The sequence below is a fragment of the Lissotriton vulgaris genome, chromosome 8, assembly GCF_964263255.1.
Source record: "Lissotriton vulgaris chromosome 8, aLisVul1.2, whole genome shotgun sequence".
Lineage (NCBI taxonomy): Eukaryota > Metazoa > Chordata > Amphibia > Caudata > Salamandridae > Lissotriton > Lissotriton vulgaris.
In genome coordinates this window covers 1532543562-1532604509 of record NC_141696.1, presented here as the reverse complement: position 1 = coordinate 1532604509, position 60948 = coordinate 1532543562, and the positions used below count along the sequence as shown (strand labels likewise).

Below are 60948 nucleotides of genomic sequence, written 5' to 3'. Positions count from 1 at the left end.
TTTTTCTCTATTCATCAAATTTTTTCTAACTGATCTACAACACAATCAATTTAACATAGACTTTGCTTTATGTCCTCCTTCTAAACTTGCTTCCACCTCTCTTACCTTCAGGTTTGACAATGAATATTTCCCATTTCATGCTTTTTTGTAAAGTAAACTCTTGTCTGCATTACCTTCCACCTCCCCTTGAATACAGATGTCAGTAGTCAGATGACATTGCTTACCTACTCATGCCAAATATATCTGGGTAATATAGTGCTAGTCCATTCAGAGTTAAAAAAACAACTACCTAACCTGGATCCCAAAACTGCTATTTGCCCATTGCACCAGTTAATTGCGGAATGATACAGGACTCCTTAAAACATATCTCTACCATATGAGGTTAAAAATCCAGGTCCTGCATCTATTTTGTTAAATGGTTTAAATTAAAGTATGAAGACCACAGCTATAAGCAGGCTGCAATAGCTCAGTTGGGAGAGCGTTAGACTGAAGATCTAAAGGTCCCTGGTTCAATCCCGGGTTTCGGCACAGTTGAGAGGTTCCTTGCTTCTAACAAAATAGGTCTTGGAATCAGCTGTAGTACTTTTTTCTCTATCAACATTTTTGTCAACTGATCTACAAAATGATCAATTCAACATAGACGTTGCTTTCTGTCCTCCTTTTAAATTTTCTTCCACCTATCTTGCCTTCAGGTTTGACTATGAATGTTTCCCATTTCGTCCTTTTTTGTAAAGTAAACTCTTGTCTGCATCACATTCCACTCCCCCTTGAACACAGATGTCAGTAGTCAGATGACATTGCTTACCTACTCATGCCAAATATATCTGGGTGATATAGTGCTAGTCCATTCAGAGTTAAAAAAACAACTACCTAACCTGGATCCCAAAAATGCTATTTACCCATTGCACCAGTTAACTGCGGAATGATACAGGACTCCTTAAAACATATCTCTACCATATGAGGTTAAAAATCCAGGTCCTGCATCTATTTTGTTTAATGGTTCAAATTAAAGTATGAAGACCCCAGCTATCAGAAGGCTGAAATAGCTCAGTTGGGAGAGCGTTAGTCTGAAGATCTAAAGGTCCCTGGTTCAATCCCGGGTTTCAGCACAGTTGAGAGGTTCCTTGCTTCTAACAAAATAGGTCTTGGAATCAGCTGTAGTACTTTTTCTCTATTCATCAAATTTTTTCCAACTGATCTACAACACATTCAATTTAACATAGACTTTGCTTTATGTCCTCCTTCTAAACTTGCTTCCACCTCTCTTACCTTCAGGTTTGAGAATTAATATTTCCCATTTCATGCTTTTTTGTAAAGTAAACTCTTGTCTGCATTACCTTCCACTTCCCCTTGAACACAGATGTCAGTAGTCAGATGACATTGCTTACCTACTCATGCCAAATATATCTGGGTAATATAGTGCTAGTCCATTCAGAGTTAAAAAAACAACTACCTAACCTGGATCCCAAAAATGCTATTTACCCATTGCACCAGTTAACTTGGGAATGATACAGGACTCCTTAAAACATATCTCTACCATATGAGGTTTAAAATCCAGGTCCTGCATCTATTTTGTTAAATGGTTCAAATTAGAGTATGAAGACCCCAGTTATCAGAAGACCGAAATAGCTCAGTTGGGAGAGCGTTAGACTGAAGATCTAAAGGTCCCTGGTTCAATCATGGGTTTCGGCAAAGTTGAGAGGTTCCTTGCTTCTAACAAAATAGGTCTTGGAATCAGCTGTAGTACTTTTTCTCTATTCATCAAATTTTTTCCAACTGATCTACAACACAATCAATTTAACATAGACTTTGCTTTATGTCCTCCTTCTAATCTTGCTTCCACCTCTCTTACCTTCAGGTTTGACAATGAATATTTCCCATTTCATGCTTTTTTGTGCAGTAATCTCTTTCCTGCATTACCTTCCACTTCCCCTTGAACACATATGTCAGTAGTCAGATGACATTGCTCACCTACTCATGCCACATATTTCTGGGTAATATAGTGCTAGTCCATTCAGAGTTAAAAAAAACAACTACCTAACCTGGATCCCAAAAATGCTATTTACCCATTGCACCAGTTAGATGCGGAATGATACAGGACTCCTTAAAACATATCTCTACCATATGAGGTTAAAAATCCAGGTCCTGCATCTATTTTGTTAAATGGTTTAAATTAAAGTATGAAGACCACAGATATAAGCAGGCCGAAATAGCTCAGTTGGGAGAGCGTTAGACTGAAGATCTAAAGGTCCCTGGTTCAATCCTGGGTTTCGGCATAGTTGAGAGGTTCCTTGCTTCTAACAAAATAGATCTTGGAATCAGCTGTAGTACTTTTTTCTCTATCAACATTTTTATCAACTGATCTACAAAATGATCAATTCAACATAGACGTTGCTTTCTGTCCTCCTTTTAAACTTTCTTCCACCTATCTTGCCTTCAGGTTTGACTATGAATGTTTCCCATTTCGTCCTTTTTTGTAAAGTAAACTCTTGTCTGCATCACATTCCACTTCCCCTTGAACACAGATGTCAGTGGTCAGATGACATTGCTTACCTACTCATGCCAAATAAATCTGGGTAATATAGTGCTAGTCCATTCAGAGTTAAAAGAAACAACTACGTAACCTGGATCCCAAAAATGCTATTTACCCATTGCACCAGTTAACTGCGGAATGATACAGGACTCCTTAAACATATCTCTACCATATGAGGTTAAAAATCCAGGTCCTGCATCTATTTTGTTAAATGGTTCAAATTAAAGTATGAAGACCCCAGCTATCAGAAGGCTGAAATAGCTCAGTTGGGAGAGCGTTAGACTGAAGATCTAAAGGTCCCTGGTTCAATCCCGGGTTTCGGCACAGTTGAGAGGTTCCTTGCTTCTAACAAAATAGGTCTTGGAATCAGCTGTAGTACTTTTTCTCTATTCATCAAAGTTTTCCAACTGATCTACAACACAATCGATTTAACATAGACTTTGCTTTATGTCCTCCTTCTAAACTTGCTTCCACCTCTCTTACCTTCAGGTTTGACAATGAATATTTCCCATTTCATGCTTTTTTGTAAAGTAAACTCTTGTCTGCATTACCTTCCACTTCCCCTTGAACACAGATGTCAGTAGTCAGATGACATTGCTTACCTACTCATGCCAAATACGTCTGGGTAATATAGTGCTAGTCCATTCGGAGTAAAAAAGAAAAATGACCTAACCTGGATCCCAAAAATATTATTTACCCAATGCACCAGTTAATTGCGGAATGATACAGGACTCCTTAAAACATATCTCTACCATATGAGGTTAAAAATCCAGGTCCTGCATCTATTTCGTTAAATGGTTTAAATTAAAGTATGAAGACCACAGCTATAAGCAGGCCGAAATAGCTCAGTTGGGAGTGCGTTAGAGTAAAAATCTAAAGGTCCCTGGTTCAATCACGGGTTTTGGCACAGTTGAGAGGTTCCTTGCTTCTAACAAAATAGGTCTTGGAATCAGCTGTAGTACTTTTTTCTCTATCAACATTTTTATCAACTGATCTACAAAATGATCAATTCAACATAGACTTTGCTTTCTGTCCTCCTTTTAAACTTTCTTCCACCAATCTTGCCTTCAGGTTTGACTATGAATGTTTCCCATTTCGTCCTTTTTTGTAAAGTAAACTCTTGTCTGCATCACATTCCACTTCCCCTTGAACACAGATGTCAGTAGTCAGATGACATTGCTTACCTACTCATGCCAAATATATCTGGGTAATATAGTGCTAGTCCATTCAGAGTTAAAAAAACAACTACCTAACCTGGATCCCAAAAATGCTATTTACCCATTGCACCAGTTAACTGGGGAATGATACAGGACTCCTTAAAACATATCTCTACCATATGAGGTTTAAAATCCAGGTCCTGCATCTATTTTGTTAAATGGTTCAAAATAGAGTATGAAGACCCCAGTTATCAGAAGGCCGAAATAGCTCAGTTGGGAGAGCGATAGACTGAAGATTTAAAGGTCCCTGGTTCAATCCTGGGTTCCGGCACAGTTGATAGGTTCTTTGCTTCTGACAAAATAGGTCTTGGAATCAGCTGTAGTACTTTTTCTCTTTTCATCAAATTTTTTCCAACTGATCTACAACACAATCAATTTAACATAGACTTTGCTTTATGTCCTCCTTCTAATCTTGCTTCCACCTCTCTTACCTTCAGGTTTGACAATGAATATTTCCCATTTCATGCTTTTTTGTGCAGTAACCTCTTTACTGCATTACCTTCCATTTCCCCTTGAACACAGATGTCAGTAGTCAGATGACATTGCTTACCTACTCATGCCACATATTTCTGGGTAATATAGTGCTAGTCCGTTCAGAGTTAAAAAAAACAACTACCTAACCTGGATCCCAAAAATGCTATTTACCCATTGCACCAGTTAATTGCGGAATGATACAGGACTCCTTAAAACATATCTCTACCATATGAGGTTAAAAATCCAGGTCCTGCATCTATTTTGTTAAATGGTTTAAAGTAAAGTATGAAGACCACAGATATAAGCAGGCCGAAATAGTTCAGTTGGGTGAGCGTTAGACTGAAGATCTAAAGGTCCCTGGTTCAATCCCGGGTTTCGGCACAGTTGAGAGGTTCCTTGCTTCTAACAAAATAGGTATTGGAATCAGCTGTAGTACTTTTTTCTCTATCAACATTTTTATCAACTGATCTACAAAATGATCAATTCAACATAGACGTTGCTTTCTGTCCTCCTTTTAAACTTTCTTCCACCTATCTTGCCTTCAGGTTTGACTATGAATGTTTCCCATTTCGTCCTTTTTTGTAAAGTAAACTCTTGTCTGCATCACATTCCACTTCCCCTTGAACACAGATGTCAGTGGTCAGATGACATTGCTTACCTACTCATGCCAAATATATCTGGGTAATATAGTGCTAGTCCATTCAGAGTTAAAAGAAACAACTACGTAACCTGGATCCCAATAATGCTATTTACCCATTGCACCAGTTAACTGCGGAATGATACAGGACTCCTTAAACATATCTCTACCATATGAGGTTAAAAATCAAGGTCCTGCATCTATTTTGTTAAATGGTTCAAATTAAAGTATGAAGACCCCAGCTATCAGAAGGCTGAAATAGCTCAGTTGGGAGAGCGTTAGACTGAAGATCTAAAGGTCCCTGGTTCAATCCCGGGTTTCGGCACAGCTGAGAGGTTCCTTGCTTCTAACAAAATAGGTCTTGGAATCAGCTGTAGTACTTTTTCTCTATTCATCAAAGTTTTCCAACTGATCTACAATACAATCGATTTAACATAGACTTTGCTTTATGTCCTCCTTCTAAACTTGCTTCCACCTCTCTTACCTTCAGGTTTGACAATGAATATTTGCCATTTCGTGCTTTTTTGTAAAGTAAACTCTTGTCTGCATTACCTTCCACTTCCCCTTGAACACAGATGTCAGTAGTCAGATGACATTGCTTACCTACTCATGCCAAATACGTCTGGGTAATATAGTGCTAGTCCATTCGGAGTTAAAAAAAAAATGACCTAACCTGGATCCCAAAAATATTATTTACCCATTGCACCAGTTAATTGCGGAATGATACAGGACTCCTTAAAACATATCTCTACCATATGAGGTTAAAAATCCAGGTCCTGCATCTATTTCGTTAAATGGTTTAAATTAAAGTATGAAGAACACAGCTATAAGCAGGCTGAAATAGCTCAGTTGGGAGAGCGTTAGAGTAAAAATCTAAAGGTCCCTGGTTCAATCACGGGTTTTGGCACAGTTGAGAGGTTCCTTGCTTCTAACAAAATAGGTCTTGGAATCAGCTGTAGTACTTTTTTCTCTATCAACATTTTTATCAACTGATCTACAAAATGATCAATTCAACATAGACTTTGCTTTCTGTCCTCCTTTTAAACTTTCTTCCACCTATCTTGCCTTCAGGTTTGACTATGAATGTTTCCCATTTCGTCCTTTTTTGTAAAGTAAACTCTTGTCTGCATCACATTCCACTTCCCCTTGAACACAGATGTCAGTAGTCAGATGACATTGCTTACCTACTCATGCCAAATATATCTGGGTAATATAGTGCTAGTCCATTCAGAGTTAAAAAAACAACTACCTAACCTGGATCCCAAAAATGCTATTTACCCATTGCACCAGTTAACTGGGGAATGATACAGGACTCCTTAAAACATATCTCTACCATATGAGGTTTAAAATCCAGGTCCTGCATCTATTTTGTTAAATGGTTTAAATTAAAGTATGAAGACTACAGCTAGCAGGAGGCAGAAATAGCTCAGTTGGGAGAGCGTTAGACTGAAGATCTAAAGGTCCCTGGTTTAATCCCGGGTTTCGGCACTGTTGAGAGGTTCCTTGCTTCTCACAAAGGAAGTCTTGGAATCAGCTGTAGTACTTTTTTCTCTATCAACATTTTTATCAACTGATCCACAAAATGATCAATTCAACATAGACTTTGCTTTCTGTCCTCCTTTTAAACTTTCTTCCACCTATCTTTCCTTCAGGTTTGACTATGAATGTTTCCCATTTCGTCCTTTTTTGTAAAGTAAACTCTTGTCTGCATCACATTCCACTTCCCCTTGAACACAGATGTCAGTAGTCAGATGACATTGCTTACCTACTCATGCCAAATATATCTGGGTAATATAATGATAGTCCATTCAGAGTTAAAAAAACAACTACCTAACCTGGATCCCCAAAATGCTATTTACCCATTGCACCAGTTAACTGGGGAATGATACAGGACTCCTTAAAACATATCTCTACCATATGAGGTTAAAAATCCAGGTCCTGCATCTATTTTGTTAAATGGTTCAAATTAAAGTATGAAGACCTCAGCTATCAGAAGGCCAAAATAGTTCAGTTGGGAGAGCGTTAGACTGAAGATCTAAAGGTCCCTGGTTCAATCCCGGGTTTCGGCACAGTTGAGAGGTTCCTTGCTTCTAACAAAATAGGTCTTGGAATCAGCTGTAGTACTTTTTCTCTATTCATTAAATTTTTTCTAACTGATCTACAACACAATCAATTTAACATAGACTTTGCTTTATGTCCTCCTTCTAAACTTGCTTCCACCTCTCTTACCTTCAGGTTTGACAATGAATATTTCCCATTTCATGCTTTTTTGTAAAGTAAACTCTTGTCTGCATTACCTTCCACCTCCCCTTGAATACAGATGTCAGTAGTCAGATGACATTGCTTACCTACTCATGCCAAATATATCTGGGTAATATAGTGCTAGTCCATTCAGAGTTAAAAAAACAACTACCTAACCTGGATCCCAAAACTGCTATTTGCCCATTGCACCAGTTAATTGCGGAATGATACAGGACTCCTTAAAACATATCTCTACCATATGAGGTTAAAAATCCAGGTCCTGCATCTATTTTGTTAAATGGTTTAAATTAAAGTATGAAGACCACAGCTATAAGCAGGCTGCAATAGCTCAGTTGGGAGAGCGTTAGACTGAAGATCTAAAGGTCCCTTGTTCAATCCCGGGTTTCGGCACAGTTGAGAGGTTCCTTGCTTCTAGCAAAATAGGTCTTGGAATCAGCTGTAGTACTTTTTCTCTATTCATCAAATTTTTTCCAACTGATCTACAACACAATCAATTTAACATAGACTTTGCTTTATATCCTCCTTCTAAACTTGCTTCCACCTCTCTTACCTTCAGGTTTGACAATGAATATTTCCCATTTCATGCTTTTATGTAAAGTAAACTCTTGTCTGCATTACCTTCCACTTCCCCTTGAACACAGATGTCAGTAGTCAGCTGACATTGCTTACCTACTCATGCCAAATATATCTGGGTAATATAGTGCTAGTCCATTCAGAGTTAAAAAAACAACTACCTAACCTGGATCCCAAAAATGCTATTTACCCATTGCACCAGTTAATTGCGGAATGATACAGGACTCCTTAAAACATATCTCACCATATGAGGTTAAAAATCCAGGTCCTGCATCTATTTTGTTAAATGGTTTAAATTAAAGTATGAAGACCACAGCTATAAGCAGGCCGAAATAGCTAAGTTGGGAGAGCGTTAGACTAAAGATCTAAAGGTCCCTGGTTCAATCCCGGGTTTCGGCACAGTTGAGAGGTTCCTTGCTTCTAACAAAATAGGTCTTGGAATCAGCTGTAGTACTTTTTTCTCTATCAACATTTTTATCAACTGATCCACAAAATGATCAATTCAACATAGACTTTGCTTTCTGTCCTCCTTTTAAACTTTCTTCCACCTATCTTGCCTTCAGGTTTGACAATGAATGTTTCCCATTTCGTCCTTTTTTGTAAAGTAAACTCTTGTCTGCATCACATTCCACTTCCCCTTGAACACAGATGTCAGTAGTCAGATGACATTGCTTACCTACTCATGCCAAATATATCTGGGTAATATAGTGCTAGTCCATTCAGAGTTAAAAAAACAACTACCTAACCTGGATCCCAAAAATGCTATTTACCCATTGCACCAGTTAACTGGGGAATGATACAGGACTCCTTAAAACATATCTCTACCATATGAGGTTAAAAATCCAGGTCCTGCATCTATTTTGTTAAATGGTTCAAATTAAAGTATGAAGACCACAGCTATCAGAAGGCCGAAATAGCTCAGTTGGGAGAGCGTTAGACTGAAGATCTAAAGGTCCCTTGTTCAATCCCGGGTTTCGGCCCAGTTGAGAGGTTCCTTGCTTCTAGCAAAATAGGTCTTGGAATCAGCTGTAGTACTTTTTCTCTATTCATCAAATTTTTTCCAACTGATCTACAACACAATCAATTGAACATAGACTTTGCTTTATATCCTCCTTCTAAACTTGCTTCCACCTCTCTTACCTTCAGGTTTGACAATGAATATTTCCCATTTCATGCTTTTTTATAAAGTAAACTCTTGTCTGCATTACCTTTCACTTCCCCTTGAACACAGATGTCAGTAGTCAGATGACATTGCTTACCTACTCATGCCAAATATATCTGGGTAATATAGTGCTAGTCCATTCAGAGTTAAAAAAACAACTACCTAACCTGGATCCCAAAAATGCTATTTACCCATTGCACCAGTTAATTGCGGAATGATACAGGACTCCTTAAAACATATCTCACCATATGAGGTTAAACATCCAGGTCCTGCATCTATTTTGTTAAATGGTTTAAATTAAAGTATGAAGACCACAGCTATAAGCAGGCCGAAATAGCTAAGTTGGGAGAGCGTTACACTAAAGATCTAAAGGTCCCTGGTTCAATCCCGGGTTTCGGCACAGTTGAGAGGTTCCTTGCTTCTAACAAAATAGGTCTTGGAATCAGCTGTAGTTCTTATTTCTCTATCAACATTTTTATCAACTGATCCACAAAATGATCAATTCAACATAGACTTTGCTTTCTGTCCTCCTTTTAAACTTTCTTCCACCTATCTTGCCTTCAGGTTTGACTATGAATGTTTCCCATTTCGTCCTTTTTTGTAAAGTAAACTCTTGTCTGCATCACATTCCACTTCCCCTTGAACACAGATGTCAGTAGTCAGATGACATTGCTTACCTACTCATGCCAAATATATCTGGGTGATATAGTGCTAGTCCATTCAGAGTTAAAAAAACAACTACCTAACCTGGATCCCAAAAATGCTATTTACCCATTGCACCAGTTAACTGCGGAATGATGCAGGACTCCTTAAAACATATCTCTACCATATGAGGTTAAAAATCCAGGTCCTGCATCTATTTTGTTAAATGGTTCAAATTAAAGTATGAAGACCCCAGATATCAGAAGGCTGAAATAGCTCAGTTGTTAGAGCGTTAGACTGAAGATCTAAAGGTCCCTGGTTCAATCCCGGGTTTCGGCACAGTTGAGAGGTTCCTTGCTTCTAACAAAATAGGTCTTTGAATCAGCTGTAGTACTGTGTCTCTATTCATCAAATTTTTTCCAACTGATCTACAACACAATCAATTTAACATAGATTTTGCTTTATGTCCTCCTTCTAAACTTGCTTCCACCTCTCTTACCTTCAGGTTTGACAATGAATATTTCCCATTTCATGCTTTTTTGTAAAGTAAACTCTTGTCTGCATTACCTTCCACTTCCCCTTGAACACAGATGTCAGTAGTCAGATGACATTGCTTACCTACTCATGCCAAATACGTCTGGGTAATATAGTGCTAGTCCATTCGGAGTTAAAAAAAAATGACCTAACCTGGATCCCAAAAATATTATTTACCCATTGCACCAGTTAACTGCTGAATGATACAGGACTCCTTAAAACATATCTCTAACATATAAGGTCAAATATCCAGGTCATGCATCCATTTAGTTAAATGGTTCAAATCAAAGTATGAAGACTACAGCTAGCAGCAGGCCGAAATAGCTCAGTTGGGAGAGCGTTAGACTGAAGATCTAAAGGTCCCTGATTAAATCCCGGGTTTCGGCACTGTTGAGAGGTTCCTTGTTTCTCACAAAGTAAGTCTTGGAATCAGCTGTAGTACTTTTTTCTCTATCAACATTTTTATCAACTGATCTACAAAACGATCAATTCAACATAGACGTTGCTTTCTGTCCTCCTTTTAAAATTTCTTCCACCTATCTTGCCTTCAGGTTTGACTATGAATGTTTCCCATTTCGTCCTTTTTTGTAAAGTAAACTCTTGTCTGCATCACATTCCACTTCCCCTTGAACACAGATGTCAGTAGTCAGATGACATTGCTTACCTACTCATGGCAAATATATCTGGGTAATATAGTGCTAGTCCATTCAGAGTTAAAAAAACAACTACCTAACCTGGATCCCAAAAATGCTATTTACCCATTGCACCAGTTAACTGCGGAATGATACAGGACTCCTTAAAACATATCTCTACCATATGAGGTTAAAAATCCAGGTCCTGCATCTATTTTGTTAAATGGTTCAAATTAAAGTATGAAGACCCCAGCTATCAGAAGGCCGAAATAGCTCAGTTGGGAGAGCATTAGACTGAAGATCTAAAGGTCCCTGGTTCAATCCCGGGTTTTGGCACAGTTGAGAGGTTCCTTGCTTCTAATAAAATAGGTCTTGGAATCAGCTGTAGTACTTTTTCTCTATTCATCAAATTTTTTCCAACTGATCTACAACACAATCAATTTAACATAGACTTTGCTTTATGTCCTCCTTCTAAACTTGCTTCCACCTCTCTTACCTTCAGGTTTGACAATGAATATTTCCCATTTCATGCTTTTTTGTAAAGTAAACTCTTGTCTGCATTACCTTCCACTTCCCCTTGAACACAGATGTCAGTAGTCAGATGACATTGCTTACCTACTCATGCCAAATACGTCTGGGTAATATAGTGCTAGTCCATTCGGAGTTAAAAAAAAAAAATGACCTAACTTGGATCCCAAAAATATTATTTACCCATTGCACCAGTTAACTGCTGAATGATACAGGACTCCTTAAAACATATCTCTACCATATGAGGTTAAAAATCCAGGTCCTGCATCTATTTTGTTAAATGGTTCAAATTAAAGTATGAAGACCCCAGCTATCAGAAGGCAGAAATAGCTCATTTGGGAGAGCATTAGACTGAAGATCTAAAGGTCCCTGGTTCTATCCCGGGTTTCGGCACAGTTGAGAGGTTCCTTGCTTCTAACAAAATAGGTCTTGGAATCAGCTGTAGTACTTTTTTCTCTATCAACATTTTTATGTACTGATCTACAAAATGATCAATTCAACATAGACTTTGCTTTCTATCCTCCTTTTAAACTTTCTTCCACCTATCTTGCCTTCAGGTTTGACTATGAATGTTTCCCATTTCGTCCTTTTTTGTAAAGTAAACTCTTGTCTGCATCACATTCTACTTCCCCTTGAACATAGATGTCAGTAGGCAGATGACATTGTTTACCTACTCATGCTAAATATATCTGGGTAATATAGTGCTAGTCCATTCAGAGTTAAAAAAACAACTACCTAACCTGGATCCCAAAAATACTATTTACCCATTGCACCAGTTAACTGGGGAATGATACAGGACTCCTTAAAACATATCTCTACCATATGAGGTTAAAAATCCAGGTCCTGCATCTATTTTGTTAAATGGTTCAAATTAAAGTATGAAGAACCGAACTATCAGAAGGCCGAAATAGCTCAGTTGGGAGAGCGTTAGACTGAAGATCTAAAGGTCCCTGGTTCAATCCCGGGTTTCGGCACAGTCGAGACGTTCCTTGCTTCTAACAAAATAGGTCTTGGAATCAGCTGTAGTACTTTTTTCTCTATCAACATTTGTATCAACTGATCTACAAAATGATCAATTCAACATAGACTTTGCTTTCTGTCCTCCTTTTAAACTTTCTTCCACCTATCTTGCCTTCAGGTTTGACTATGAATGTTTCCCATTTCGTCCTTTTTTGTAAAGTAAACTCTTGTCTGCATCACATTCAACTTCCCCTTGAACACAGATGTCAGTAGTCAGATGACATTGCTTACCTACTCATGCCAAATATATCTGGGTAATATAGTGCTAGTCCATTCAGAGTTAAAAAAAACAACTACCTAACCTGGATCCCAAAAATGCTATTTACCCATTGCACCAGTTAACTGGGGAATGATACAGGACTCCTTAAAACATATCTCTACCATATGAGGTTAAAAACCCAGGTCCTGCATCTATTTTGTTAAATGGTTCAAATTAAAGTATGAAGACCACAGATACCAGCAGGCCGAAATAGCTCAGTTGGGAGAGTGTTAGACTGAAGATCTAAAGGTCCCTGGTTCAATCCTGGGTTTCGGCACTGTTGAGAGGTTCTTTGCTTCTAACAAAATAGGTCTTGGAATCAGCTGTAGTCCTTTTTCTGTATTCATCAAATGTTTTCCAACTGATCTACAATACAATCAATTTAACATAGACTTTGCTTTCTGTCCTCCTTCTAGACTTGTTTCCACCTCTCTTGCCTTCAGGTTTGACTATGAATGTTTCCCATGTCATGCTTTTTTGTAAAGTAAACTCTGGTCTGCATTACCTTCCACTTCCCCTTGAACACAGATGTCAGTGTTCAGATGACATTGCTTACATACTCAGGCAAAATACGTCTGGGTAATATAGTGCTAGTCCATTCGGAGTTAAAAAAAAAATGACCTAACCTGGATCCCAAAAATAGTATTTACCCATTGCACCAGTTAACTGCTGAATGATACAGGACTCCTTAAAACATATCTCTAACCTATAAGGTCAAATATCCAGATCATGCATCTATTTTGTTAAATGGCTCAAATCAAAGTATGAAGACTACAGCTAGCAGGAGGCCGAAATAGCTCAGTTGGAAGAGCGTTAGACTGAAGATCTAAAGGTCCCGGGTTTCGGCACAGTTGAGAGGTTCCTTGCTTCTAACAAAATAGGTCTTGGAATCAGCTGTAGTACTTTTTTCTCTATCAACATTTTTATCAACTGATCTACAAAATGATCAATTCAACATAGACTTTGCTTTATGTCCTCCTTTTAAACTTTCTTCCACCTATCTTGCCTTCAGGTTTGACTATGAATGTTTCCCATTTCATCCTTTTTTGTAAAGTAAACTCTTGTCTGCATCACATTCCACTTCCCCTTGAACACAGATGTCAGTAGTCAGATGACATTGCTTACCTACTCATGCCAAATATATCTGGGTGATATAGTGCTAGTCCATTCAGAGTTAAAAAAACAACTACCTAACCTGGATCCCAAAAATGCTATTTACCCATTGCACCAGTTAACTGCGGAATGATACAGGACTCCTTAAAACATATCTCTACCATATGAGGTTAAAAATTCAGGTCCTGCATCTATTTTGTTAAATGGTTCAAATTAAAGTATGAAGACCCCAGCTATCAGAAGGCTGAAATAGCTCAGGTGGGAGAGCGTTAGACTGAAGATCTAAAGGTCCCTGGTTCAATCCCGGGTTTCGCCACAGTTGAGAGGTTCCTTGCTTCTAACAAAATAGGTCTTGGAATCAGCTGTAATACTGTTTCTCTATTCATCAAATTTTTTCCAACTGATCTACAACACAATCAATTTAACATAGACTTTGCTTTATGTCCTCCTTCTAAACTTGCTTCCACCTCTCTTACCTTCAGGTTTGACAATGAATATTTCCCATTTCATGCTTTTTTGTAAAGTAAACTCTTGTCTACATTACCTTCCTCTTCCCCTTGAACACAGATGTCAGTAGTCAGATGACATTGCTTACCTACTCATGCCAAATATATCTGGGTAATATAGTGCTAGTCCATTCAGAGTTAAAAAAACAACTACCTAACCTGGATCCCAAAAATGCTATTTACCCATTGCACCAGTTAACTGCGTAATGATACAGGACTCCTTAAAACATATCTCTACCATATGAGGTTAAAAATCCAGGTCCTGCATCTATTTTGTTAAATGGTTTAAATTAAAGTATGAAGACCACAGCTATAAGCAGGCCGAAATAGCTCAGTTGGGAGAGCGTTAGACTGAAGATCTAAAGGTCTCTGGTTCAACCCCGGGTTTCGGCACAGTTGAGAGGTTCCTTGCTTCTAACAAAATAGGTCTTGGAATCAGCTGTAGTACTTTTTCTCTATTCATCAAATTCTTTCCAACTGATCTACAACACAATCAATTTAACATAGACTTTGCTTTATGTCCTCCTTCTAAACTTGCTTCCACCTCTCTTACCTTCAGGTTTGACAATGAATATTTCCCAATTCATGCTTTTTTGTAAAGTAAACTCTTGTCTGCATTACCTTCCTCTTCCCCTTGAACACAGATGTCAGTAGTCAGATGACATTGCTTACCTACTCATGCCAAATATATCTGGGTAATATAGTGCTAGTCCATTCAAAGTTAAAAAAACAACTACCTAACCTGGATCCCAAAAATGCTATTTACCCATTGCACCAGTTAATTGCGTAATGATACAGGACTCCTTAAAACATATCTCTACCATATGAGGTTAAAAATCCAGGTCCTGCATCTATTTTGTTAAATGGTTTAAATTAAAGTATGAAGACCACAGCTATAAGCAGGCCGAAATAGCTCAGTTGGGAGAGCGTTAGACTGAAGATCTAAAGGTCTCTGGTTCAATCCTGGGTTTCGGCACAGTTGAGAGGTTCCTTGCTTCTAACAAAATAGGTCTTGGAATCAGCTGTAGTACTTTTTCTCTATTCATCAAATTTTTTCCAACTGATCTACAACACAATCAATTTAACATAGACTTTGCTTTATGTCCTCATTCTAAACTTGCTTCGACCTCTCTTACCTTCAGGTTTGACAATGAATATTTCCCATTTCATGCTTTTTTGTAAAGTAAACTTTTGTCTGCATTACCTTCCACTTCCCCTTGAACACAGATGTCAGTAGTCAGATGACATTGCTTACCTACTCATGCCAAATACGTCTGGGTAATATAGTGCTAGTCCATTCGGAGTTAAAAAAAAAAAATGACCTAACTTGGATCCCAAAAATATTATTTACCCATTGCACCAGTTAACTGCTGAATGATACAGGACTCCTTAAAACATATCTCTAACATATAAGGTCAAATATCCAGGTCATGCATCCATTTAGTTAAATGGTTCAAATCAAAGTATGAAGACTACAGCTAGCAGCAGGCCGAAATAGCTCAGTTGGGAGAGCGTTAGACTGAAGATCTAAAGGTCCCTGATTAAATCCCGGGTTTCGGCACTGTTGAGAGGTTCCTTGTTTCTCACAAAGTAAGTCTTGGAATCAGCTGTAGTACTTTTTTCTCTATCAACATTTTTATCAACTGATCTACAAAACGATCAATTCAACATAGACGTTGCTTTCTGTCCTCCTTTTAAAATTTCTTCCACCTATCTTGCCTTCAGGTTTGACTATGAATGTTTCCCATTTCGTCCTTTTTTGTAAAGTAAACTCTTGTCTGCATCACATTCCACTTCCCCTTGAACACAGATGTCAGTAGTCAGATGACATTGCTTACCTACTCATGGCAAATATATCTGGGTAATATAGTGCTAGTCCATTCAGAGTTAAAAAAACAACTACCTAACCTGGATCCCAAAAATGCTATTTACCCATTGCACCAGTTAACTGCGGAATGATACAGGACTCCTTAAAACATATCTCTACCATATGAGGTTAAAAATCCAGGTCCTGCATCTATTTTGTTAAATGGTTCAAATTAAAGTATGAAGACCCCAGCTATCAGAAGGCCGAAATAGCTCAGTTGGGAGAGCATTAGACTGAAGATCTAAAGGTCCCTGGTTCAATCCCGGGTTTTGGCACAGTTGAGAGGTTCCTTGCTTCTAATAAAATAGGTCTTGGAATCAGCTGTAGTACTTTTTCTCTATTCATCAAATTTTTTCCAACTGATCTACAACACAATCAATTTAACATAGACTTTGCTTTATGTCCTCCTTCTAAACTTGCTTCCACCTCTCTTACCTTCAGGTTTGACAATGAATATTTCCCATTTCATGCTTTTTTGTAAAGTAAACTCTTGTCTGCATTACCTTCCACTTCCCCTTGAACACAGATGTCAGTAGTCAGATGACATTGCTTACCTACTCATGCCAAATACGTCTGGGTAATATAGTGCTAGTCCATTCGGAGTTAAAAAAAAAAAATGACCTAACTTGGATCCCAAAAATATTATTTACCCATTGCACCAGTTAACTGCTGAATGATACAGGACTCCTTAAAACATATCTCTAACATATAAGGTCAAATATCCAGGTCATGCATCTATTTAGTTAAATGGTTCAAATCAAAGTATGAAGACTACAGCTAGCAGCAGGCCGAAATAGCTCAGTTGGGAGAGCGTTAGACTGAAGATCTAAACGTCCCTGGTTCAATCCCGGTTTTCGGCACAGTTGAGAGGTTCCTTGCTTCTAACAAAATAAGTCTTGGAATCAGCTGTAGTACTTTTTCTCTATTCATCAAATTTTTTCCAACTGATCTACAACACAATCAATTTAACATAGACTTTGCTTTATGTCCTCCTTCTAAACTTGCTTCCACCTATCTTACCTTCAGGTTTGACAATGACTATTTCCCATTTTATGCTTTTTTGTAAAGTAAACTCTTGTCTGCATTACCTTCCACTTCCCCTTGAACACAGATGTCAGTAGTCAGATGACATTGCTTACCTACTCATGCCAAATATATCTGGGTAATATAGTGCTAGTCCATTCAGAGTTAAAAAAACAACTACCTAACCTGGATCCCAAAAATGCTATTTACCCATTGCACCAGTTAATTGCAGAATGATACAGGACTCCTTAAAACATATCTCTACCATATGAGGTTAAAAATCCAGGTCCTGCATCTATTTTGTTAAATGGTTCAAATTAAAGTATGAAGACCCCAGCTATCAGAAGGCAGAAATAGCTCATTTGGGAGAGCATTAGACTGAAGATCTAAAGGTCCCTGGTTCTATCCCGGGTTTCGGCACAGTTGAGAGGTTCCTTGCTTCTAACAAAATAGGTCTTGGAATCAGCTGTAGTACTTTTTTCTCTATCAACATTTTTATGTACTGATCTACAAAATGATCAATTCAACATAGACTTTGCTTTCTATCCTCCTTTTAAACTTTCTTCCACCTATCTTGCCTTCAGGTTTGACTATGAATGTTTCCCATTTCGTCCTTTTTTGTAAAGTAAACTCTTGTCTGCATCACATTCTACTTCCCCTTGAACATAGATGTCAGTAGGCAGATGACATTGTTTACCTACTCATGCTAAATATATCTGGGTAATATAGTGCTAGTCCATTCAGAGTTAAAAAAACAACTACCTAACCTGGATCCCAAAAATACTATTTACCCATTGCACCAGTTAACTGGGGAATGATACAGGACTCCTTAAAACATATCTCTACCATATGAGGTTAAAAATCCAGGTCCTGCATCTATTTTGTTAAATGGTTCAAATTAAAGTATGAAGAACCGAACTATCAGAAGGCCGAAATAGCTCAGTTGGGAGAGCGTTAGACTGAAGATCTAAAGGTCCCTGGTTCAATCCCGGGTTTCGGCACAGTCGAGACGTTCCTTGCTTCTAACAAAATAGGTCTTGGAATCAGCTGTAGTACTTTTTTCTCTATCAACATTTGTATCAACTGATCTACAAAATGATCAATTCAACATAGACTTTGCTTTCTGTCCTCCTTTTAAACTTTCTTCCACCTATCTTGCCTTCAGGTTTGACTATGAATGTTTCCCATTTCGTCCTTTTTTGTAAAGTAAACTCTTGTCTGCATCACATTCAACTTCCCCTTGAACACAGATGTCAGTAGTCAGATGACATTGCTTACCTACTCATGCCAAATATATCTGGGTAATATAGTGCTAGTCCATTCAGAGTTAAAAAAAACAACTACCTAACCTGGATCCCAAAAATGCTATTTACCCATTGCACCAGTTAACTGGGGAATGATACAGGACTCATTAAAACATATCTCTACCATATGAGGTTAAAAACCCAGGTCCTGCATCTATTTTGTTAAATGGTTCAAATTAAAGTATGAAGACCACAGATACCAGCAGGCCGAAATAGCTCAGTTGGGAGAGTGTTAGACTGAAGATCTAAAGGTCCCTGGTTCAATCCTGGGTTTCGGCACTGTTGAGAGGTTCTTTGCTTCTAACAAAATAGGTCTTGGAATCAGCTGTAGTCCTTTTTCTGTATTCATCAAATGTTTTCCAACTGATCTACAATACAATCAATTTAACATAGACTTTGCTTTCTGTCCTCCTTCTAGACTTGCTTCCACCTCTCTTGCCTTCAGGTTTGACTATGAATGTTTCCCATGTCATGCTTTTTTGTAAAGTAAACTCTGGTCTGCATTACCTTCCACTTCCCCTTGAACACAGATGTCAGTGTTCAGATGACATTGCTTACATACTCAGGCAAAATACGTCTGGGTAATATAGTGCTAGTCCATTCGGAGTTAAAAAAAAAATGACCTAACCTGGATCCCAAAAATAGTATTTACCCATTGCACCAGTTAACTGCTGAATGATACAGGACTCCTTAAAACATATCTCTAACCTATAAGGTCAAATATCCAGATCATGCATCTATTTTGTTAAATGGCTCAAATCAAAGTATGAAGACTACAGCTAGCAGGAGGCCGAAATAGCTCAGTTGGAAGAGCGTTAGACTGAAGATCTAAAGGTCCCGGGTTTCGGCACAGTTGAGAGGTTCCTTGCTTCTAACAAAATAGGTCTTGGAATCAGCTGTAGTACTTTTTTCTCTATCAACATTTTTATCAACTGATCTACAAAATGATCAATTCAACATAGACTTTGCTTTATGTCCTCCTTTTAAACTTTCTTCCACCTATCTTGCCTTCAGGTTTGACTATGAATGTTTCCCATTTCATCCTTTTTTGTAAAGTAAACTCTTGTCTGCATCACATTCCACTTCCCCTTGAACACAGATGTCAGTAGTCAGATGACATTGCTTACCTACTCATGCCAAATATATCTGGGTGATATAGTGCTAGTCCATTCAGAGTTAAAAAAACAACTACCTAACCTGGATCCCAAAAATGCTATTTACCCATTGCACCAGTTAACTGCGGAATGATACAGGACTCCTTAAAACATATCTCTACCATATGAGGTTAAAAATCCAGGTCCTGCATCTATTTTGTTAAATGGTTCAAATTAAAGTATGAAGACCCCAGCTATCAGAAGGCTGAAATAGCTCAGGTGGGAGAGCGTTAGACTGAAGATCTAAAGGTCCCTGGTTCAATCCCGGGTTTCGGCACAGTTGAGAGGTTCCTTGCTTCTAACAAAATAGGTCTTGGAATCAGCTGTAATACTGTTTCTCTATTCATCAAATTTTTTCCAACTGATCTACAACACAATCAATTTAACATAGACTTTGCTTTATGTCCTCCTTCTAAACTTGCTTCCACCTCTCTTACCTTCAGGTTTGACAATGAATATTTCCCATTTCATGCTTTTTTGTAAAGTAAACTCTTGTCTACATTACCTTCCTCTTCCCCTTGAACACAGATGTCAGTAGTCAGATGACATTGCTTACCTACTCATGCCAAATATATCTGGGTAATATAGTGCTAGTCCATTCAGAGTTAAAAAAACAACTACCTAACCTGGATCCCAAAAATGCTATTTACCCATTGCACCAGTTAACTGCGTAATGATACAGGACTCCTTAAAACATATCTCTACCATATGAGGTTAAAAATCCAGGTCCTGCATCTATTTTGTTAAATGGTTTAAATTAAAGTATGAAGACCACAGCTATAAGCAGGCCGAAATAGCTCAGTTGGGAGAGCGTTAGACTGAAGATCTAAAGGTCTCTGGTTCAACCCCGGGATTTCGGCACAGTTGAGAGGTTCCTTGCTTCTAACAAAATAGGTCTTGGAATCAGCTGTAGTACTTTTTCTCTATTCATCAAATTCTTTCCAACTGATCTACAACACAATCAATTTAACATAGACTTTGCTTTATGTCCTCCTTCTAAACTTGCTTCCACCTCTCTTACCTTCAGGTTTGACAATGAATATTTCCCAATTCATGCTTTTTTGTAAAGTAAACTTTTGTCTGCATTACCTTCCACTTCCCCTTGAACACAGATGTCAGTGTTCAGATGACATTGCTTACATACTCAGGCAAAATACGTCTGGGTAATATAGTGCTAGTCCATTCGGAGTTAAAAAAAAAATGACCTAACCTGGATCCCAAAAATAGTATTTACCCATTGCACCAGTTAACTGCTGAATGATACAGGACTCCTTAAAACATATCTCTAACCTATAAGGTCAAATATCCAGATCATGCATCTATTTTGTTAAATGGCTCAAATCAAAGTATGAAGACTACAGCTAGCAGGAGGCCGAAATAGCTCAGTTGGAAGAGCGTTAGACTGAAGATCTAAAGGTCCCGGGTTTCGGCACAGTTGAGAGGTTCCTTGCTTCTAACAAAATAGGTCTTGGAATCAGCTGTAGTACTTTTTTCTCTATCAACATTTTTATCAACTGATCTACAAAATGATCAATTCAACATAGACTTTGCTTTATGTCCTCCTTTTAAACTTTCTTCCACCTATCTTGCCTTCAGGTTTGACTATGAATGTTTCCCATTTCATCCTTTTTTGTAAAGTAAACTCTTGTCTGCATCACATTCCACTTCCCCTTGAACACAGATGTCAGTAGTCAGATGACATTGCTTACCTACTCATGCCAAATATATCTGGGTGATATAGTGCTAGTCCATTCAGAGTTAAAAAAACAACTACCTAACCTGGATCCCAAAAATGCTATTTACCCATTGCACCAGTTAACTGCGGAATGATACAGGACTCCTTAAAACATATCTCTACCATATGAGGTTAAAAATCCAGGTCCTGCATCTATTTTGTTAAATGGTTCAAATTAAAGTATGAAGACCCCAGCTATCAGAAGGCTGAAATAGCTCAGGTGGGAGAGCGTTAGACTGAAGATCTAAAGGTCCCTGGTTCAATCCCGGGTTTCGGCACAGTTGAGAGGTTCCTTGCTTCTAACAAAATAGGTCTTGGAATCAGCTGTAATACTGTTTCTCTATTCATCAAATTTTTTCCAACTGATCTACAACACAATCAATTTAACATAGACTTTGCTTTATGTCCTCCTTCTAAACTTGCTTCCACCTCTCTTACCTTCAGGTTTGACAATGAATATTTCCCATTTCATGCTTTTTTGTAAAGTAAACTCTTGTCTACATTACCTTCCTCTTCCCCTTGAACACAGATGTCAGTAGTCAGATGACATTGCTTACCTACTCATGCCAAATATATCTGGGTAATATAGTGCTAGTCCATTCAGAGTTAAAAAAACAACTACCTAACCTGGATCCCAAAAATGCTATTTACCCATTGCACCAGTTAACTGCGTAATGATACAGGACTCCTTAAAACATATCTCTACCATATGAGGTTAAAAATCCAGGTCCTGCATCTATTTTGTTAAATGGTTTAAATTAAAGTATGAAGACCACAGCTATAAGCAGGCCGAAATAGCTCAGTTGGGAGAGCGTTAGACTGAAGATCTAAAGGTCTCTGGTTCAACCCCGGGATTTCGGCACAGTTGAGAGGTTCCTTGCTTCTAACAAAATAGGTCTTGGAATCAGCTGTAGTACTTTTTCTCTATTCATCAAATTCTTTCCAACTGATCTACAACACAATCAATTTAACATAGACTTTGCTTTATGTCCTCCTTCTAAACTTGCTTCCACCTCTCTTACCTTCAGGTTTGACAATGAATATTTCCCAATTCATGCTTTTTTGTAAAGTAAACTCTTGTCTGCATTACCTTCCTCTTCCCCTTGAACACAGATGTCAGTAGTCAGATGACATTGCTTACCTACTCATGCCAAATATATCTGGGTAATATAGTGCTAGTCCATTCAAAGTTAAAAAAACAACTACCTAACCTGGATCCCAAAAATGCTATTTACCCATTGCACCAGTTAATTGCGTAATGATACAGGACTCCTTAAAACATATCTCTACCATATGAGGTTAAAAATCCAGGTCCTGCATCTATTTTGTTAAATGGTTTAAATTAAAGTATGAAGACCACAGCTATAAGCAGGCCGAAATAGCTCAGTGGGGAGAGCGTTAGACTGAAGATCTAAAGGTCTCTGGTTCAATCCTGGGTTTCGGCACAGTTGAGAGGTTCCTTGCTTCTAACAAAATAGGTCTTGTAATCAGCTGTAGTACTTTTTCTCTATTCATCAAATTTTTTCCAACTGATCTACAACACAATCAATTTAACATAGACTTTGCTTTATGTCCTCATTCTAAACTTGCTTCGACCTCTCTTACCTTCAGGTTTGACAATGAATATTTCCCATTTCATGCTTTTTTGTAAAGTAAACTTTTGTCTGCATTACCTTCCACTTCCCCTTGAACACAGATGTCAGTAGTCAGATGACATTGCTTACCTACTCATGCCAAATACGTCTGGGTAAAATAGTGCTAGTCCATTCGGAGTTAAAAAAAAAAATGACCTAACCTGGATCCCAAAAATATTATTTACCCATTGCACCAGTTAACTGCTGAATGATACAGGACTCCTTAAAACATATCTCTAACATATAAGGTCAAATATCCAGGTCATGCATCCATTTAGTTAAATGGTTCAAATCAAAGTATGAAGACTTCAGCTAGCAGCAGGCCGAAATAGCTCAGTTGGGAGAGCGTTAGACTGAAGATCTAAAGGTCCCTGGTTAAATCCCGGGTTTCGGCACTGTTGAGAGGTTCCTTGTTTCTCACAAAGTAAGTCTTGGAATCAGCTGTAGTACTTTTTTCTCTATCAACATTTTTATCAACTGATCTACAAAACGATCAATTCAACATAGACGTTGCTTTCTGTCCTCCTTTTAAAATTTCTTCCACCTATCTTGCCTTCAGGTTTGACTATGAATGTTTCCCATTTCGTCCTTTTTTGTAAAGTAAACTCTTGTCTGCATCACATTCAACTTCCCCTTGAACACAGATGTCAGTAGTCAGATGACATTGCTTACCTACTCATGCCAAATACGTCTGGGTAATATAGTGCTAGTCCATTCGGAGTTAAAAAAAAAAATGACCTAACCTGGATCCCAAAAATATTATTTACCCATTGCACCAGTTAACTGCTGAATGATACAGGACTCCTTAAAACATATCTCTAACATATGAGGTCAAATACCCAGGTCATGCATCTATTTAGTTAAATGGTTCAAATCAAAGTATGAAGACTATAGCTAGCAGCAGGCCGAAATAGCTCAGTTGGGAGAGCGTTAGACTGAAGATCTAAAGGTCCCTGGTTCAATCCCGGGTTTCGGCACAGTTGAGAGGTTCCTTGCTTCTAACAAAATAGGTCTTGGAATCAGCTGTAGTACTTTTTCTCTATTCATCAAATTCTTTCCAACTGATCTACAACACAATCAATTTAACATAGACTTTGCTTTATGTCCTCCTTCTAAACTTGCTTCCACCTCTCTTACCTTCAGGTTTGACAATGAATATTTCCCATTTCATGCTTTTTTGTAAAGTAAACTCTTGTCTGCATTACCTTCCTCTTCCCCTTGAACACAGATGTCAGTAGTCAGATGACATTGCTTACCTACTCATGCCAAATATATCTGGGTAATATAGTGCTAGTCCATTCAAAGTTAAAAAAACAACTACCTAACCTGGATCCCAAAAATGCTATTTACCCATTGCACCAGTTAATTGCGTAATGATACAGGACTCCTTAAAACATATCTCTACCATATGAGGTTAAAAATCCAGGTCCTGCATCTATTTTGTTAAATGGTTTAAATTAAAGTATGAAGACCACAGCTATAAGCAGGCCGAAATAGCTCAGTTGGGAGAGCGTTAGACTGAAGATCTAAAGGTCTCTGGTTCAATCCTGGGTTTCGGCACAGTTGAGAGGTTCCTTGCTTCTAACAAAATAGGTCTTGTAATCAGCTGTAGTACTTTTTCTCTATTCATCAAATTTTTTCCAACTGATCTACAACACAATCAATTTAACATAGACTTTGCTTTATGTCCTCATTCTAAACTTGCTTCGACCTCTCTTACCTTCAGGTTTGACAATGAATATTTCCCATTTCATGCTTTTTTGTAAAGTAAACTTTTGTCTGCATTACCTTCCACTTCCCCTTGAACACAGATGTCAGTAGTCAGATGACATTGCTTACCTACTCATGCCAAATACGTCTGGGTAAAATAGTGCTAGTCCATTCGGAGTTAAAAAAAAAAATGACCTAACCTGGATCCCAAAAATATTATTTACCCATTGCACCAGTTAACTGCTGAATGATACAGGACTCCTTAAAACATATCTCTAACATATAAGGTCAAATATCCAGGTCATGCATCCATTTAGTTAAATGGTTCAAATCAAAGTATGAAGACTTCAGCTAGCAGCAGGCCGAAATAGCTCAGTTGGGAGAGCGTTAGACTGAAGATCTAAAGGTCCCTGGTTAAATCCCGGGTTTCGGCACTGTTGAGAGGTTCCTTGTTTCTCACAAAGTAAGTCTTGGAATCAGCTGTAGTACTTTTTTCTCTATCAACATTTTTATCAACTGATCTACAAAACGATCAATTCAACATAGACGTTGCTTTCTGTCCTCCTTTTAAAATTTCTTCCACCTATCTTGCCTTCAGGTTTGACTATGAATGTTTCCCATTTCGTCCTTTTTTGTAAAGTAAACTCTTGTCTGCATCACATTCAACTTCCCCTTGAACACAGATGTCAGTAGTCAGATGACATTGCTTACCTACTCATGCCAAATACGTCTGGGTAATATAGTGCTAGTCCATTCGGAGTTAAAAAAAAAAATGACCTAACCTGGATCCCAAAAATATTATTTACCCATTGCACCAGTTAACTGCTGAATGATACAGGACTCCTTAAAACATATCTCTAACATATGAGGTCAAATACCCAGGTCATGCATCTATTTAGTTAAATGGTTCAAATCAAAGTATGAAGACTATAGCTAGCAGCAGGCCGAAATAGCTCAGTTGGGAGAGCGTTAGACTGAAGATCTGAAGGTCCCTGGTTCAATCCCGGGTTTCGGCACAGTTGAGAGGTTCCTTGCTTCTAACAAAATAGGTCTTGGAATCAGCTGTAGTACTTTTTCTCTATTCATCAAATTCTTTCCAACTGATCTACAACACAATCAATTTAACATAGACTTTGCTTTATGTCCTCCTTCTAAACTTGCTTCCACCTCTCTTACCTTCAGGTTTGACAATGAATATTTCCCATTTCATGCTTTTTTGTAAAGTAAACTCTTGTCTGCATTACCTTCCTCTTCCCCTTGAACACAGATGTCAGTAGTCAGATGACATTGCTTACCTACTCATGCCAAATATATCTGGGTAATATAGTGCTAGTCCATTCAAAGTTAAAAAAACAACTACCTAACCTGGATCCCAAAAATGCTATTTACCCATTGCACCAGTTAATTGCGTAATGATACAGGACTCCTTAAAACATATCTCTACCATATGAGGTTAAAAATCCAGGTCCTGCATCTATTTTGTTAAATGGTTTAAATTAAAGTATGAAGACCACAGCTATAAGCAGGCCGAAATAGCTCAGTTGGGAGAGCGTTAGACTGAAGATCTAAAGGTCTCTGGTTCAATCCTGGGTTTCGGCACAGTTGAGAGGTTCCTTGCTTCTAACAAAATAGGTCTTGGAATCAGCTGTAGTACTTTTTCTCTATTCATCAAATTTTTTCCAACTGATCTACAACACAATCAATTTAACATAGACTTTGCTTTATGTCCTCATTCTAAACTTGCTTCGACCTCTCTTACCTTCAGGTTTGACAATGAATATTTCCCATTTCATGCTTTTTTGTAAAGTAAACTTTTGTCTGCATTACCTTCCACTTCCCCTTGAACACAGATGTCAGTAGTCAGATGACATTGCTTACCTACTCATGCCAAATACGTCTGGGTAAAATAGTGCTAGTCCATTCGGAGTTAAAAAAAAAAATGACCTAACCTGGATCCCAAAAATATTATTTACCCATTGCACCAGTTAACTGCTGAATGATACAGGACTCCTTAAAACATATCTCTAACATATAAGGTCAAATATCCAGGTCATGCATCCATTTAGTTAAATGGTTCAAATCAAAGTATGAAGACTACAGCTAGCAGCAGGCCGAAATAGCTCAGTTGGGAGAGCGTTAGACTGAAGATCTAAAGGTCCCTGGTTAAATCCCGGGTTTCGGCACTGTTGAGAGGTTCCTTGTTTCTCACAAAGTAAGTCTTGGAATCAGCTGTAGTACTTTTTTCTCTATCAACATTTTTATCAACTGATCTACAAAACGATCAATTCAACATAGACGTTGCTTTCTGTCCTCCTTTTAAAATTTCTTCCACCTATCTTGCCTTCAGGTTTGACTATGAATGTTTCCCATTTCGTCCTTTTTTGTAAAGTAAACTCTTGTCTGCATCACATTCCACTTCCCCTTGAACACAGATGTCAGTAGTCAGATGACATTGCTTACCTACTCATGCCAAATACGTCTGGGTAATATAGTGCTAGTCCATTCGGAGTTAAAAAAAAAAAATGACCTAACCTGGATCCCAAAAATATTATTTACCCATTGCACCAGTTAACTGCTGAATGATACAGGACTCCTTAAAACATATCTCTAACATATGAGGTCAAATATCCAGGTCATGCATCTATTTAGTTAAATGGTTCAAATCAAAGTATGAAGACTACAGCTAGCAGCAGGCCAAAATAGCTCAGTTGGGAGAGCGTTAGACTGAAGATCTAAAGGTCCCTGGTTCAATCCCGGGTTTCGGCACAGTTGAGAGGTTCCTTGCTTCTAACAAAATAGCTCTTGGAATCAGCTGTAGTACTTTTTCTCTATTCATCAAATTTTTTCCAACTGATCTACAACACAATCAATTTAACATAGACTTTGCTTTATGTCCTCCTTCTAAACTTGCTTCCACCTATCTTACCTTCAGGTTTGACAATGAATATTTCCCATTTCATGCTTTTTTGTAAAGTAAACTCTTGTCTGCATGCATTACCTTCCACTTCCCCTTGAACACAGATGTCAGTAGTCAGATGACATTGCTTACCTACTCATGCCAAATATATCTGGGTAATATAGTGCTAGTCCATTCATAGTTAAAAAAACAACTACCTAACCTGGATCCCAAAAATGCTATTTACCCATTGCACCAGTTAATTGCGGAATGATACAGGACTCCTTAAAACATATCTCTACCATATGAGGTTAAAACTCCAGGTCCTGCATCTATTTTGTTAAATGGTTTAAATTAAAGTATGAAGACCACAGATATTAACAGGCCGAAATAGCTCAGTTGGGAGAGCGTTAAACTGAAGATCTAAAGGTCCCTGGTTCAATCCCGGGTTTCGGCACAGTTGAGAGGTTCCTTGCTTCTAACAAAATAGGTCTTGGAATCAGCTGTAGTACTTTTTTCTCTATCAACATTTTTATCAACTGATCTACAAAATGATCAATTCATCATAGACTTTGCTTTCTGTCCTCCTTTTAAACCTTCTTCCACCTATCTTGCCTTCAGGTTTGACTATGAATGTTTCCCATTTCGTCCTTTTTTGTAAAGTAAACTCTTGTCTGCATCACATTCCACTTCCCCTTGAACACAGATGTCAGTAGTCAGATGACATTGCTTACCTACTCATGCCAAATATATCTGGGTAATATAGTGCTAGTCCATTCAGAGTTAAAAAAACAACTACCTAACCTGGATCCCAAAAATGCTATTTACCCATTGCACCAGTTAACTGCGGAATGATACAGGACTCCTTAAAACATATCTCTACCATATGAGGTTAAAAATCCAGGTCCTGCATCTATTTTGTTAAATGGTTCAAATTAAAGTATGAAGACCCCAGCTATCAGAAGGCCGAAATAGCTCAGTTGGGAGAGCGTTAGACTGAAGATCTAAAGGTCCCTGGTTCTATCCCGGGTTTTGGCACAGTTGAGAGGTTCCTTGCTTCTAATAAACTAGGTCTTGGAATCAGCTGTAGTACTTTTTCTCTATCCATCAAATTTTTTCCAACTGATCTACAACACATTCAATTTAACATAGACTTTGCTTTATATCCTCCTTCTAAACTTGCTTCCACCTCTCTTACCTTCAGGTTTGACAATGAATATTTCCCATTTCATGCTTTTTTGTAAAGTAAACTCTTGTCTGCATTACCTTCCACTTCCCCTTGAACACAGATGTCAGTAGTCAGATGACATTGCTTACCTACTCATGCCAAATATATCTGAGTAATATAGTGCTAGTCCATTCAGAGTTAAAAAAACAACTACCTAACCTGGATCCCAAAAATGCTATTTACCCATTGCACCAGTTAATTGCGGAATGATACAGGACTCCTTAAAACATATCTCTACCATATGAGGTTAAAAATCCAGGTCCTGCATCTATTTTGTTAAATGGTTTAAATTAAAGTATGAAGACCACAGCTATAAGCAGGCCGAAATAGCTCAGTTGGGAGAGCGTTAGACTGAAGATCTGAAGGTCTCTGGTTCAATCCTGGTTTTCGGCACAGTTGAGAGGTTCCTTGCTTCTAACAAAATAGGTCTTGGAATCAGCTGTAGTACTTTTTCTCTATTCATCAAATTTTTTCCAACTGATCTACAACACAATCAATTTAACATAGACTTTGCTTTTTGTCCTTATTCTAAACTTGCTTCGACCTCTCTTACCTTCAGGTTTGACAATGAATATTTCCCATTTCATGCTTTTTTGTAAAGTACACTTTTGTCTGCATTACCTTCCACTTCCCCTTGAACACAGATGTCAGTAGTCAGATGACATTGCTTACCTACTCATGCCAAATACGTCTGGGTAATATAGTGCTAGTCCATTCGGAGTTAAAAAAAAAAATGACCTAACCTGGATCCCAAAAATATTATTTACCCATTGCACCAGTTAACTGCTGAATGATACAGGACTCCTTAAAACATATCTCTAACATATAAGGTCAAATATCCAGGTCATGCATCCATTTAGTTAAATGGTTCAAATCAAAGTATGAAGACTACAGCTAGCAGCAGGCCGAAATAGCTCAGTTGGGAGAGCGTTAGACTGAAGATCTAAGGGTCCCCGGTTAAATCCCGGGTTTCGGCACTGTTGAGAGGTTCCTTGTTTCTCACAAAGTAAGTCTTGGAATCAGCTGTAGTACTTTTTTCTCTATCAACATTTTTATCAACTGATCTACAAAACGATCAATTCAACATAGACGTTGCTTTCTGTCCTCCTTTTAAAATTTCTTCCACCTATCTTGCCTTCAGGTTTGACTATGAATGTTTCCCATTTCGTCCTTTTTTGTAAAGTAAACTCTTGTCTGCATCACATTCCACTTCCCCTTGAACACAGATGTCAGTAGTCAGATGACATTGCTTACCTACTCATGGCAAATATATCTGGGTAATATAGTGCTAGTCCATTCAGAGTTAAAAAAACAACTACCTAACCTGGATCCCAAAAATGCTATTTACCCATTGCACCAGTTAACTGCGGAATGATACAGGACTCCTTAAAACATATCTCTACCATATGAGGTTAAAAATCCAGGTCCTGCATCTATTTTGTTAAATGGTTCAAATTAAAGTATGAAGACCCCAGCTATCAGAAGGCCGAAATAGCTCAGTTGGGAGAGCGTTAGACTGAAGATCTAAAGGTCCCTGGTTCTATCCCGGGTTTCGGCACAGTTGAGAGGTTCCATGCTTCTAATAAACTAGGTCTTGGAATCAGCTGTAGTACTTTTTCTCTATCCATCAAATTTTTTCCAACTGATCTACAACACATTCAATTTAACATAGACTTTGCTTTATATCCTCCTTCTAAACTTGCTTCCACCTCTCTTACCTTCAGGTTTGACAATGAATATTTCCCATTTCATGCTTTTTTGTAAAGTAAACTCTTGTCTGCATTACCTTCCACTTCCCCTTGAACACAGATGTCAGTAGTCAGATGACATTGCTTACCTACTCATGCCAAATATATCTGAGTAATATAGTGCTAGTCCATTCAGAGTTAAAAAAACAACTACCTAACCTGGATCCCAAAAATGCTATTTACCCATTGCACCAGTTAATTGCGGAATGATACAGGACTCCTTAAAACATATCTCTACCATATGAGGTTAAAAATCCAGGTCCTGCATCTATTTTGTTAAATGGTTTAAATTAAAGTATGAAGACCACAGCTATAAGCAGGCCGAAATAGCTCAGTTGGGAGAGCGTTAGACTGAAGATCTGAAGGTCTCTGGTTCAATCCTGGTTTTCGGCACAGTTGAGAGGTTCCTTGCTTCTAACAAAATAGGTCTTGGAATCAGCTGTAGTACTTTTTCTCTATTCATCAATTTTTTTCCAACTGATCTACAACACAATCAATTTAACATAGACTTTGCTTTTTGTCCTCATTCTAAACTTGCTTCGACCTCTCTTACCTTCAGGTTTGACAATGAATATTTCCCATTTCATGCTTTTTTGTAAAGTACACTTTTGTCTGCATTACCTTCCACTTCCCCTTGAACACAGATGTCAGTAGTCAGATGACATTGCTTACCTACTCATGCCAAATACGTCTGGGTAATATAGTGCTAGTCCATTCGGAGTTAAAAAAAAAAATGACCTAACCTGGATCCCAAAAATATTATTTACCCATTGCACCAGTTAACTGCTGAATGATACAGGACTCCTTAAAACATATCTCTAACATATAAGGTCAAATATCCAGGTCATGCATCCATTTAGTTAAATGGTTCAAATCAAAGTATGAAGACTACAGCTAGCAGCAGGCCGAAATAGCTCAGTTGGGAGAGCGTTAGACTGAAGATCTAAAGGTCCCTGGTTAAATCCCGGGTTTCGGCACTGTTGAGAGGTTCCTTGTTTCTCACAAAGTAAGTCTTGGAATCAGCTGTAGTACTTTTTTCTCTATCAACATTTTTATCAACTGATCTACAAAATGATCAATTCAACATAGACGTTGCTTTCTGTCCTCCTTTTAAAATTTCTTCCACCTATCTTGCCTTCAGGTTTGACTATGAATGTTTCCCATTTCGTCCTTTTTTGTAAAGTAAACTCTTGTCTGCATCACATTCCACTTCCCCTTGAACACAGATGTCAGTAGTCAGATGACATTGCTTACCTACTCATGGCAAATATATCTGGGTAATATAGTGCTAGTCCATTCAGAGTTAAAAAAACAACTACCTAACCTGGATCCCAAAAATGCTATTTACCCATTGCACCAGTTAACTGCGGAATGATACAGGACTCCTTAAAAAATATCTCTAAAATATGAGGTTAAAAATCCAGGTCCTGCATCTATTTTGTTAAATGGTTCAAATTAAAGTATGAAGACCCCAGCTATCAGAATGCCGAAATAGCTCAGTTGGGAGAGCGTTAGACTGAAGATCTAAAGGTCCCTGGTTCAATCCTGGGTTTTGGCACAGTTGAGAGGTTCCTTGCTTCTAATAAAATAGGTCTTGGAATCAGCTGTAGTACTTTTTCTCTATTCATCAAATTCTTTCCAACTGATCTACAACACAATCAATTTAACATAGACTTTGCTTTATGTCCTCCTTCTAAACTTGCTTCCACCTCTCTTACCTTCAGGTTTGACAATGAATATTTCCCATTTCATGCTTTTTTGTAAAGTAAACTCTTGTCTGCATTACCTTCCACTTCCCCTTGAACACAGATGTCAGTAGTCAGATGACATTGCTTACCTACGCATGCCAAATACGTCTGGGTAATATAGTGCTAGTCCATTTGGAGTTAAAAAAAAAATGACCTAACCTGGATCCCAAAAATATTATTTACCCATTGCACCAGTTAACTGCTGAATGATACAGGACTCCTTAAAACATATCTCTAACATATGAGGTCAAATATCCAGGTCATGCATCTATTTAGTTAAATGGTTCAAATCAAAGTATGAAGACTACAGCTAGCAGCAGGCCGAAATAGCTCAGTTGGGAGAGCGTTAGACTGAAGATCTAAAGGACCCTGGTTCAATCCCGGGTTTCGGCACAGTTGAGAGGTTCCTTGCTTCTAACAAAATAGGTCTTGGAATCAACTGTAGTACTTTTTCTCTATTCATCAAATTTTTTCCAACTGATCTGCAACACAATCAATTTAACATAGACTTTGCTTTATGTCCTCCTTCTAAACTTGCTTCCACCTATCTTACCTTCAGGTTTGACAATGAATATTTCCCATTTCATGCTTTTTTGTAAAGTAAACTCTTGTCTGCATTACCTTCCACTTCCCCTTGAACACAGATGTCAGTAGTCAGATGACATTGCTTACCTACTCATGCCAAATACGTCTGGGTAATATAGTGCTAGTCCATTCGGAGTAAAAAAAAAAAAATGACCTAACCTGGATCCCAAAAATATTATTTACCCATTGCACCAGTTAACTGCTGAATGATACAGGACTCCTTAAAACATATCTCTAACATATAAGGTCAAATATCCAGGTCATGCATCTATTTAGTTAAATGGTTCAAATCAAAGTATGAAGACTACAGCTAGCAGCAGGCCGAAATAGCTCAGTTGGGAGAGTGTTAGACTGAAGATCTAAAGGTCCCTGGTTCAATCCCAGGTTTCGGCACAGTTGAGAGGTTCCTTGCTTCTAACAAAATAGGTCTTGGAACCAGCTGTAGTACTTTTTTCTCTATCAACATTTTTATCAACTGATCTACAAACTGATCAATTCAACATAGACTTTGCTTTCTGTCCTCCTTTTAAACTTTCTTCCACCTATCTTGCCTTCAGGTTTGACTATGAATGTTTCCCATTTCGTCCTTTTTTGTAAAGTAAACTCTTGTCTGCATTACCTTCCACTTCCCCTTGAACACAGATGTCAGTAGTGAGATGACATTGCTACCTACTCATGCCAAATATGTCTGGGTAATATAGTGCTAGTCCATTCGGAGTAAAAAAAAAAAAATGACCTAACCTGGATCCCAAAAATATTATTTACCCATTGCACCAGTTAACTGCTGAATGATACAGGACTCCTTAAAACATATCTCTAACATATAAGGTCAAATATCCAGGTCATGCATCTATTTAGTTAAATGGTTCAAATCAAAGTATGAAGACTACAGCTAGCAGCAGGCCGAAATAGCTCAGTTGGGAGAGTGTTAGACTGAAGATCTAAAGGTCCCTGGTTCAATCCCGGGTTTCGGCACAGTTGAGAGGTTCCTTGCTTCTAACAACATAGGTCTTGGAATCAGCTGTAGTACTTTTTCTCTATTCATCAAATTTTTTCCAACTGATCTACAACACAATCAATTTAACATAGACTTTACTTTATGTCCTCCTTCTAAACTTGCTTCCACCTATCTTACCTTCAGGTTTGACAATGAATATTTCCCATTTCATGCTTTTTTGTAAAGTAAACTCTTGTCTGCATTACCTTCCACTTCCCCTTGAACACAGATGTCAGTAGTCAGATGACATTGCTTACCTACTCATGCCAAATATATCTGGGTAATATAGTGCTAGTCCATTCAGAGTTAAAAAAACAACTACCTAACCTGGATCCCAAAAATGCTATTTACCCATTGCACCAGTTAATTGCGGAATGATACAGGACTCCTTAAAACATATCTCTACCATATGAGGTTAAAACTCCAGGTCCTGCATCTATTTTGTTAAATGGTTTAAATTAAAGTATGAAGACCACAGATATTAACAGGCCAAAATAGCTCAGTTGGGAGAGCGTTAGACTGAAGATCTAAAGGTCCCTGGTTCAATCCCGGGTTTCGGCACAGTTGAGAGGTTCCTTGCTTCTAACAAAATAGGTCTTGGAACCAGCTGTAGTACTTTTTTCTCTATCAACATTTTTATCAACTGATCTACAAAATGATCAATTCAACATAGACGTTGCTTTCTGTCCTCCTTTTAAAATTTCTTCCACCTATCTTGCCTTCAGGTTTGACTATGAATGTTTCCCATTTCGTCCTTTTTTGTAAAGTAAACTCTTGTCTGCATCACATTCCACTTCCCCTTGAACACAGATGTCAGTAGTCAGATGACATTGCTTACCTACTCATGGCAAATATATCTGGGTAATATAGTGCTAGTCCATTCAGAGTTAAAAAAACAACTACCTAACCTGGATCCCAAAAATGCTATTTACCCATTGCACCAGTTAACTGCGGAATGATACAGGACTCCTTAAAAAATATCTCTAAAATATGAGGTTAAAAATCCAGGTCCTGCATCTATTTTGTTAAATGGTTCAAATTAAAGTATGAAGACCCCAGCTATCAGAATGCCGAAATAGCTCAGTTGGGAGAGCGTTAGACTGAAGATCTAAAGGTCCCTGGTTCAATCCTGGGTTTTGGCACAGTTGAGAGGTTCCTTGCTTCTAATAAAATAGGTCTTGGAATCAGCTGTAGTACTTTTTCTCTATTCATCAAATTCTTTCCAACTGATCTACAACACAATCAATTTAACATAGACTTTGCTTTATGTCCTCCTTCTAAACTTGCTTCCACCTCTCTTACCTTCAGGTTTGACAATGAATATTTCCCATTTCATGCTTTTTTGTAAAGTAAACTCTTGTCTGCATTACCTTCCACTTCCCCTTGAACACAGATGTCAGTAGTCAGATGACATTGCTTACCTACGCATGCCAAATACGTCTGGGTAATATAGTGCTAGTCCATTTGGAGTTAAAAAAAAAATGACCTAACCTGGATCCCAAAAATATTATTTACCCATTGCACCAGTTAACTGCTGAATGATACAGGACTCCTTAAAACATATCTCTAACATATGAGGTCAAATATCCAGGTCATGCATCTATTTAGTTAAATGGTTCAAATCAAAGTATGAAGACTACAGCTAGCAGCAGGCCGAAATAGCTCAGTTGGGAGAGCGTTAGACTGAAGATCTAAAGGACCCTGGTTCAATCCCGGGTTTCGGCACAGTTGAGAGGTTCCTTGCTTCTAACAAAATAGGTCTTGGAATCAACTGTAGTACTTTTTCTCTATTCATCAAATTTTTTCCAACTGATCTGCAACACAATCAATTTAACATAGACTTTGCTTTATGTCCTCCTTCTAAACTTGCTTCCACCTATCTTACCTTCAGGTTTGACAATGAATATTTCCCATTTCATGCTTTTTTGTAAAGTAAACTCTTGTCTGCATTACCTTCCACTTCCCCTTGAACACAGATGTCAGTAGTCAGATGACATTGCTTACCTACTCATGCCAAATACGTCTGGGTAATATAGTGCTAGTCCATTCGGAGTAAAAAAAAAAAATGACCTAACCTGGATCCCAAAAATATTATTTACCCATTGCACCAGTTAACTGCTGAATGATACAGGACTCCTTAAAACATATCTCTAACATATAAGGTCAAATATCCAGGTCATGCATCTATTTAGTTAAATGGTTCAAATCAAAGTATGAAGACTACAGCTAGCAGCAGGCCGAAATAGCTCAGTTGGGAGAGAGTTGACTTGCTTCTAACAACATAGGTCTTGGAATCAGCTGTAGTACTTTTTCTCTATTCATCAAATTTTTTCCAACTGATCTACAACACAATCAATTTAACATAGACTTTACTTTATGTCCTCCTTCTAAACTTGCTTCCACCTATCTTACCTTCAGGTTTGACAATGAATATTTCCCATTTCATGCTTTTTTGTAAAGTAAACTCTTGTCTGCATTACCTTCCACTTCCCCTTGAACACAGATGTCAGTAGTCAGATGACATTGCTTACCTACTCATGCCAAATATATCTGGGTAATATAGTGCTAGTCCATTCAGAGTTAAAAAAACAACTACCTAACCTGGATCCCAAAAATGCTATTTACCCATTGCACCAGTTAATTGCGGAATGATACAGGACTCCTTAAAACATATCTCTACCATATGAGGTTAAAACTCCAGGTCCTGCATCTATTTTGTTAAATGGTTTAAATTAAAGTATGAAGACCACAGATATTAACAGGCCAAAATAGCTCAGTTGGGAGAGCGTTAGACTGAAGATCTAAAGGTCCCTGGTTCAATCCCGGGTTTCGGCACAGTTGAGAGGTTCCTTGCTTCTAACAAAATAGGTCTTGGAACCAGCTGTAGTACTTTTTTCTCTATCAACATTTTTATCAACTGATCTACGAAATGATCAATTCAACATAGACTTTGCTTTCTGTCCTCCTTTTAAACTTTCTTCCACCTATCTTGCCTTCAGGTTTGACTATGAATGTTTCCCATTTCGTCCTTTTTTGTAAAGTAAACTCTTGTCTGCATCACATTCCACTTCCCCTTGAACACAGATGTCAGTAGTCAGATGACATTGCTTACCTACTCATGCCAAATATATCTGGGTAATATAGTGCTAGTCCATTCAGAGTTCAAAAAACAACTACCTAACCTGGATCCCAAAAATGCTATTTACCCATTGCACCAGTTAACTGCGGAATGGTACAGGACTCCTTAAAACATATCTCTACCATATGAGGTTAAAAATCCAGGTCCTGCATCTATTTTGTTAAATAGTTCAAATTAAAGTATGAAGACCCCAGCTAACAGAAGGCCGAAATAGCTCAGTTGGGAGAGCGTTAGACTGAAGATCTAAAGGTTCCTGGTTCAATCCCAGGTTTTGGCACAGTTGAGAGGTTCCTTGCTTCTAACGAAATAGGTCTTGGAATCAGCTGTAATACTTTTTCTCTATTCATCAAATTATTTCCAACTGATCTACAACACAATCAATTTAACATAGTCTTTGCTTTATGTCCTCCTTCTAAACTTGCTTCCACCTCTGACGTAAATAATTAATTTACTCTCTTAATTTCTATGCAGGTAAGTACTTAATCAATAGCAACTCAATCGGAATGAAAAAAGACAGAGTCCGTGGTGTTAGAGTTTCTAAGGGTTTTATTCCTCATAAAGGAATGGTCTAGACCAGGATATCATGTTCTGACCACCACAGGGGTGTCAGAAGGGATAGAGCGCTCCCGTTTATTAACAATACATAGCTTATATACTTAATTCACATCATAGGCAATAGTGTAGGAGGCGTAACAGCTGAGAGAAGACAAGATAACAGTATACACGTGTTACTAGTACGTAATCAAGAGGCGTAAACTAGGCGTGAATCAGAGGTGTGTGCTAGAAACGTCACTGATAGGTGACGCAAGTGGGTGGCACCAAGGGGTGGTGCTAACAGAATTGTTGCAGTGTCAGCAGAAATCGGAAGCTTGGATGCGCGCGCAGCTGCATGACGTGTGATTGACGGGGTGCAGGGGACTTGACATTTACACTGACGGAAAGAGACAGAAGTCTGGCATGTCAGACCAACTTGTACTTTTATCGTATCTGATATCTGATGTTTAGGAACCATACTATCTGGGCGGAAAGGTCTCTAGGGCAGAAGCTATTCTATGCTAACTGTGGATGCGTGTATAAGCGCCTAAGTGTCTACATGAGAAGCGTGGGGGCACGGGGCCTTCCATGGAAGCATGGTAACAGAGGCTATGAATTACTTGCATTGAGACAGGTCGGCCCTTTGGCTCTGCAGCTGGAGAAGATGTTTACTGGAGCTAGTAGGCAGGAATGCATTCTCGAGGAGCGGAACAGATAACTCGAAGGTTATAGTCAGTCTTGGCAGAAAGCAGGCTGAGCTGAGCGCGAGGGGCCGCGCTGAAAGTAAGTCAGAGTTCACGGGTACAGAGGTAGCCTGGGCAGAGGCTGTCAGAGTCAGGAAGCCAAAAGAGGCTCGATGGCAGAAATCAGGGCCTACTCTGCCAGAGCAGGGAAACATGTAAAATGTACTACAAAAAGACGGTGGCATAGCATACTTAGGAACGGACTATATAATCCATTCAGGGTGGATCTGAAAGAGGACAGGTTAACGTTGGACGCAAATGTATTTGCGTCTTCATAGCTGGCACAGGAGGGAAGTTACATGCACTTTAAGCTGGTACATGGAGTCGGTGGGGTACGCGCTAGGGAACATAACATGACCAAAAATTTATATTTCCTCACCTCTCTTACCTTCAGGTTTGACAATGAATATTTCCCATTTCATGCTTTTTTGTAAAGTAGACTCTTGTCTGCATTACCTTCCACTTCCCCTTGAACACAGATGTCAGTAGTCAGATGACATTGCTTACCTACTCATGCCAGATATATATGGGTAATATAGTGCTAGTCCATTCAGAGTTAAAAAAAACAACTACCTAACCTGGATCCCAAAAATGCTATTTACCCATTGCACCAGTTGATTGCGGAATGATACAGGACTCATTAAAACATCAAAAATCCAGGTCCTGCATCTATTTTGTTAAATGGTTTAAATTAAAGTATGAAGACCACAGCTATAAGCAGGCCGAAATAGCTCAGTTGGGAGAGCGTTAGACTGAAGATCTAAAGGTCCCTGGTTCAATCCCGGGTTTCGGCACAGTTGAGAGGTTCCTTGCTTCTAACAAAATAGGTCTTGGAATCAGCTGTAGTACTTTTTTCTCTATCAACATTTTTATTAACTGATCTACAAAATGATCAATTCAACATAGACTTTGCTTTCTGTCCTCCTTTTAAACTTTCTTCCACCTATCTTGCCTTCAGGTTTGACTATGAATGTTTCCCATTTCGTCCTTTTTTGTAAAGTAAACTCTTGTCTGCATCACATTCCACTTCCCCTTGAACACAGATGTCAGTAGTCAGATGACATTACTTACCTACTCATGCCAAATATATCTGGGTAATATAGTGCTAGTCCATTCAGAGTTAAAAAAACAACTACCTAACCTGGATCCCAAAAATGCTATTTACCCATTGCACCAGTTAACTGGGGAATGATACGGACTCCTTAAAACATATCTCTACCATATGAGGTTAAAAATCCAGGTCCTGCATCTATTTTGTTAAATGGTTCAAATTAAAGTATGAAGACAACAGCTATAAGCAGGCCGAAATAGCTCAGTTGGGCGAGCGTTAGACTGAAGATCTTAAGGTCTCTGGTTCAATCCTAGGTTTCGGCACAGTTGAGAGGTTCCTTGCTTCTAACAAAATAGGTCTTGGAATCAGCTGTAGTACTTTTTCTCTATTCATCAAATTTTTTCCAACTGATCTACAACACAATCAATTTAACATAGACTTTGCTTTATGTCCTCCTTCTAAACTTGCTTCCACCTCTCTTACCTTCAGGATTGACAATGAATATTTCCTATTTCATGCTTTTTTGTAAAGTAAACTTTTGTCTGCATTACCTTCCACTTCCCCTTGAACACAGATGTCAGTAGTCAGATGACATTGCTTACCTACTCATGCCAAATACGTCTGGGTAATATAGTGCTAGTCCATTCGGAGTTAAAAAAAAAATGACCTAACCTGGATCCCAAAAATATTATTTACCCATTGCACAAGTTAACTGCTGAATGATACAGGACTCCTTAAAACATATCTCTAACATATAAGTTCAAATATCCAGGTCATGCATCCATTTAGTTAAATGGTTCAAATCAAAGTATGAAGACTACAGCTAGCAGCAGGCCGAAATAGCTCAGTTGGGAGAGCGTTAGACTGAAGATCTAAAGGTCCCTGGTTAAATCCTGGGTTTCGGCACTGTTGAGAGGTTCCTTCTTTCTCACAAAGTAAGTCTTGGAATAAGCAGTAGTACTTTTTTCTCTATCAACATTTTTATCAACTGATCTACAAAATGATCAATTCAACATAGACTTTGCTTTCTGTCCTCCTTTTGAACTTTCTTCCACCTATCTTGCCTTCAGGTTTGACTATGAATGTTTCCCATTTCGTCCTTTTTTGTAAAGTAAACTCTTGTCTGCATCACATTCCACTTCCCCTTGAACACAGATGTCAGTAGTCAGATGACATTGCTTACCTACTCATGCCAAATATATCTGGGTAATATAGTGCTAGTCCATTCAGAGTTAAAAAAACAACTACCTAGCCTGGATCCCAAAAATGCTATTTACCCATTGCACCAGTTAACTGCGGAATGATACAGGACTCCTTAAAACATATCTCTACCATATGAGGTTAAAAATCCAGGTCCTGCATCTATTTTGTTAAATGGTTCAAATTAAAGTATGAAGACCCCAGCTATCAGAAGGCCGAAATAGCTCAGTTGGGAGAGCGTTAGACTGAAGATCTAAAGGTCCCTGGTTCTATCCCGGGTTTCGGCACAGTTGAGAGGTTCCTTGCTTCTAACAAAATAGGTCTTGGAATCACCTGTAGTACTTTTTCTCTATCCATCAAATTTTTTCCAACTGATCTACAACACAATCAATTTAAAATAGACTTTGCTTTATATCCTCCTTCTAAACTTGCTTCCACCTCTCTTACCTTCAGGTTTGACAATGAATATTTCCCATTTCATGCTTTTTTGTAAAGTAAACTCTTGTCTGCAGTACCTTCCACTTCCCCTTGAACACAGATGTCAGTAGTCAGATGACATTGCTTACCTACTCATGCCAAATATATCGGGGTAATATAGTGCTAGTCCATTCAGAGTTAAAAAAACAACTACCTAACCTGGATCCCAAAAATGCTATTTACCCATTGCACCAGTTAATTGCGGAATGATACAGGACTCCTTAAAACATATCTCTACCATATGAGGTTAAAAATCCAGGTCCTGCATTTATTTTGTTAAATGGTTTAAATTAAAGTATGAAGACCACAGCTATAAGCAGGCAGAAATAGCTAAGTTGGGAGAGCGTTAGACTGAAGATCTAAAGGTCCCTGGTTCAATCCCGGGTTTCGGCACAGTTGAGAGGTTCCTTGCTTCTAACAAAATAGGTCTTGGAATCAGCTGTAGTACTTTTTTCTCTATCAACATTTTTATCAACTGATCTACAAAATGACCAATTCAACATAGACTTTGCTTTCTGTCCTCCTTTTAAACTTTCTTCCACCTATCTTGCCTTCAGGTTTGACTATGAATGTTTCCCATTTCGTCCTTTTTTGTAAAGTAAACTCTTGTCTGCATCACATTCCACTTCCCCTTGAACACAGATGTCAGTAGTCAGATGACATTGCTTACCTACTCATGCCAAATATATCTGGGTAATATAGTGCTAGTCCATTCAGAGTTAAAAAAACAACTACCTAACCTGGATCCCAAAAATGCTATTTACCCATTGCACCAGTTAACTGGGGAATGATACAGGACTCCTTAAAACATATCTCTACCATATGAGGTTAAAAATCCAGGTCCTGCATCTATTTTGTTAAATGGTTCAAATTAAAGTATGAAGACCACAGATATCAGCAGGCCGAAATAGCCCAGTTGGGAGAGTGTTAGACTGAAGATCTAAAGGTCCCTGGTTAGATCCCGGGTTTCGGCACTGTTGAGAGGTTCTTTGCTTCTAACAAAATAGGTCTTGGAATCAGCTGTAGCCCTTTTTTCTGTATTCATCAAATTTTTTCCAACTGATCTACACCACAATCAATTTAACATAGACTTTGCTTTCTGTCCTCCTTCTAGACTTGCTTCCACCTCTCTTGCCTTCAGGTTTGGCTATGAATGTTTCCCATGTCATGCTTTTTTGTAAAGTAAACTCTGGTCTGCATTACCTTCCACTTCCCCTTGAACACAGATGTCAGTGGTCAGATGACATTGCTTACCTACTCAAGCAAAATACGTCTGGGTAATATAGTGCTAGTCCATTCGGAGTTAAAAAAAAAATGACCTAACCTGGATCCCAAAAATAGTATTTACCCATTGCACCAGTTAACTGCTGAATGATACAGGACTCCTTAAAACATATCTCTAACCTATAAGGTCAAATATCCAGGTCATGCATCTATTTTGTTAAATGGTTCAAATCAAAGTATGAAGACAACAGCTAGCAGGAGGCAGAAATAGCACAGTTGGAAGAGCGTTAGACTGAAGATCTAAAGGTCCCTGGTTCAATCCCGGTTTTAGGCACTGTTGAGAGGTTCCTTGCTTCTCACAAAATAAGTCTTGGAATCAGCTGTAGTACTTTTTTCTCTATCAACATTTTTATCAACTGATCTACAAAATGATCAATTCAACATAGACTTTGCTTTCTGTCCTCCTTTTAAACTTTCTTCCACCTATCTTGCCTTCAGGTTTGACTATGAATGTTTCCCATTTCGTCCTTTTTTGTAAAGTAAACTCTTGTCTGCATCACATTCCACTTCCCCTTGAACACAGATGTCAGTAGTCAGATGACATTGCTTACCTACTCATGCCAAATATATCTGGGTAATATAGTGCTAGTCCATTCAGAGTTAAAAAAACAACTACCTAACCTGGATCCCGAAAATGCTATTTACCCGTTGCACCAGTTAACTGGGGAATGATACAGGACTCCTTAAAACATATCTCTACCATATGAGGTTAAAAATCAAGGTCCTGCATCTATTTTGTTAAATGGTTCAAATTAAAGTATGAAGACCCCAGCTATCAGAAGGCCGAAATAGCTCAGTTGGGAGAGCATTAGACTGAACATCTAAAGGTCCCTGGTCAATCCCGGGTTTCGGCACAGTTGAGAGGTTCCTTGCTTCTAACAAAATAGGTCTTGGAATCAGCTGTAGTACTGTTTCTCTATTCATCAAATTTTTTCCAACTGATCTACAACACAATCAATTTAACATAGGCTTTGCTTTATGTCCTCCTTCTAAACTTGCTTCCACCTCTCTTACCTTCAGGTTTGACAATGAATATTTCCCATTTCATGCTTTTTTGTAAAGTAAACTCTTGTCTGCATTACCTTCCACTTCCCCTTGAACACAGATGTCAGTAGTCAGATGACATTGCTTACCTACTCATGCCAAATATATCTGGGTAATATAGTGCTAGTCCATTCAGAGTTAAAAAAAACAACTACCTAACCTGGATCCCAAAAATGCTATTTACCCATTGCACCAGTTAACTGCAGAATGATACAGGACTCCTTAAAACATATCTCTACCATATGAGGTTAAAAATCCAGGTCCTGCATCTATTTTGTTAAATGGTTTAAATTAAAGTATGAAGACCATAGCTAGAAGCAGGCTGAAATAGCTCAGTTGGGAGAGCGTTAGACTGTAGATCTAAAGGTCCCTGGTTCAATCCTGGGTTTCGGCACAGTTGAGAGGTTCCTTGTTTCTACAAAATAGGTCTTGCAATCAGCTGTAATACTTTTTCTCTATTCATCAAATTTTTTCCAACTGATCTACAACACAATCAATTTAACATAGACTTTGCTTTATGTCCTCCTTCTAAACTTGCTTCCACCTCTCTTACCTTCAGGTTTGACAATTAATATTTCCCATTTCATGCTTTTTTGTAAAGTAAACTCTTGTCTGCATTACCATCCACTGCCCCTTGAACACAGATGTCAGTAGTCAGATGACATTGCTTACCTACTCATGCCAAATACGTCTGGGTAATATATTGCTAGTCCATTCGGAGTTAAAAAAAAAAAAAGACCTAACCTGGATCCCAAAAATATTATTTACCCATTGCACCAGTTAACTGCTGAATGATACAGGACTCCTTAAAACATATCTCTAACATATAAGTTCAAATATCCAGGTCATGCATCCATTTAGTTAAATGGTTCAAATCAAAGTATGAAGACTACAGCTAGCAGCAGGCCGAAATAGCTCAGTTGGTAGAGCGTTAGACTGAAGATCTAAAGGTCCCTGGTTAAATCCTGGGTTTCGGCACTGTTGAGAGGTTCCTTGTTTCTCACAAAGTAAGTCTTGGAATCAGCTGTAGTACTTTTTTCTCTATCAACATTTTTATCAACTGATCTACAAAATGATCAATTCAACATAGACGTTGCTTTCTGTCTTCCTTTTAAACTTTCTTCCACCTATCTTGCCTTCAGGTTTGACTATGAATGTTTCCCATTTCGTCCTTTTTAGTAAAGTAAACTCTTATCTGCATCACATTCCACTTCCCCTTGAACACAGATGTCAGTAGTCAGTTGACATTGCTTACCTACTCATGCCAAATATATCTGGGTAATATAGTGCTAGTCCATTCAGAGTTAAAAAAACAACTACCTAACCTGGATCCCAAAAATGCTATTTACCCATTGCACCAGTTAACTGCGGAATGATACAGGACTCCTTAAAACATATCTCTACCATATGAGGTTAAAAATCAAGGTCCTGCATCTATTTTGTTAAATGGTTCAAATTAAAGTATGAAGACCCTAGCTATCAGAAGGCCGAAATAGCTCAGTTGGGAGAGCGTTAGACTGAAAATCTAAAGGTCCCTGGTTCAATCCCGGGTTTCGGCACAGTTGGGAGGTTCCTTGCTTCTAACAAAATAGGTCTTGGAATCAGCTGTAGTACTTTTTCTCTATTCATCAAATTTTTTCCAACTGATCTACAACACAATCAATTTAACATAGACTTTGCTTCATGTCCTCCTTCTAAACTTGCTTCCACCTCTCTTACCTTCAGGTTTGACAATGAATATTTCCCATTTCATGCTTTTTTGTAAAGTAAACTCTTGTCTGCATCACATTCCACTTCCCCTTGAACACAGATGTCAGTAGTCAGATGACATTGCTTACCTACTCATGCCAAATATATCTGGGTAATATAGTGCTAGTCCATTCAGAGTTAAAAAAACAACTACCTAACCTGGATCCCAAAAATGCTATTTACCCATTGCACCAGTTAACTTGGGAATGATACAGGACTCCTTAAAACATATCTCTACCATATGAGGTTAAAAATCCAGGTCCTGCATCTATTTTGTTAAATGGTTCAAATGAAAGTATGAAGACCCCAGCTATCAGAAGGTGGAAATAGCTCAGTTGGCAGAGCGTTAGACTGAAGATCTAAAGGTCCCTGGTTCAATCCCGGGTTTCGGCACAGTTGAGAAGTTCCTTGCTTCTAACAAAATAGGTCTTGGAATCAGCTGTAGTACTTTTTCTCTATTCATCAAATTTTTTCCAACTGATCTACAACACTATCAATTTAACATAGACTTTGCTTTATGTCCTCCTTCTAAACTTGCTTCCACCTCTCTTACCTTCAGGTTTGACAATGAATATTTCCCATTTCATGCTTTTTTGTAAAGTAAACTTTTGTCTGCATTACCTTCCACTTCCCCTTGAACACAGATGTCAGTAGTCAGATGACATTGCTTACCTACTCATGCCAAATACGTCTGGGTAATATAGTGCTAGTCCATTCGGAGTTAAAAAAAAAAATGACCTAACCTGGATCCCAAAAATATTATTTACCCACTTGTGGGACACCCCCGCGCCGCACGGCCACCAGCTGCTGCGTGTGCCCCATTGCCTGCCTCTGACTCAGCGCCGGCCTCGCTGCCGCCTTGGTCGCTCCCCTTTGGTTTTCGCCGGTTTTTGCCCTAAATTTGTGCTTGTTTTCTTTTTGTGCCGTATGATCGTTTGTTTAGCTGTTTTTCCTCTGTTTTGCCCGCCATTTGTGCCTGTATATTTTGTGCTGTTTTTCTTCCTGTTTTGCCCTCCATTTGTGCCTGCTTAATTGATTGTTACCTCTGTGCCGTGTTTGTCTCCTTCCTGTTTGCCCGCCTACCTCGCCGCCCTCCGCTCTCCCTCCCCGCTTCCCGCTTCCCGCCGCTGCCATTTGCCCCGTCCCTTTTCTCTTCTGTTCCCTCCCCGCTCCTGCCTCCCAGCTGCTCCGCCCACCCGCGCACTTCGCCTTAAATGGCGTCCGTGCAAACGCGCAGCGGTCACAGGCAGCGGGCGCGCCGATTGTGCGCCGAAGGTGCGCCAAAGGTAAGCCCGTCTGCGCCCGTCCGCGACCGGACCGCGCCCAGCGCCAGGACCCCTGGCCCACGAAGACCCCGACCTATCCGCCTGACGTACTCCGCCGCCACCCTCATCGGACTCAACACCGGCCGACTCCCAGAATGCCATCAAGCCACTCCACGACGTACCCACGGACCTTTCAGCTGCCACGCCTGCAAATTCTCCTGCATCCGGACCTGCCTCGCACCAGCACCCGCCAAGTCGAACACCAGCAGCACCCACCTCAAGTGCATCCTGCTCAACACCCGCTCCGTCCACAGACACGCCATCGAACTCTGGAACCTCCTAGACGCCACAGCCCCTGACGTTGCCTTCCTCACGGAGACCTGGATGAACGCCTCTTCAGCTCCCGACATCGCCATCGCTATCCCAGAGCGCTACAAGATCGTCCGGAGGGACCGCAACGCCAACCAGATGGGAGGAGGCATCGCCATCATCCACAAGAACACCATCCGTCTCACGACCAGCACCGACAACACCCTGACCACCGCCGAACACCTGCATTTCCAGATCCACACCAACCCGAACACCACCCTCAGAGGCACCCTGATCTACCGACCCCCTGGACCACGCACACAATTCAGCGAGGACATCGCCGACTTTGTCAGCCCGCTGGCCCTCCCCTCCTCTGACTACATCCTCCTGGGGGACCTCAACTTCCACCTGGAGAACAACAACGACCGCAACACCACCACCCTGCTGGACAACCTCGCCAACCTGGGACTCAAGCAACTGGTGTCCACCCCCACCCACCTCGCCGGACACACACTCGACGCAGTCTTCTCTTCCAGCACAGACATCGACTTCAGCCACGCCACAGAGCTTCAATGGACGGACCACAGCTGCGTCCACTTTACCTTCAAGAGAACGATGACCCACCACCACCAGCAACAGGCCGCCCGCAGAAGCTGGAACAAGATCACAGCAGACCAGCTCGCCACCTCCCTGAGTCAGCACCCTCCTGCCAGCTCAGCGGACCCTAGCCAGGCCGCCGACAACCTCACGAAGTGGATCAGCATCTGCGCGGACGAGCTCGCCCCGCTGAGGACCCCGCCCAGCAGACCCGGCAGCAAGAAAGCCCCGTGGTTCACCGACGAACTCAAGAGCTCCAAGAAGAACTGCCGAGCCCTCGAGAAAGTCTGGAGAAGGGAACCTACACCGAACAACAGGACCTCCTTCAAGCTTGCCACCCGGAAGCACCACCAGCTGATCCGCGCCGCCAAGAAAACAGCATTCAAGGAACGGTTGGACAACAACGCACACAACTGCAAGGAACTCTTCAACATCGTGAAAGAGCTTTCCAACCCCAGCGCAGGAAACAACGACATCACCCCATCGCAAGACCTCTGCAACTCCCTCGCTTCATACTTCCACAACAAGATCGCGGACATACACAACAGCTTCAACAACCAACCAACGCACACCATGACCGAACAATCACCCCCCACCACCACCCTCCACGCCTGGACCCCGATCAGCACCGAAGACACCATCCGCACGATGAACTCCATCCACTCCGGATCACCGACCGACCCCTGCCCTCACCACGTCTTCAACAAGGCTGACGCTGTCATCGCACCCCACCTGCGAGACATCATCAACACATCCTTCGACACCGCCACCTTCCCTGAGAGCTGGAAACACGCCGAACTCAGCGCTCTACTCAAGAAACCAACAGCGGACCCCACCGAACTCAAGAACTACCGCCCCATCTCGCTCCTCCCGTTTCCAGCCAAAGTCATCGAGAAGACCGTCAACAAGCAGATGGCCGCTTCCTCGAGACGAACGGATCCCTCGACCCCTCACAGTCCGGCTTCCGAGCCAATCACAGCACCGAGACCGCCCTCACCGCCGCCACCGATGACATCCGAGCCCTGATGGACAATGGAGAAACAGAGGCCCTCATCCTCCTAGACCTCTCCGCGGCATTCGACACGGTCTGCCACCGCACCCTAGTACAGCGCCTCAGCAACATCGGAATCCAGGACAAGGCACTGGAATGGATCATCTCCTTCCTCGACGGAAGAACACAGAGAGTCCGCCTACCACCGTACAAGTCAGAGGCCTCCGAAGTCATCTGCGGCGTACCCCAAGGATCCTCGCTGAGCCCAACCCTCTTCAACGTCTACATGAGCCCCCTCGCGGCCATCGTACGCAAACACAACCTCAGCATAATCTCCTACGCCGACGACACCCAGCTGATCCTCTCCCTGACCAACGACCCCGCCTCCGCCAGAGCCAACCTGCACGAAGGGATGAAAGAGGTAGCCGAGTGGATGACGACCAGCCGCCTGAAACTGAACTCTGACAAGACGGAGGTCCTCATCCTGGGCTCTTCCCCCTCCGCCTGGGACGACTCCTGGTGGCCTCCCGCCCTGGGCACCGCACCCAAACCGACAGACCATGCACGCAACCTGGGCTTCATCCTGGACTCCTCCTTCTCCATGACCAGGCAAGTCAACAACGTCTCCTCGGCGTGCTTCAACATCCTACGCATGCTACGGAAGATCTTCCGGTGGATCCCCACCGAGACCAGGAAGACCGTCACCCAGGCCCTCGTCACCAGCCGACTGGACTACGGCAACGCCCTCTACGCCGGTACCACCGCCAAGCTCCAGAAGAGACTCCAGCGGATCCAGAACGCCTCAGCCAGACTCATCCTCGACATCCCACGAACCAGCCACATCACCGGACATCTGAGAGACCTTCACTGGCTCCCTGTCAACAAAAGAATCACCTTCCGCCTCCTCACCCACGCACACAAAGCCCTACACGACCAAGGCCCGAGCTACCTCAACAGCCGGATCAACTTCTACGCTCCCAAACGCCACCTCCGATCAGCCAACCACGCCCTCGCCGCCGTCCCCCGCATCCGAAGAGCGACTACAGGAGGAAGGTCCTTCTCCTACCTGGCCGCCAAGACCTGGAACTCCCTCCCGACCGACCTGCGCCTGACCCAAGACCACCTCTCCTTCAGGAAGAAGCTGAAGACCTGGCTGTTCGTGCAGTAGCGGCATCCCCCCCCCCCCCCCCCAGCGCCTTGAGACCCTACGGGTATGTAGCGCGCTCTATAAGTGTCACTGATTGATTGATTGATTGATTGACCCATTGCACCAGTTAACTGCTGAATGATACAGGACTCCTTAAAACATATCTCTAACATATAAGTTCAAATATCCAGGTCATGCATCCATTTAGTTAAATGGTTCAAATCAAAGTATGAAGACTACAGCTAGCAGGAGGCCGAAATAGCTCAGTTGGGAGAGCGTTAGACTGAAGATCTAAAGGTCCCTGGTTAAATCCCGGGTTTCGGCACTGTTGAGAGGTTCCTTGTTTCTCACAAAGTAAGTCTTGGAATCAGCTGTAGTACTTTTTTCTCTATCAACATTTTTATCAACTGATCTACAAAATGATCAATTCAACATAGACGTTGCTTTCTGTCCTCCTTTTAAACTTTCTTCCACCTATCTTGCCTTCAGGTTTGACTATGAATGTTTCCCATTTCGTCCTTTTTAGTAAAGTAAACTCTTGTCTGCATCACATTCCACTTCCCCTTGAACACAGATGTCAGTAATCAGATGACATTGCTTACCTACTCATGCCAAATATATCTGGGTAATATAGTGCTAGTCCATTCAGAGTTAAAAAAACAACTACCTAACCTGGATCCCAAAAATGCTATTTACCCATTGCACCAGTTAACTGTGGAATGATACAGGACTCCTTAAAACATATCTCTACCATATGAGGTTAAAAATCAAGGTCCTGCATCTATTTTGTTAAATGGTTCAAATTAAAGTATGAAGACCACAGCTATCAGAAGGCTGAAATAGCTCAGTTGGGAGAGCGTTAGACTGAAGATCTAAAGGTCCCTGGTTCAATTCCGGGTTTCGGCACAGTTGAGAGGTTCCTTGCTTCTAACAAAATAGGTCTTGGAATCAGCTGTAGTACTTTTTCTCTATTCATCAAATTTTTTCCAACTGATCTACAACACAATCAATTTAACATAGACTTTGCTTTATGTCCTCCTTCTAAACTTGCTTCCACCTCTCTTACCTTCAGGTTTGACAATGAATATTTCCCATTTCATGCTTTTTTGTAAAGTAAACTCTTGTCTGCATTACCTTCCACTTCCCATTGAACACAGATGTCAGTAGTCAGATGACATTGCTTACCTACTCATGCCAAATACGTCTGGGTATTATAGTGCTAGTCCATTCGGAGTTAAAAAAAAAATGACCTAACCTGGATCCCAAAAATATTATTTACCCATTGCACCAGTTAACTGCTGAATGATACAGGACTCCTTAAAACATATCTCTAACATATAAGGTCAAATATCCAGGTCATGCATCTATTTAGTTAAATGGTTCAAATGAAAGTATGAAGACTAAAGCTAGCAGCAGGCCGAAATAGCTCATTTGGTAGAGCGTTAGACTGAAGATCTAAAGATCCCTGGTTCAATCCTGGGTTTCGGCACAGTTGAGAGGTTCCTTGCTTCTAACAAAATAGGTCTTGGAATCAGCTGTAGTACTTTTTCTCTATTCATCAAATTTTTTCCAACTGATCTGCAACACAATCAATTTAACATAGACTTTGCTTTATGTCCTCCTTCTAAACTTGCTTCCACCTATCTTACCTTCAGGTTTGACAATGAATATTTCCCATTTCATGCTTTTTTGTAAAGTAAACTCTTGTCTGCATTACCTTCCACTTCCCCTTGAACACAGATGTCAGTAGTCAGATGACATTGCTTACCTACTCATGCCAAATATATCTGGGTAATATAGTGCTAGTCCATTCAGAGTTAAAAAAAGCAACTACCTAACCTGGATCCCAAAAATGCTATTTACCCATTGCACCAGTTAATTGCGGAATGATACAGGACTCCTTAAAACATATCTCTACCATATGAGGTTAAATTTCCAGGTCCTGCATCTATTTTGTTAAATGGTTTAAATTAAAGTATGAAGACCACAGATATTAACAGGCCGAAATAGCTCAGTTGGGAGAGCGTTAGACTGAAGATCTAAAGGTCCCGGGTTTCGGCACAGTTGAGAGGTTCCTTGCTTCTAACAAAATAGGTCTTGGAACCAGCTGTAGTACTTTTTTCTCTATCAACATTTTTATCAACTGATCTACAAAATGATCAATTCAACATAGACTTTGCTTTCTGTCCTCCTTTTAAACTTTCTTCCACCTATCTTGCCTTCAGGTTTGACTATGAATGTTTCCCATTTCGTCCTTTTTTGTAAAGTAAACTCTTGTCTGCATCACATTCCACTTCCCCTTGAACACAGATGTCAGTAGTCAGATGACATTGCTTACCTACTCATGCCAAATATATCTGGGTAATATAGTGCTAGTCCATTCAGAGTTAAAAAAACAACTACCTAGCCTGGATCCCAAAAATGCTATTTACCCATTGCACCAGTTAACTGCGGAATGATACAGGACTTCTTAAAACATATCTCTACCATATGAGGTTAAAAATCCAGGTCCTGCATCTATTTTGTTAACCCCTTCCATGCTGATGACGGAATCGCTCCGTCATCAGCTACAGTTGAGCTGTGCTGATGACGGAGCGGTTCCGTCATGGCCCGGCCGCCGCGCCTGCGCGGCGCTGATTTCGCGCCTGCGCGGGCGTTCTAAAGAGCGGGGCGGGTCATGACGGAACCGCTCCGTCACCAGCACAGCTCAACTGTAGCTGGTGACGGAGCGGTTCTGTCACCAGCATGCGGCGGCCGCGCGGCCGCCCCGCCCCTTTAGCGCTGCGGCGGAATAGCCGCCGCAGCGAAGGGGTTAAATGGTTCAAATTAAAGTATGAAGACGCCAGCTATCAGAAGGCTGAAATAGCTCAGTTGGGAGAGCGTTAGACTGAAGATCTAAAGGTCCCTGGTTCAATCCAGGGTTTCGGCACAGTTGAGAGGTTCCTTGCTTCTAACAAAATAGGTCTTGGAATCAGCTGTAGTACTTTTTCTCTATTCATCGAATTTTTTACAACTGATCTACAACACAATCAATTTAACATAGACTTTTCTTTATGTCCTCCTTCTAAACTTGCTTCCACCTCTCTTACCTTCAGCTTTGACAATGAATATTTCCCATTTCATGCTTTTTTGTAAAGTAAACTCTTGTCTGCATTACCTTCCACTTCGCCTTGAACACAGATGTCAGTAGTCAGATGACATTGCTTACCTACTCATGCCAAATACGTCTCGGTAATATAGTGCTAGTCCATTCGGAGTAAAAAAAAATAAAAAAAAAGGACCTAACCTGGATCCCAAAAATATTATTTACCCATTGCACCAGTTAACTGCTGAATGATACAGGACTCCTTAAAACATATCTCTAACATATAAGGTCAAATATCCAGGTCATGCATCTATTTAGTTAAATGGTTCAAATCAAAGTATGAAGGGTACAGCTAGCAGCAGGCCGAAATAGCTCAGTTGGGAGAGTGTTAGACTGAAGATCTAAAGGTCCCTGGTTCAATCCCAGGTTTCGGCACAGTTGAGAGGTTCCTTGCTTCTAACAACATAGGTCTTGGAATCAGCTGTAGTACTTTTTGTCTATTCATCAAATTTTTTCCAACTGATCTACAACACAATCAATTTAACATAGACTTTACTTTATGTCCTCCTTCTAAACTTGCTTCCACCTATCTTACCTTCAGGTTTGACAATGAATATTTCCCATTTCATGCTTTTTTGTAAAGTAAACTCTTGTCTGCATTACCTTCCACTTCCCCTTGAACACAGATGTCAGCAGTCAGATGACATTGCTTACCTACTCATGCCAAATATATCTGGGTAATATAGTGCAAGTCCATTCAGCGTTACAAAAAACAAATACCTAACCTGGATCCCAAAAATGCTATTTACCCATTGCACCAGTTAATTGCGGAATGATACAGGACTCCTTAAAACATATCTCTACCATATGAGGTTAAAACTCCAGGTCCTGCATCTATTTTGTTAAATGGTTTAAATTAAAGTATGAAGACAACAGATATTAACATGCTGAAATAGCTCAGTTGGGAGAGCGTTAGACTGAAGATCTAAAGGTCCCTGGTTCAATCCCGGGTTTCGGCACAGTTGAGAGGTTCCTTGCTTCTAACAAAATAGGTCTTGGAATCAGCTGTAGTACTTTTTTCTCTATCAACATTTTTATCAACTGATCTACAAAATGATCAATTCAACATAGACTTTGCTTTCTGTCCTCCTTTTAAACTTTCTTCCACCTATCTTGCCTTCAGGTTTGACTATGAATGTTTCCCATTTCGTCCTTTTTTGTAAAGTAAACTCTTGTCTGCATCACATTCCACTTCCCCTTGAACACAGATGTCAGTAGTCAGATGACATTGCTTACCTACTCATGCCAAATATATCTGGGTAATATAGTGCTAGTCCATTCAGAGTTAAAAAAACAACTACCTAACCTGGATCCCAAAAATGCTATTTACCCATTGCACCAGTTAACTGCGGAATGATACAGGACTCCTTAAAACATATCTCTACCATATGAGGTTAAAAATCCAGGTCCTGCATCTATTTTGTTAAATGGTTCAAATTAAAGTATGAAGACCCCAGCTATCAGAAGGCCGAAATAGCTCAGTTGGGAGAGCGTTAGACTGAAGATCTAAAGGTTCCTGGTTCAATCCCGGGTTTCGGCACAGTTGAGAGGTTCCTTGCTTCTAAAGAAATAGGTCTTGGAATCAGCTGTAGTACTTTTTCTCTATTCATCAAATTATTTCCAACTGATCTACAACACAATCAATTTAACATAGACTTTGCTTTATGTCCTCCTTCTAAACTTGCTTCCACCTCTCTTACCTTCAGGTTTGACAATGAATATTTCCCATTTCATGCTTTTTTGTAAAGTAAACTCTTGTCTGCATTACCTTCCACTTCCCCTTGAACACAGATGTCAGTAGTCAGATGACATTGCTTACCTACTCATGCCAAATATATCTGGGTAATATAGTGCTAGTCCATTCAGAGTTAAAAAAACAACTACCTAACCTGGATCCCAAAAATGCTATTTACCCATTGCACCAGTTAATTGCGGAATGATACAGGACTCGTTAAAACATATCTCTACCATATGAGGTTAAAAATCCAGGTCCTGCATCTATTTTGTTAAATGGTTTAAATTAAAGTATGAAGACCACAGCTATAAGCAGGCTGAAATAGCTCAGTTGGGAGAGCGTTAGACTGAAGATCTAAAGGTCCCTGGTTCAATCCCGGGTTTCGGCACAGTTGAGAGGTTTCTTGCTTCTAACAAAATAGGTCTTGCAATCAGCTGTAGTACTTTTTTCTTTATCAACATTTTTATCAACTGATCTACAAAATGATCAATTCAACATAGACTTTGCTTTCTGTCCTCCTTTTAAACTTTCTTCCACCTATCTTGCCTTCAGGTTTGACTATGAATGTTTCCCATTTCGTCCTTTTTTGTAAAGTAAACTCTTGTCTGCATCACATTCCACTTCCCCTTGAACACAGATGTCAGTAGTCAGATGACATTGCTTACCTACTCATGCCAAATATATCTGGGTAATATAGTGCTAGTCCATTCAGAGTTAAAAAAACAACTACCTAACCTGGATCCCAAAAATGCTATTTACCCATTGCACCAGTTAACTGCGGAATGATACAGGACTCCTTAAAACATATCTCTACCATATGAGGTTAAAAATCCAGGTCCTGCATCTATTTTGTTAAATGGTTCAAATTAAAGTATGAAGACCCCAGCTATCAGAAGGACGAAATAGCTGAGTTGGGAGAGAGTTAGACTGAAGATCAAAAGGTCCCTGGTTCAATCCCGCGTTTCGGCACAGTTGAGAGGTTCCTTGCTTCTAACAAAATAGGTCTTGGAATCAGCTGTAGTACTTTTTCTCTATTCATCAAATTTTTTCCAACTGATCTACAACACAATCAATTTAACATAGAATTTGCTTTATGTCCTCCTTCTAAACTTGCTTCCACCTCTCTTACCTTCAGGTTTGACACTGAATATTTCCCATTTCATGCTTTTTTGTAAAGTAAATTCTTGTCTGCATTACCTTCCACTTCCCCTTGAACACAGATGTCAGTAGTCAGATGACATTGCTTACCTACTCATGCCAAATACGACTGGGTAATATAGTGCTAGTCCATTCGGAGTTAAAAAAAAAAGAATGACCTAACCTGGATCCCAAAAATAGTATTTACCCATTGCACCAGTTAACTGCTGAATGATACAGGACTCCTTAAAACATTTCTCTAACATATAAGGTCAAATATCCAGGTCATGCATCCATTTAGTTAAATGGTTCAAATCAAAGTATGAAGACTACAGCTAGCAGCAGGCCGAAATAGCTCAGTTGGGAGAGCGTTAAACTGAAGATCTAAAGGTCCCTGGTTAAATCCCGGGTTTCGGCACTGTTCAGAGCTTCCTTGTTTCTCACAAAGTAAGTCTTGGAATCAGCTGTAGTACTTTTTTCTCTATCAACATTTTTATCAACTGATCTACAAAATGATCAATTCAACATAGACGTTGCTTTCTGTCCTCCTTTTAAAATTTCTTCCACCTATCTTGCCTTCAGGTTTGACTATGAATGTTTCCCATTTCGTCCTTTTTTGTAAAGTGAACTCTTGTCTGCATCACATTCCACTTCCCCTTGAACACAGATGTCAGTAGTCAGATGACATTGCTTACCTACTCATGCCAAATATATCTGGGTAATATAGTGCTAGTCCATTCAGAGTTAAAAAAACAACTACCTAACCTGGATCTCAAAAATGCTATTTACCCATTGCACCAGTTAACTGCGGAATGATACAGAACTCCTTAAAACATATCTCTACCATATGAGGTTAAAAATCCAGGTCCTGAATCTATTTTGTTAAATGGTTCAAATTAAAGTATGAAGACCCCAGCTATCAGAAGGCCGAAATAGCTCAGTTGGGAGAGGGTTAGACTAAAGATCTAAAGGTCCGTGGTTCAATCCTGGGTTTCGGCACAGTTGAGAGGTTCCTTGCTTCTCACAAAATAGGTCTTGGAATCAGCTGTAGTACTTTTTCTCTATTCATCAAATTTTTTCCAACTGATCTACAACACAATCAATTTAACATAGACTTTGCTTTATGTCCTCCTTCTAAACTTGCTTCCACCTATCTTACCTTCAGGTTTGACAATGAATATTTCCCATTTCATGCTTTTTTGGAAAGTAAACTCTTGTCTGCATTACCTTCCACTTCCCCTTGAACACAGATGTCAGTAGTCAGATGACATTGCTTACCTACTCAGGCAAAATACGTCTGGGTAATATAGTGCTAGTCCATTCAGAGTTAAAAAAACAACGACCTAACCTGGATCCCAAAAATGCTATTTACCCATTGCACCAGTTAATTGCGGAATGATACAGGACTCCTTAAAACATATCCCTACCATATGAGGTTAAAACTCCAGGTCCTGCATCTATTTTGTTAAATGGTTTAAATTAAAGTATGAAGACCACAGATATTAACAGGCCGAAATAGCTCAGTTGGGAGAGCGTTAGACTGAAGATCTAAAGGTCCCTGGTTCAATCCCGGGTTTCGGCACAGTTGAGAGGTTCCTTGCTTCTAACAAAATAGGTCTTGGAATCAGCTGTAGTACTTTTTTCTCTATCAACATTTTCATCAACTGATCTACAAAATGATCAATTCAACATAGACTTTGCTTTCTGTCCTCCTTTTAAACTTTCTTCCACCTATCTTGCCTTCAGGTTTGACTATGAATGTTTCCCATTTCATCCTTTTTTGTAAAGTAAACTCTTGTCTGCATCACATTCCACTTCCCCTTGAACACAGATGTCAGTAGTCAGATGACATTGCTTACCTACTCATGCCAAATATATCTGGGTAATATAGTGCTAGTCCATTCAGAGTTAAAAAAACAACTACCTAACCTGGATCCCAAAAATGCTATTTACCCATTGCACCAGTTAACTGGGGAATGATACAGGACTCCTTAAAACATATCTCTACCATATGAGGTTAAAAATCCAGGTCCTGCATCTATTTTGTTAAATGGCTCAATTTAAAGTATGAAGACCACAGATATCAGCAGGCCGAAATAGCTCAGTTGGGAGAGTGTTGGACTGAAGATCTAAAGGTCCCTGGTTCAATCCCGGGGTTCGGCACAGTTGAGAGGTTCCTTGCTTCTAACAACATAGGTCTTGGAATCAGCTGTAGTCCATTTTCTGTATTCATCAGATTTTTTCCAACTGATCTACAACACAATCAATTTAACATAGACTTTGCTTTCTGTCCTCCTTCTAGACTTGCTTCCACCTCTCTTGCCTTCAGGTTTGACTATGAATGTTTCCCATGTCATGCTTTTTTGTAAAGTAAACTCTGGTCTGCATCACATTCCACTTCCCCTTGAACACAGATGTCAGTAGTCAGATGACATTGCTTACCTACTCATGCCAAATATATCTGGGTAATATAGTGCTAGTCCATTCAGAGTTAAAAAAACAACTACCTAACCTGGATCCCAAAAATGCTATTTACCCATTGCACCTGTTAACTGCGGAATGATACAGGACTCCTTAAAACATATCTCTACCATTTGAGGTTAAAAATCCTGGTCCTGCATCTATTTTGTTAAATGGTTCAAATTAAAGTATGAAGACCCCAGCTATCAGAAGGCTGAAATAGCTCAGTTGGTAGAGCGTTAGACTGAAGATCTAAAGGTTCCGGGTTCAATCCCGGGTTTCGGCACAGTTGAGAGGTTCCTTGCTTCTAACAAAATAGGTCTTGGAATCAGCTGTAGTACTTTTTCTCTATTCATCAAATTTTTTCCAACTGATCTACAACACAATCAATTTAACATAGACTTTGCTTTATGTCCTCCTTCTAAACTTGCTTCCACCTCTCTTACCTTCAGGTTTGACAATGAATATTTCCCATTTCATGCTTTTTTGTAAAGTAAACTCTTGTCTGCATTACCTTCCACTTCCCCTTGAACACAGATGTCAGTAGTCAGATGACATTGCTTACCTACTCATGCCAAATATATCTGGGTAATATAGTGCTAGTCCATTCAGAGTTAAAAAAACAACTACCTAACCTGGATCCCAAAAATGCTATTTACCCATTGCACCAGTTAATTGCGGAATGGTACAGGACTCCTTAAAACATATCTCTACCATATGAGGTTAAAACTCCAGGTCCTGCATCTATTTTGTTAAATGGTTTAAATTAAAGTATGAAGACAACAGATATTAACAGGCCGAAATAGCTCAGTTGGGAGAGCGTTAGACTGAAGATCTAAAGATCCCTGGTTCAATCCCGGGTTTCGGCACAGTTGAGAGGTTCCCTGCTTCTAACAAAATAGGTCTTGGAATCAGCTGTAGTACTTTTTTCTCTATCAACATTTTTATCAACTGATCTACAAAATGATCAATTCAACATAGACTTTGCTTTCTGTCCTCCTTTTAAACTTTCTTCCACCTATCTTGCCTTCAGGTTTGACTATGAATGTTTCCCATTTCGTCCTTTTTTGTAAAGTAAACTCTTGTCTGCATCACATTCCACTTCCCCTTGAACACAGATGTCAGTAGTCAGATGACATTGCTTACCTACTCATGCCAAATATATCTGGGTAATATAGTGCTAGTCCATTCAGAGTTAAAAAAACAACTACCTAACCTGGATCCCAAAAATGCTATTTACCCATTGCACCAGTTAACTGCGGAATGATACAGGACTCCTTAAAACATATCTCTACCATATGAGGTTAGAAATCCAGGTCCTGCATCTATTTTGTTAAATGGTTCAAATTAAAGAATGAAGACTCCAGCTATCAGAAGGCCAAAATAGCTCTTTTGGGAGAGCGTTAGACTGAAGATCTAAAGGTTCTTGGTTCAATCCTGGGTTTTGGCACAGTTGAGAGGTTCCTTGCTTCTAACAAAATAGGTCTTGGAATCAGCTGTAGTACTTTTTCTCTATTCATCAAATTTTTTCCAACTGATCTACAACACAATCAATTTAACATAGACTTTGCTTTATGTCCTCCTTCTAAACTTGCTTCCACCTCTCTTACCTTCAGGTTTGACAATGAATATTTCCCATTTCATGCTTTTTTGTAAAGTAAACTCTTGTCTGCATTACCTTCCACTTCCCCTTGAACACAGATGTCAGTAGTCAGATGACATTGCTTACCTACTCATGCCAAATACGTCTGGGTAATATAGTGCTAGTCCATTCGGAGTTAAAAAAAAGAAATGACCTAACCTGGATCCCAAAAATATTATTTACCCATTGCACCAGTTAACTGCTGAATGATACAGGACTCCTTAAAACATATCTCTAACATATAAGGTCAAATATCCAGGTCATGCATCTATTTAGTTAAATGGTTCAAATCAAAGTATGAAGACTACAGCTAGCAGCAGGCTGAAATAGCTCAGTTGGGAGAGCGTTAGACTGAAGATCTAAAGGTCCCTGGTTCAATCCCAGTTTTCGGCACTGTTGAGAGGTTCCTTGTTTCTCACAAAGTAAGTCTTGGAATCAGCTGTAGTACTTTTTTCTCTATTAACATTTTTATCAACTGATCTACAAAATGATCAATTCAACATAGACGTTGCTTTCTGTCCTCCTTTTAAATTTTCTTCCACCTATCTTGCCTTCAGGTTTGACTATGAATGTTTCCCATTTCGTCCTTTTTTGTAAAGTAAACTCTTGTCTGCATCACATTCCACTCCTCCTTGAACACAGATGTCAGTAGTCAGATGACATTGCTTACCTACTCATGCCAAATATATCTGGGTGATATAGTGCTAGTCCATTCAGAGTTAAAAAAACAACTACCTAACCTGGATCCCAAAAATGCTATTTACCCATTGCACCAGTTAACTGCGGAATGATACAGGACTCCTTAAAACATATCTCTACCATATGAGGTTAAAAATCCAGGTCCTGCATCTATTTTGTTTAATGGTTCAAATTAAAGTATGAAGACCCCAGCTATCAGAAGGCTGAAATAGCTCAGTTGGGAGAGCGTTAGTCTGAAGATCTAAAGGTCCCTGGTTCAATCCCGGGTTTCAGCACAGTTGAGAGGTTCCTTGCTTCTAACAAAATAGGTCTTGGAATCAGCTGTAGTACTTTTTCTCTATTCATCAAATTTTTTCCAACTGATCTACAACACATTCAATTTAACATAGACTTTGCTTTATGTCCTCCTTCTAAACTTGCTTCCACCTCTCTTACCTTCAGGTTTGACAATTAATATTTCCCATTTCATGCTTTTTTGTAAAGTAAACTCTTGTCTGCATTACCTTCCACTTCCCCTTGAACACAGATGTCAGTAGTCAGATGACATTGCTTACCTACTCATGCCAAATATATCTGGGTAATATAGTGCTAGTCCATTCAGAGTTAAAAAAACAACTACCTAACCTGGATCCCAAAAATGCTATTTACCCATTGCACCAGTTAACTGGGGAATGATACAGGACTCCTTAAAACATATCTCTACCATATGAGGTTTAAAATCCAGGTCCTGCATCTATTTTGTTAAATGGTTCAAATTAGAGTATGAAGACCCCAGTTATCAGAAGACCGAAATAGCTCAGTTGGGAGAGCGTTAGACTGAAGATCTAAAGGTCCCTGGTTCAATCATGGGTTTCGGCAAAGTTGAGAGGTTCCTTGCTT

At 39.7% G+C, this 60948-nt stretch overlaps 18 non-coding genes across 18 annotated transcripts; all 18 read left to right on the top strand.

Annotated features, from left to right (window-relative positions):
* Positions 1 to 3367: 3367 nt before the first annotated feature.
* On the top strand, positions 3368 to 3440 carry TRNAF-AAA (transfer RNA phenylalanine (anticodon AAA)). The gene has a single exon. It is a non-coding gene; the product is annotated as a tRNA-Phe (tRNA).
* A 2255-nt stretch (positions 3441 to 5695) lies between these two features.
* Positions 5696 to 5768, top strand: TRNAF-AAA (transfer RNA phenylalanine (anticodon AAA)). The gene has a single exon. It is a non-coding gene; the product is annotated as a tRNA-Phe (tRNA).
* Positions 5769 to 8022: 2254 nt separating this feature from the next.
* Positions 8023 to 8095, top strand: TRNAF-AAA (transfer RNA phenylalanine (anticodon AAA)). The gene has a single exon. It is a non-coding gene; the product is annotated as a tRNA-Phe (tRNA).
* Positions 8096 to 9185: 1090 nt separating this feature from the next.
* Positions 9186 to 9258, top strand: TRNAF-AAA (transfer RNA phenylalanine (anticodon AAA)). Its single transcript has one exon. It is a non-coding gene; the product is annotated as a tRNA-Phe (tRNA).
* Positions 9259 to 12095: 2837 nt separating this feature from the next.
* Positions 12096 to 12168, top strand: TRNAF-GAA (transfer RNA phenylalanine (anticodon GAA)). Its single transcript has one exon. It is a non-coding gene; the product is annotated as a tRNA-Phe (tRNA).
* A 5742-nt stretch (positions 12169 to 17910) lies between these two features.
* Positions 17911 to 17983, top strand: TRNAF-GAA (transfer RNA phenylalanine (anticodon GAA)). The gene has a single exon. It is a non-coding gene; the product is annotated as a tRNA-Phe (tRNA).
* Positions 17984 to 23713: 5730 nt separating this feature from the next.
* Positions 23714 to 23786, top strand: TRNAF-GAA (transfer RNA phenylalanine (anticodon GAA)). The gene has a single exon. It is a non-coding gene; the product is annotated as a tRNA-Phe (tRNA).
* Positions 23787 to 32459: 8673 nt separating this feature from the next.
* TRNAF-GAA (transfer RNA phenylalanine (anticodon GAA)) lies at positions 32460 to 32532 on the top strand. Its single transcript has one exon. It is a non-coding gene; the product is annotated as a tRNA-Phe (tRNA).
* Positions 32533 to 33044: 512 nt separating this feature from the next.
* On the top strand, positions 33045 to 33117 carry TRNAF-GAA (transfer RNA phenylalanine (anticodon GAA)). The gene has a single exon. It is a non-coding gene; the product is annotated as a tRNA-Phe (tRNA).
* Positions 33118 to 33626: 509 nt separating this feature from the next.
* On the top strand, positions 33627 to 33699 carry TRNAF-GAA (transfer RNA phenylalanine (anticodon GAA)). Its single transcript has one exon. It is a non-coding gene; the product is annotated as a tRNA-Phe (tRNA).
* A 1674-nt stretch (positions 33700 to 35373) lies between these two features.
* TRNAF-GAA (transfer RNA phenylalanine (anticodon GAA)) lies at positions 35374 to 35446 on the top strand. Its single transcript has one exon. It is a non-coding gene; the product is annotated as a tRNA-Phe (tRNA).
* A 3412-nt stretch (positions 35447 to 38858) lies between these two features.
* Positions 38859 to 38931, top strand: TRNAF-GAA (transfer RNA phenylalanine (anticodon GAA)). Its single transcript has one exon. It is a non-coding gene; the product is annotated as a tRNA-Phe (tRNA).
* A 4583-nt stretch (positions 38932 to 43514) lies between these two features.
* Positions 43515 to 43587, top strand: TRNAY-GUA (transfer RNA tyrosine (anticodon GUA)). Its single transcript has one exon. It is a non-coding gene; the product is annotated as a tRNA-Tyr (tRNA).
* A 1092-nt stretch (positions 43588 to 44679) lies between these two features.
* On the top strand, positions 44680 to 44752 carry TRNAF-GAA (transfer RNA phenylalanine (anticodon GAA)). The gene has a single exon. It is a non-coding gene; the product is annotated as a tRNA-Phe (tRNA).
* A 7946-nt stretch (positions 44753 to 52698) lies between these two features.
* TRNAF-GAA (transfer RNA phenylalanine (anticodon GAA)) lies at positions 52699 to 52771 on the top strand. The gene has a single exon. It is a non-coding gene; the product is annotated as a tRNA-Phe (tRNA).
* A 1092-nt stretch (positions 52772 to 53863) lies between these two features.
* Positions 53864 to 53936, top strand: TRNAF-GAA (transfer RNA phenylalanine (anticodon GAA)). Its single transcript has one exon. It is a non-coding gene; the product is annotated as a tRNA-Phe (tRNA).
* A 2258-nt stretch (positions 53937 to 56194) lies between these two features.
* TRNAF-AAA (transfer RNA phenylalanine (anticodon AAA)) lies at positions 56195 to 56267 on the top strand. The gene has a single exon. It is a non-coding gene; the product is annotated as a tRNA-Phe (tRNA).
* A 510-nt stretch (positions 56268 to 56777) lies between these two features.
* On the top strand, positions 56778 to 56850 carry TRNAF-GAA (transfer RNA phenylalanine (anticodon GAA)). Its single transcript has one exon. It is a non-coding gene; the product is annotated as a tRNA-Phe (tRNA).
* Positions 56851 to 60948: the final 4098 nt, after the last annotated feature.